At 35.7% G+C, this 57,201-nt stretch overlaps 2 protein-coding genes across 3 annotated transcripts; both read left to right on the top strand.

The window, feature by feature from the left end:
- Positions 1-2,434: 2,434 nt before the first annotated feature.
- On the top strand, positions 2,435-21,802 carry LOC138323079 (EF-hand calcium-binding domain-containing protein 6-like). 2 transcript variants are annotated; one of them, XM_069267419.1, is made up of 16 exons: positions 2,435-3,246; positions 10,051-10,148; positions 10,438-10,535; positions 10,868-11,122; positions 11,425-11,562; positions 11,827-11,951; positions 12,308-12,382; positions 14,537-14,685; positions 15,207-15,403; positions 17,077-17,187; positions 17,551-17,727; positions 18,050-18,352; positions 18,684-18,927; positions 19,215-19,387; positions 19,574-19,745; positions 20,044-21,802. In XM_069267419.1, exons 1-16 carry the CDS (start codon positions 2,889-2,891, stop codon positions 20,284-20,286), a joined length of 2,916 nt encoding a protein of 971 aa, XP_069123520.1. In that variant the 5' UTR covers positions 2,435-2,888; the 3' UTR covers positions 20,287-21,802. The 2 variants fall into 2 exon arrangements, with proteins under 2 accessions (XP_069123520.1, XP_069123521.1); XM_069267420.1 differs by lacking the exon at positions 12,308-12,382 and having other exon boundaries at positions 2,438-3,246.
- A 12,739-nt stretch (positions 21,803-34,541) lies between these two features.
- Positions 34,542-48,298, top strand: LOC138323078 (meteorin-like protein). Its single transcript, XM_069267418.1, has 4 exons — positions 34,542-34,835; positions 41,170-41,588; positions 44,575-44,631; positions 46,005-48,298. Exons 1-4 carry the CDS (start codon positions 34,744-34,746, stop codon positions 46,313-46,315), a joined length of 879 nt encoding a protein of 292 aa, XP_069123519.1. The 5' UTR covers positions 34,542-34,743; the 3' UTR covers positions 46,316-48,298.
- The last annotated feature ends 8,903 nt before the right edge of the window (positions 48,299-57,201 follow it).

Raw genomic sequence — 57,201 nt, 5'->3', positions numbered from 1 at the left:
CTCAAGTTTAACACGAGCCTAGAATAGCATGCTGTATCGTCCTATCGGGGACCCCCACGAGAGACGCGACCAAAAGTCAGGCCGGGCAATACACGGGGAGACAACCACTTAATGGGTTTCTGATAACGTTATTTCATTGTCAGGGGTTTACAAACAGGTTCATAATCTGTAATCCCGAGTAGTCGGTGGAGTCCGGATAATCCGTGGTAACGTTGGCATGTGTTCCGCAGTCAGACGGCAAACCACACAGAATACCATATCTATTGTTGCTTTATCTTAAACTTCGATTTTCGTGTCATGTACGTGCATTGATGTGTATGCTTCTATGGAATTCTATCGATATTTAAGTGTTCTATAAAATTATTGAATAACATGGAACGACTTAAAATGAATTATCAATATATGTTATAAACAGTTTCCAATGCCATTGTAGTCGTATCGACTGAACACGATTAGGTTCTAGTCGTATCGACTGAACACGATTAGGTTCTCACATGTTGTGTGAAATATGAGAGTTAAGTAAACAGAAATATCTAATTAATTTCCTGTTACACATTTTCCAAATCACGGTAAATCCAGCCGAGATCCAGAACCAGCTGTTTGATGGGACATGTTGAGCTTTATAAATGGGTCATGATGCCTTAACCACCTTCTAATGACGAACCATATATGTTTTCCACAATTTGGCAATACATTATGTATATCCAAATAATGACCAATTCAAACTTTAATGAGGTACCACGTGGCAAATGAAGCTCTGAACCTGCTCGTAGAGGAGTGTCGATTTAGAATACGATTTCTGATATACCGACAGCGGATCAAACTTTGAGTTTACGATTACTTAAAAAAATGACGAGATTGATGGACGAATCTTTGATTACCTTGATACGAGGTCTGTGTTTATTGGTTTGCATCTCTCTCTATTTTGCATCTCTCTCTATCCAAATACAATAACAGTCTCCTGATAAACACATCTATTGACTGCCAGTGAGACTTATATTTGAGATGAGATTCATCTTAATTATGTCTATAATATGAAGTATCAATCAGCCTCGACCCTATTGCCTTTGTCTTGAATCCTGGTTTGACTTGTTGTTAATTTTCCCTCGTGAATTCGAGTTTGTTAATTGTCATGTTATGTGGCATTCATTTTCTGTTCAACCCATTCGAGGACAAAACAAAATACAAAAATATACAAATCGATGAAAATTATCGATCGCTTACGACACTGTCATGACAATGCAATACTTTTCATGATGTTCTTTTTAAAACATTACGGTAAACCCCAAGGATCACTCTTTGTTGTCGGTATATTGTCATGTAAATCAAGTTGAATAGCTTTCTCCATGAAAAACGACTTTTGGATGTGATGAATGCCAGAAACATCATTGGTTTCGTTTACCAATTGTTAACTCCAGACTGTTTTCTGGTAGTGAAATCTAAACATATTCATGAAATTTTCTGCAAATCCAATATCTGACCTACACAAATGAATGTCTGGAATTATGTTTTGCGCAATCCACTGACTCACAAGTTACGCGCAATGTAATGACTTTACATCATCTGATGCAGTTTAAGCTCACAATATCTCGCCCAAAGAAGTTGGACAAAGAACCTTATGACACAAATCACCACTGGACATGATACGAGAGACGATCGTGTAAAAAACGAATCACGTGCAAACTATTTTGAAAATCATTCGCATAGAAATATTTATCAATGTCCTTTGCTCGTGAACAATCATACGGGAAAATATACCATATAACACAACGTTACAAATGTAAGGGGTTGTCTGTACGGAAAGATTTTACCATAGTGGCAGACGCAAAGAAAGGGAACTACATTAAGCGCAACTTCTTATAATGTCTTACGTGAGTAGTTCTCGATTTCCTATTTGATGATTATTGTAAAGAAGAAATTCGACCTACGTAACGTGTTAGTAAACAATCGAGAGTCGGCCACCCGCCGAGAAACAGTATTTGTCCCGGTCGCTTTAATGAGAGCTTTCGTGACACGGAGTGAAATCGACTGTTAAGTTCATGTTTCTGTTAACACATTATACAGCATGTTATCATAGAGAAAATCTGATTTCACCTAATCACGAAACTGATTGGACACGATATACGTTTGTGGTACAACACGATGTACACGTAGGCCGTGCTACCTCATATCAATTATTATAATTTTCCATCGGTAGATAAACTTACAGGTTATACCTAGCGAATGTTATGTCACCAATCGGAAGTAGCGAGGTACGTTTAAAGAAATTAAAAAAATATCAGAAATAGCTGCGACAAATTTCACATACAACATGAATATAGATGAGTTTACACAAATATGTGTTTTATTTATAAAACAAAAGAGTGAATGCTATATACCTGTGATTATACCTGAACACGACCTGTGGTAGATATAGATTTTCCTTCCAATTGTTCCTCGCCTGTGATCGTTACCTGGCCGGACCGTCCTGATTACAACTAATACAACGACACTCGGTATTTGCCGCTAAATGGGTAGGAATTACGGGTACCTACCGATTTTGTGTGTATGTGTGTACCTACGGTATATATATAAAGGGTCGAGCTTTTGTATTTAAGTCTTTTATGGCTGATCTGTTTTGAATAGCGCGTTAACAAAAAGACACGGGAAATAATACAGACTTATCGATACATGCGCAAATTAATGACAAGTGTGTGTGCCGGGGTAACCGGGTAGCGTTGCTAAGGACTACTCGGTGTTTGAGCCTTACGGACTATCCCGTGGTTCCTATACAAGTCTATGGTGGCCTATGGGGTCTTGTTAGCAAACATTGGAGGAAACCATATTCCATACACAGGATATTTACAGAAATTTAATTAATTATACGGGTGTCGTTAAAGACGACAAAAATGTCACAGGTAGGAATACCTCGCCCGTCCTTTTCGGGACCAGGGCAGAAAGTTGGAGTAAGTTTACCTCAAATTGAACATCCGTTGTCCAGAATGGAGAACCCGGACAATTTAGGAGTTCGAGGAGTGTCCAGGGCCGGGGACAGACCCGGGTCCCACCCAAACTTCGGAATGTCCAGTCGTCCGCTCGCCAATGAAAACTCGTATCCCACAAGGAAAAGTATGAGTGCCCTGGGGAGGGAGAGTCGGAGGGGGTCAAGGATGGCCATGTCCTACCCCAATTATAACGCTGCTGCCATACCCGAGGGAGTCGAGGTTACGTATGGAGACCCAAACAAGACAAGACTCCCAGTTTTCGGTAAGGTCATTTTTCAAAAGAACTAATTATATGACTTTTGTGTGTGTTATAAATACGACAAAATCTCTATGAACATATCACAAACTGATAGCGAATTGTCATTAAAAGTACATTATAGTGTTAATGTATGCTTTACAAACCCTGATGTATTAAAAGACACACAATTTTCTATGTGTAATGTAATCTAGAATCACCTAAAAATATATTTTGGATCCATGTACTTTATCAGTATTAGGTATATCTATACAAAAACTAATTTGCTCAATACAACTATTCTTAAAATTAAACCAACTTTTGCGTTCAATACACTGAATATACATTTTTTAGTCTAAACCACATCACACAATCATAACCTATAGAATCTATATGTCTCTCTCCCTCCCCCCCTTATAAAAGAACGTTCCTTATAATCGCATTCATGGATTGATGGCGTGTCTGTCCCCAATAGTCACGTGGATTGTTGATATATCTGTCCCCGATAGTCATGTGGGTTGTAGATGTGTTTGTCCTCAAAAGTCACACGGATTGTTGATGTGTCCATCCCAAATTAGTCACGTGGATTGTTGATGTGTCTGTCCAAAATATAGTCACCTGGATTGTTGAGATGTCTACCCTCCATAGTCACGTGGATTGTTGATGTGTCTATTCCAAATATAGTCACCTGGATTGTTGACGTGTCTATCCCAAATAAGTCATGTGGGTTGTAGATGTGTTTGTCCTCAATAAGTCATGTGGGTTGTAGATGTGTTTGTCCTCAATAGTCACGTGTATTGTTGATAACTCTGTCCCAAAATAGTCACGTGGATTGATAATGTGTCAATCCCAAATATAGTCACCTGGATTGTTGATGTGTCTATCCCAAATAAGTCATGTGGGTTGTAAATGTGTTTGTCCTCAAAAGTCACGTGGATTGTTGATGTCTCTGTACCAAATTAGTCACGTGGATTGTTGAGGTGTCTGTCCCAAATATAGTCACCTGGATTGTTGACGTGTCTATCCCAAATAAGTCATGTGGGTTGTAGATGTGTTTGTCCTCAATAGTCACGTGTATTGTTGATAACTCTGTCCCAAAATAGTCACGTGGATTGATAATGTGTCAATCCCCAATATTGTCACCCGGATTGTTGATGTGTCTGTCCCCAATATTACTCACCTGGATTGTTGATATGTCTGTCCGCAATTAGTCACATGCATTGTTGATGTGTCTATCCTCAATAGTCACGTGGATTGTTGATGTGTATATCCCCAATTATTCACGTGGATTGTTGATGTATCTATCCCCAATATAGTCATCTGTCTGTTCCGAATATTACCATTTGGATTGTTGAAGAGTCGTCTCTTAGACATGGATGTGTCACAAGCTGAATATTAAAAGGATTGTCCGGGTATTTCACTCTAACCACCACATGTTTACGTAGTTACCTTTCTAAGTTTTCTTGCTGTATTTGGTTTGGAGTTTTGATTGCTATTTACATCTCTCATTGTACATGTCTAACTAGAAGGCATACCTTATTTTCTTCCCTATTTACCCGTTAAGTTGCATGCAATCCTTTTTATTCTTCGTTTCATAGAAGTATTAACTTCAAAGTCGTAATCGTTCTCAAAGTCTCATAAATTACTACGAGCTCGTAGGCCATCAACACCCAAATAAGAGTAGTTTAAGTCGACCCATTTCTATGTTTAACTCGTGTACCTTAATCTGTGTCATAAAACATTTACATATAAATGTCAATGTAGATTTGATTTTATAATTCATCCCTCCCTTATATAACCAAGTACTGTACACAAAGCCCCGGTCAGCATCTGGACCATTTCCAATCCTCCATAACTCCCGACATAAAGCATGACTTTGGACTTTTGATTTAAGCCATTCCATAGTGTCATTTTCACACCAACACAATGAAATAAATTACATCCCAATCAAACCTGACCTCAAGTCCTTGAGAGCAATAAAAGTAGTTTTATTTACCCGTGGATTTTGTAAGTCTATCTAGTGATTCATTGCTCTCCATTACCGATACCGTAACTAGGGTCTAAATCTACATATCGAAGGTGGATAAGATTAAGGTTACACACCATCAATGTGGTGGTCTTATATAAACCACTTGTAATAAATCCTTCCGACTGGAGCTCCTTGTATTTGTGTCACTAACTGCCAAGTCTAACATATGGTAAAACTTACCGGTGTTAAATATCAACAGTTCCGATAAGTACACATGGTACCATTCAAATATTTAGCCAGGAGAAAAATATCAATGCTACATTTAAATATTTGTCTTGATTAACAGTCTAGGTACTGGGTTAAAGTCGATATCAGATTGAGGTCCGTCTCCAGCCTAGGGCTTTAATCAGTTAAACAGCGTGACTTTAGATATTATAAATGTGTACGACTGATATAGGTATGGGTTAAATAAAATATACATATTCATATAATCCATATCGCTAACGCTAATATTGAATATAAATTATGTATACCACAGATAAATATATGCATACTCGATTTTACCAGATCGATAAGATAGTATGTATAAATGTACATGTATACATTTATAGCATGTTTTACCATAAGGATCCTCTCTATAGGAACATGCATGTATTTGCATTAGAATTAAGATATGTCACCTCAAAAATTAGTTTCCGCTATGTAGGACCGCCTGTCGCTCTACTCAGCCGTACGGGGATTATATATACCCTGTACAGTGAATGAATTACGTGTCAATTTTATCATATTTTTTTTTCTAAACGGTATTTAATGCCGTCGCATGTTCCCACTATATCGACGAGCACGTTTGTATAATTAAATGTCTGTGAGGAAATAACGCCCACCAATTCTAATGTATTATATACTTACAACATTCAAATACCTTATATACCTACCTAACAGTAGTTTACTGAAGAGGCTCTAGATAACGGACCTAGCTCTAAAGCCCAGCAAAGAATCAAAATCAGTACGGACAAAACGAGCCTGAATTTACTCTAGTCCTATCGGCAGAATTCCATTATTCTGAATATCTGAATATGGAGTTAAAACCGCAGGATCGGACTATAAAAACAGAGCCAGTGCTTTGTCGGCAAGACTATACTTGGTATGAATATCGTACAGAAGGGAAAAAAATCTATCACTAACGATAATGTGGTTGAGTAATATGATTCACTATAAAGAGTAAAATCTATAATGACCATACAGTGAAACTTGGTAGAGTGAAATACAGATCAATTAAAGAGAACTTCAAAAGTTTTAGAAATAGTTTTAGACTTTTACCCTATTTGGAGTTTTTACGCTCAGGTTTCTATAACTTTGATATATCGACGTAGCTTGAATATAAAGTCTAACGTGTGATATACGGCATTGATTAAAAATGCGCTTCAACTTAAGTTCAATTAAAACGTATTGCGATTTTCCTGTAATTACTACCTACCGAAATTATTTATTGATATGAAATACACGTTACTAGGTATAGTGGCTTTAGATAATGAAATAATGACTGATTGACGTTCACATTTCACATCTTTAGGATTAAATGCTCGAATATTCAAAGGTTAACAAGGTCTTATTGTTTCTAACATTAAATGATGTGCGCCAAGGTGACGCCATCTACCTATTTGCTTTTAAATTGTACAGACATAGTGATTTCAGAAGCTATTTCTCAACACTATCCCTTTTTACCAAGAAAGTTTTCTTCTATACGTATCTTAATGTTTTAACAACGATATTGTATTTTGTAACCGGAATGTCAGACATATATTTTTTGTAAGCACATAGAATAGTTAACACAAAATCAAAGGACAGACCGGAATTCCTCCCCCAATTCAAGGAAGGAAGAACATTTACACAATAAACTTTTTATTGTTTTCTACATTCAAAGTAAATAGAGTTTAAACTTTTTATAGTTCATTTGCTCTCTCATGTACAGCCCCGCAACAAAATTGTCAAATTCGTTTAAAAACCAGTGACTTTAACTCGGTCGCCTCATGGGATAGAATTGAGTTATATCTTGCCAGTCAATATATAATTAGCCAAGGCTTTCACACCGGGCCTCAATAGGAGACCTACTCAAAGTCATGTCGGGACTGGCACATGTACGGAGAGTGTTAGACCTATACTAACGTATTAATTGATTTTCTAATACAAGTTAAAATTAAAACCTGAATTAAAAAAGAAGTATGAGAGCTTCTATTGTGCCTAGAGCGTGTTTAAATATAGGTGTTTGAGATTATCGTAATATTTAATACGTACGTAAAATTTCATAATGTGGATTTAATATTTTTTATTATCGGCGATTAAATAAATGACATTTCAATGATTTAACCACAAATTATCATCAGTATAACGAGTGTTCGTCATGCTATTTATAAATTTTCGACCATATAAGTTTCCTAAGACGTTTATAGGGCTTAAAGAAATATAAAACCAAACCCAGCCGGTACCTTGTAATTATAATATTACCCCATGCAGACTTCAAAGTCTCGACGCAGAGGTAAAGAATTTATATGATACACCTTAACCTATCTATCGGTGCGTCCTAGAGGTGAAGTGCTAAGAGTAGAATACCAGTCCCCCCATGTTGTCCGATATGACAATATGTCATGTACAGTATGATAACACTATATGCGCGAACATTTTGTGTTATTCAAACCATCCCTACACAGTGGGGATACATTTTTAATGTCCAGGCTACAAATCGACTGGTCACTGTAGGACTATATATAGCTAGCCATATACACACGCTCTGTCCTATAAATATAACAATGTTACTTGTACCTGGTAAACTGTTTGTCACGGCCTTTTGTCGGCACTTGTCCTGTTAATATACAATGTTCATAATCGATAGTTTCCTGTTCGGACATACCGGTAGGTGCCCTATGGGATGCCGTTATACTGAGTTACTGTCAGATGGTTTGAGTACAGGGTCTGTGTGTATACCATTGTACCAGGAAAATGCCTTCCAAAAATGGCAACAGTATTAAAAGTGCAATTGGCATGACAACACGTCCAGATGAATCCCGAATGACCAGTGGTCTTTAAACGTCTGACATCTAGAATTTAATATTTATTATCTGTGAACAGAATTCATTATTTTCTTTTCTAATTATGCTCTAGAGAATAAAATTAAAATCTTTTGTTCAATTCTTGAAAACATGTTTACCATGTTTGAAAATCAATATACATATACATTCTATATAGGCTTTTTAAAACCGATGTGGTATACTCAGGGAAGTAATTGTTTCTTATTACATTTTACACTTGTGGTAATATCATGCATGTTGATCCTGTCCAATTAAAACACCATGGAAACTTGTATAAAACCCGGAATGTTCTCCCAGTAATACCGTACAATACATGGCCAAATGAATACGTTTGTTAAGTTGGATTACTATAACTTACACTGGATAACCACACACACCCTCACACACTTACCCTTTTAGATACACATATCATGGTATTACTGAAGTCTTATGTATATTATCAAACGTACAGTGACCGACACATAACGGGTACCTGTATTAAGGTCAAATAGGATTATACACTTGTCAACATTAGCCAATACACACTCGATTTGATTGATAAAGTCATAACATTACGGTCATATTGTATGAGTATTGATAATTCTGTGTATAAATAGGTTAGAAAACTTTACTTGTTTAAAGATAACTTTTATAAAGCAATTCGTTTTTTGCATATTTAAAACGACATTTATTCGTTTCCCAATTGCTAGCTTAGCATTACTTAATACAGTTATTGAATACTTTACCTACAGACATTAAACTGCAAACCAGAGAAACCAGCTAGTACGTAATTATACAAACGATCAATGTAGACTTACCTAATAAACAAATATTTAATGCACATTATACGTAGATAATTAAACAAACCCTTATCACGATTAAACACAAGTTTACGCACACGAGTAACCTTCAAACGAAACAAATTAAAGTTTGCACTTATCTGATAATATGAATGGGTAATGGTATGTTTTAAACCTTGTGTGGTATAACCAGTGAAGGAGACAGGGTCCGGAAATAGTACCGTATATTGACTGTATAACAACGCTCCCTACAGCTTAATTATCATCACCGTAAAGTTTATTATGACAAATCGGACATTCTGAACGTATTTGTTTTACTAAATGCAACTCAAAAGTTTTTATTAAGCAGTAAAACCCCGTAGACATAGTACACATTCAAACTCAATGTCGCAATTTTAACCTGGTAAGAAAACAGATTCTTTCGCTCTGATTTTGGATAAAGTTGTAAACTCACGAATACAATGAATAAATACTACGTGTGTGAAATATTTGAACTTATATATTAGAATTTATATTTATATCAGACACTTCCTCAGTCTATAATGATATATTTTATATGTGGTCAATGACATTTACCATTGCCAACTCAGCTTCATCCTCGGCACTCATATCTTGATAATCTGTTGATGGACATGCATTTCACCATATAACTATCGGGGTATCAAGGGTGACAGACACATTAAATTGACTGATATATTAAGTAAAGTTTTCATGAGTAGTACCTATCTATTAAAACTAACTTAATATGAAGGCACCTATTACTTGTTTTAAGATATCAAACATATAAAGGCAGTATCTGTTGCGTCAACGACAAGGGAAAAAAGGCTGACATTTTATCTTAAATGTATTGTGATAACTGGTATAACGAAACTTACAAACAAAAATATAAAAGATTATATTTCGGAACATACGTCGAGTTTCATTTATTTTATCATGTACGGTTTTATACTATTGTCAAACTTGGAAGTTTTGTTATAGATTTTACTATTGTTTTCAGGAAACCGCGCGGATGTGATGAGCAGGATGGGCGCAGACAGTCGTGTATCATCCAGACTGTCCAACGCCTCCACACGAGCAAGGCTGGAGATAGACGAGGTCCGTGTTTTACATATGATAATCTATTGGAATTGAATAACATATTGTTTTTGTTTTTTGGAGAAAAATCTTTTGAAATTTTCAAGATAACTGGTTTTTGTATCGATAAATTCGTCAACAACTCCAGGTGCAGTTTGAAAATGCTCAATATTAATTTCAAAGAACGACGCTCTAAAGACGCACTCAATTTCAATGAAAACAAGTTCTAAAGAAATTTTAACGTTTTGGAAACGATTTATGAGCAAAAACATTTCGAAAACATAATATGAATTTTGTACTAATTAATCAGATTGAGGCAAAACTCCGACAGAAGATGAGAGGAAGTTTCTATGAAGTGAAGAAAAGGTTCAAAGATATGGACCCAGAACAGAAAGGAAACGTTTCACGGTAAGTTGTAATTACATCTGACCCTTTTGTAAACATGGCTCTTCTATTTTGTATCAACGTTTTTCTCGTCCTCTCAACAAATGATCTCCTGTTGGAGTCAATAGTTAGCTTGTTTTAATCATTATGTATGTTCCTATCATGACCTTTGTCTCCACTCTCAAACAACTTCTGTGTAGTCGGCTAATTTCGCGGGAAAGATATTTTTGCGATTATCGCGAACATTTGATAGTAAAACATTAGGATATGGATGCTTTTTTCTCGTTTTAAGTCCAATTATCAGAATATTAATTTCATGAGGAAAGTATTACGATCCACTACTTGTCCACTTACAGGGAAGCCCTCCACAGGATCCTGGTCACCGTACTGGCCACAGAGATGGGACAGTCCGTCTTTAACAGACTCATGGACAGGTTCGGGTTCTCCGACCGACAGATGATTAACTACACCGAACTGTTCGCGCATTTCCGTGAGATGCCGGACGACTATCCCCAGTGGATGGATCCCGTCCAGAGGAACTATGCTTCTGACAAGGCCTCTATGACTTGTGGTGAAGTACACGCCCAGCTCAGAGAGAAGGCCAAACAGAGGTATGGGGCTTTCAAGGTGAACGCCAGAAGTTGTTTTAGTTTGCTTTTCTGGTTATAGACGTTCAAATACTTTGAATACTTAGAGCAATATATTCTTTTGAGAGAAAAGGACATTTATGATAAAAATAACTCCTATATATCTCTCATTACATATTTTGGTACATTGGTGCTTTACAAATAGAATATCAAGAATAGTATATAATGATGATGATGATACGATTATCATTTAAACTCTATTTGTGTTAAAAAGCAGTGTACAACTTATCCATTCACTACATCATGATGATTTATTTGTGTTCCAGGTTCCTTGATATTGCTGACCTCATCCCACAGATAAACCCTGGAGGCTCCGGCCGCATCCTTAAATCAGAATTCAAACAAATGTGTAACAAACTTATGTTCTATATGGAAGACTCCGAATTCGAGAAATTATGGAAAAAGTAAGTATATCTGGAAAATGTAATCAATTGGAGTATCATTCATTTAAAAGAAGGTTTGTAAAAAAACTGATTTTTACATCGATTCACTTCGATGTTCAGAGACCATACAGTTACGTGACTTAAAAATACACAATACTTTCTCTGCAATAACACTACAAAATATCAGAGCAACTTCTCTATTAAGTAACCTATAATAGACCTATTTTATTTTTTTACTATTTCTCCGTGCGGTTTACCCTAAACACTGTTGTTTGTTCTCTCTAGGTACGACCCGAAATGCACAGGAACTATTGGAGCAGAGAGACTTCTCAACAGTCTTGGCATTTCATTCCGCAGTGGAACTCCCAATAAAGCCAGAGCCATTCTGTCTCCCATTCCTGAACCTGCAGGTATGAACACTTGCCATTTTCTATTGTTATCTTCCTATCATAAATCATGTCAACATATCAATATAAAAATATAGTCATTTACATATCAAGAGCAGAAACTTCATGTTGATTTCAGTAATTGTGGTGTGTGTTGTAATGATCTGACGTGTGAATCTATCATTAATGATGTGGAATACGCTGTAATTGCTGGCTTTTTAATGGACCTTCAATGATAAAACCGGTCATTCTTCGTAAACAATTACTTACTTATGTATAATGTTTGATTGTGGAGATGAAGCCATTAACTAACTAAACGTTGGCGCTTTGTGTGGATTGAATGATTAAGTCTGTATTCATCATTTCTCAAAAACACCCAGAACGCAAAAAAAGTAAAAAGAAAAAAACCAAAAAGGTTCTAAACGAGGACATTCCGGAACTAGACGAGTATGGTGGTGAGTTGAGTAAAACCTGTCCAATCCGACACCTCTGCCTACTGACACTGCAAACTGACACACTGACAAAACCAATCAAAAACAGTCATTTTTTATCATTTTTAAATTTCAACTAAAAAGGAAACGTTTTTGAATCATATCGGATATTCATAAACCAAAACAATGAAAACACTGATTTAATTCACCAAAGGTTTTCAATGGAAAACTATATATCAAATAATCTTAAAGTGGTATTTATATTGCATTAAGAACATTAACGGGAGAAACTAACACGTTTGTAGATTGTAATATTGTCACCAATTACTTATTCACTTATCCACTGTCTGTGAACCCACATGATTAATACCGTCACTTAACAACATTCCTCCTCCCACCAACAGTGGTCATCCGTCCAATGTGCAAGGACGCCCCTTTTCCCATCTTGTCTATAATATCCCATGAACTATATTAGCCCATTCATTGGTTCAGGAAAACATTCGACAAATATCCCCGAACTCCATAATCCATTTGTTCCCTATTCTAACTTAATATATCCTACTTCCAAGTCAATCAAGACAATAAGTATTACATTTTTGCTATCACACCACTTTTTAACTGTATCCAAAATCACATTTAAAATCACAGCAACTTGAAACACCAATAACAAATTTGACTTCATGCAATGAATTAGCATATAACTCTATCTTGACGGACTATAACCATCCGCTTGCATCAAAGAGGTCTCATGGAGTATGATCTGAAACATATTCATGAACAATATCAACGTAATTATAGTGATAAAGTCCGATTATTTTGGAGAGATATGCTGTGATTTTAATACGTCGATTTCGAGATAACAAAACAACGTCGGTAAAGTGCGATTTACCGTCGATTAGTCAAACTTCCGGTGCTTGTGTCGTCACACAAAATTACGCCAGAATATGACGTCACAATCACCGATAAATTGTACTTCACTCACGTCGGTATCTCGAAATCGACATATAGGTTTTGTGGTGTGATAACAGTAGGTCGAGACTCGAGGTGGACAGGTAACTGATGTGTGACCAGTAGACGTATAATATTCGGAAACTGTTTACTGGTGTGCATTTTGTTACATATTTTCAGGTGTGATGGTTTTTGGTTTTATGTAATCAGCTCTTTCTTTAACTGAATTATATATATATACTGTATGTAATTTCAGTCTGAATTCTGTGTTAGAGAAACCATTTGATGTTTTCTGATATAGTTCTCATACATTTTGTTTTTTCTTCCTCCGTAAATGTAGCTGATGATATCTGTTAGTGTAATCTTGCTAAATGTTAAATAAAAAGAGGAAAACCTACATATTAAAGCCCTCTTGTTTAATTTTAACTCGTTTCCTGGATCATCCAGTGTATGAGCAAATCTTTATTTGTGCATTGATTTATTTTCTAAAAATATTTGTTTTCCAAAATTATTTATTTTCGAACCTTTTTATAAGCATCTGTCATTTGATCAATGGATCAGCTGATGTTTTGAGAAGAATATATAGATCTGTTTTGTTTCTATGTAAAGGAATCCGAGTTATTTGCAAGAAGTGGATTTTGCAGGCATCATGTTTTAATGTTGCCCCAATAAGATGATAGTTTTAGAAATTTTTGACTTTTTATATGTAATTATTGATGTACAGATCATGTCGTTATTGTTTCAATTCTTTTGAATGGAAATTCGGGGTTTTTCTTCTTCTTTTCTTTTTTTTTCTTCCATTTTTCTGAAACTGTATTTCTAAAAGATTTTTTTTAAAATCCACTTTTAATAATCATATTTTTTATTATTCGTCATCTTCACTCTAACTTACTAATCATACCAATTTATTTATGCTTTAAATTGATTTAAATATAGTGATTGATTTGGTATATATATTTAGATATTTATATACATATATATCATAATGTTGATTTCTCTGACATATATATCATAATGTCGTTCTGCAATCTTTCCTGGCACATGTTATTTCATTCTAAGCAACCAATCTTTATGCATAAAATATGGTAACTATCTCGTGCAAAATTATTGTATCTATATTTATTTTATTTCCTTGGAGACGTTAAGAAATGTGGCTTTGTAAGATTAGCAAGAAATATGCCAGTAATGTGTCTAATCAGACCGACTAATACAGAATTTTCGAATTGTCAGGTTCAAACTCCAATCGGTCACCACGCCGAAAGGAGATAGAAAGGAAACAGTCGTTAGATGTCGAGAGATGGATGAAGAACAAATTCCGAGAGGGCTGCCACAACATGAAAGAAGCATTTGAAGCGAAGGATGAGAAGAATTCAGGAGTTGTACGTAATTCTATCTATTGTAATCGCTTATATACTGATCTTTGTTCTTTCGGCGATAATGATAGGTTGATAATACATGCACCAACAACATATTTTTATCGTTCAAAAGTATACTGCTAATGTTGCATTGCTTTCAAAATTCATTCATAACTTCACTTCAACAGCTGGCTTTATTGGACACTTCTATTTCAGTGGGATCTTGTTTGCAAAGTTTCCCGCGACTATCACCTCTCATGTAAACTGTTTATCATGAACAACACATTAACGCTCCTGTCAACTTCCTCAGTTTGACAACACACAACACTGTCCTCTCATCAATACTGTATCCTCGGCAACGCATATAATGGACTGATAAAAGCATCAGATACCTTCTATACATAGTGCCTGGAGGATATTTTATGGCATATTACTATATACTGGAGTCGCATTTAAGAGAACTTCAGATAACTTTGTCTTTTATGTCAATATTCAATAGTCCTTCATTGACATTTACATAACTGTTAAATCCTTTCGTTTGACAGGTGAGCTTTGACAACTTCTTGTCCGTACTTGGAGATTATGGCTTGACATTAGAGAAGAAACTCCTTGCAGCCTTCCTGTCCCGATGTAGCGTCCAGGCCCGACCTGAAGGCGTTCCATACAGGGAATTCCTACACCGCTTCCAGGACCGATCCGAGACGGGCATGACCCACAACATCCTCACCAACAACAAACACAGGCTAGTCAGACTGTTAGTTTTCATTGTTCCATTACAGATTTGTGTCTACCTGATTTGGTGTGAGCTGTCTTCTTCTCGCTGTACACACCACTTCCTGTAGCACTCAGTGTGTACCGCCTCTTCACCATGACGCATTCATCGCCATGGAGACGTGCTGTCCTTGTGGATGTATGGTGCTGTTGCTGTAGTGACTTGATAGTTACAGTAGCTGTGGTTACTGCCTGTTGTTCCATAGAACTACTTTCAAGAAAAATAATTATCTGATAATAGTTGCTTTCAGTTCCGTAGAACTTCTTCCAGAAAAATTACTCGAATTTAATTGCCATGGTTACTAGCTATTCCATTGACCTACTTCCAGATCAACAATTACTCGAATTTAGTTGTACTACTTCAGGCAAACATACTTATGAAATTAGTTGTCATGGTTATTGACTTTCCTTATATCTACTTCCAGCAGAAACAATTACCAGATTTTAGTTGCCATGTTTGCTGCCTGTTCCACAGGAATATTTCCGGCAAAAATAATTCACCGATATCGGTTCTTATAATTACTTACTGTTAAATAGAGCACTCTTAAGCCGAAAACACTGGTAGTCAACATTTTCAATTATATTTTTTGCTCATCATTTGCGACCGAAAAATGAGAAAAATAATAATCAACAAATTGCACAAATTAAATTCGTGCATCTTATCTGAGTTTGTTCGAGTTATGGCCCTTTTCAAATTTAGAGGAGAAATGCAATCCGTTACCTTTTTTAGAGTTTAGAAACCTCCGAATTTTACGTAGGCTTGACAGACAGGTATAAGTATTTATGTAGCCAAGGGTGCCACTAGCTGTAGCTTTCCTCAATCGTGGTGCTCGTTTTAGTACGATGCGTATTGGTCCTATATAGGGATGATAGTAGAATATTGGTGTTCGTAGAATCTGTTTTTCCATGCTTACTATCTACTTTAAACTTATAAGTGATAATGATAATTTTATAATCGTATTAAATGATATCCCAATTAAATATTAATCATGATTAGTGACACTGTTTCTCCTAATAATCCTTTTGGTGTAAAGTTCTTGCAGCGTATACATTCCATATTAATGTCTATATCGTATAGTCGATTTCTTCAGTCCTCTGAGATTCAGTAATTAACAAGTCCAACACTGTACTGTGTTCACCCGTCTGTATGTCATCTTCTCATACGTCAGATAATTTATCACCATTACTTCCAATCTAAGACTTGGATTGCTGTGATGCAATTAGAAAAGGAAATGCTTATTGCTAATGTTCAATTTTGGAAGAAATATTCTACATGTATATCTTATTTTGTATAAGTTATCGAAAAAGAATGCAAATACATGTTAATGTATATTAAAAATTGGAATCACTCTGATGTTATCAAACTAAATAAAGAAAAAAAATCTCATAATGAAAATTGAAGAACCGTTGAACAATTTATATATAATTTATAAGCTTTGATTTTTATCTTATCTATACGTCTGACTCGGTAATTTCTCTATACCATAAGTCTATGTTATTTAAAATTTGTCTTAAAGTTTACAGGACAATATTTAAACACGTTACCTTTAATATGCAACATATTTCAATAAGAATTTATCTGTTGAACTATACTTTAAAAATGACATGTATGACTATGTAACCGTGGATGGCATATGTTGGTAGGGTCAACAAGCGTCCGGACAGTCCAGGGGGTGGCTCTACAATGAGCAGCATAGAGGTGCAGTTGATGAATATGTTCCAGAGGGACTTCCTGGCATTATTAGGAACATTCAAGTACGTACGACACTAATAATACATTATTACATATGATTTATCAGCTAAAGTATATTTTTTGATACTGATCTTTCAAAATGGGAAAACTTATGATATTTCAAAGTCAACACGCTTTATATAACTAAGTTATATGTTTTCATGAAGGTAGGCGAATTGTTGATTTTGACTGATTACACTAAAGCCCATCTATTTAATGTTAACTTGAAACTTTTGTTGATTCTTACTACAGTGTTGAATAAATTACGAAATAATATATGTACTATGATTTTTCAAGGTTACACTTGAACAGTCACTACAAATTCATAACTTGATGTTTTGTAATGGAAACTATAATAAAACTAATTTCAACATTTGTATTTAAAGGAGTATAGACAAACTTGGAATGAACGTAATCAGTCAGGAAGAGTTCCGTGCAGCCATGGAAAGCAAATTCCAGTTCCATCTCACAGATCCACAGTTTGAACACTTTGTAGATAAGCTTCCTCTGGACGATGACGGAAATGTTAAATATGCCGACTTCATGCAGCATTTCGATACAAAGTAAGGCTTAATTTCCTTCATATTGTGGGAATAGTTTTATTTTTACCAATTACTGTAAACAAGTGGGATTTTTATTTTGTTTTTTTTGATGGCGACCTAATTTCTAGCTTTTATACCGAACTATTTTAGTGTGGCGAATTTATTTCTTAGTTTATAATCAACAATTTTCTAGTAAAACATTTTACGGTATTCTAATTTAATTAGTTATTATTGCCCACAAAATACGCGTTTAATCGTACCCGAAAATACGATGACGTAGGGAACGAAAGACATTTTGTATAAAGTGGTTTAGAATTAAGTTTTATCTTGTTATCTTTCCCAGGGGTCTTGCTCCGAGTTTGTTTGAGACCCAGAATAAGACAGATGCTCCAGTTGCTACCATGAATGGAAACGTTGGCGCCACAATGGCTCCAGTTCAGGAGGAAATGGAAGTAGACCCTGAGCTCGATATTGACGAAGCTTTGGAAAATTTCGGTGTCAATAGGCGAACCCCACAGGAACTGTTTAATAAGATCAAAGATCTTCTCAACAGGAGATTCCAGGACGTAGAAAAGGCATTCTATGCTCAGGACGAAATTAATTCTAGACGTTTATCACAAGAAACATTCTACCAGCTAATGAGAAAGTAAGTTAAGTGTCTCTTCAGTATTGAAGGTATCTTTCTATTTCACTCCGTTGATCATACAAACGATCTATTTAGATTTTTGGAGGGACTCATTTATTGATTCTTTGCAAAAATGCATAACTAATCAGGGCATGCCAGACAAATTGAAATGAATAAAATTTCTGCAATATATTTACTTTGAATCTACTAAACAATTTAACCATCTTGTCAATATCCTACTTATATGGAATTATAACACTATCAGTTTCAAATACCATACTACTCTTAAATACTTGAATGAGTTAACACTATAACCATCACGATAACTTTAAACTCATCCTATTACTTTCAGGTTTGATATTCAGCCGGAAATATCCAGAGGAGAAATCAGAGATCTATGGAAGACATTTATAACAAACACCGATAAGACATTAGATTACTACCAATTTGTCCGCCACTTCGGATTCTCCATGCGCTCTGCTGCATTCCCCAACGCCAAGGTTAACCCTCCCAGGAAGGGAGATGCTGATTTCATGCTTCGATCAAGGAAACTCAACTGTGCAGCTGACATGCTACAAGACAACCTGAGAGCAAAGGTAGATACATGTATTTATACGACTGTTTCGAGAAATACTTTTGAGATAAGGATGGGATGATTTCCGTATTCCCAATATGGTGCGTTTGAAACTGCAAGAATAGTGACGAAGAGCTAAAAAACAATAAACTACGTGGATTTCTAGCGAAAATGCTCTTGAAGAATAAAAAGTTCTACAAACAAACATGAAATGATAAATTAACAATTCATTATTTCTGCAAATTCATGATTTTAAAAAAATCTAATGATCACAACAATAAATGAAACTTGAACCGTTGTTTGTCTAAGGTGGATTACATGTGGGAGGACTTACGGAAGGAGTTTGTAGCTATGGATCCATACGGTACTGGGTTCGTACAGAGAGATGAATTCAGGGAACTTCTCACTGAGCTTTGTGTCCACCTCAGCGACTACGAGATCAACATGATCAGTAACAAATTCGAAATCAGGAAGGACGGCAGGTATGATAACAGCGTAATTTTCAGATGGATAAGCAAAACATCAAGTCAATGTGTTGAGGATTTGTAATAAGGGCAATATCATTCCATGCAATAAATTAAAAGTTTCTTTTTCTGTATATTACCACAATGTCAAAAACTTTCTTGCTCTGTGAAAATGTTAATATTTCTATATTTTAACACTTCTAGGGTTAACTACATTGAGTTCTTGAAGCCGTTTGCTCTGAGAAAGCAGGTATGGCGCCATGGAAACAACATGTTGTCTCTACTTCAACATCCTCAGCCAGAACTGCCAATCACAGACATTGTGGAACCCCCACAGAAGGGTCTGCATGGCATCACAGCCAAGCTTAGACAGAAGGTATGGAGTCATCACCACACTACAAATGTCATTCATATTTCTTTACGTCTATATATTATGAAGGTTTTTTTTTAGTTCTTGTAGTTGAAATAATTATTGTTGTCTCAAATTTATTCAGATTTTGTATAAAGGTTTCGAACATAAAACTATATTTTATGAAAAAGCAAAACATTAATGGACCTAAACGATTTTAAGATATCAAATAGTGATTCTAAAACATAAATTATGTGCTGGATTCTAGTTACCAGACGCTTACTTGGAAAATGCACACTAATGATTATCTTATTCCTACTTATAGTTGGCGGGAGAATGGAAGAATTTGCGCCGTGCCTTCCGGAAACTTGACAAAAAGAATGTGGGTTATCTGTCCCTGCCGGAGTTCCGGTCGGTACTGAAACTAGCCAATGTGATTCTGGACGAAGATGAGGTATATCATGTGATGACGGAGTTCGATCACAACATGTCTGGAAAGATCCCATACGAAAAATTCATAGAGGAGACATTTAAGCCTCAGACCAGTCACAGTGTTAAACGATTGTGAACAAACAGCATTACTATTGTTTATTATTAAATTTCTGATATTTCATTGATCTTGGAGTTTGCTCAATATACCTCGTACAAATATACATCTTTCTTCAGACTAGTTAAAGATAAGACGAATTACGTAATTTATTTAGTTTTTTGGGTTTACAATCAACATATATGCCTACTATTTGAGCAAGAATGGCGACTTGATATCCACTGTGACAGTTGTGAATGATAAGTTTAAGCTCTTTATTGGATAAACCTAATCAAACCATTACATTCCAATGACAGAAGTTCATTAAAGTATATCTACATGAAAACGTGTACAATAGTTTTCTTGTTCCCTCTGCAAACGTTTTAGTCTTTTTATGATAGACTTTTGTTGTCAATACAATCGATAATTACATATGTTACATATTAAATGATGTTAAGATTTTGTTATATTTGAGTGGTTAAAATGTAAATATTTCATTACATTTATTGTTTTATATTTTGCTAATTCTGTGATACTGTCAGGTACGAATGCTTCTCTGTGATGATGTATGCTATTGTTTTGGTATTGTCAACATAAGATACTTATATCTACCACTGTCACTCTAGTTTATATACAATAACGACATTATTAAATATAATTTATAACCTGATCTATATTAATGAATGGATAGACGATTATGATACATACGTTATATCAATAGTTTGCACAAAAAACCTACCTTTTTCTTCTAATTTTCTTGCGGGAAACATGGATAAGAAACTGCCTTAGTGCGCAGAATAGGATCGACCAGTGTCTGTGATATATCATATGTGTTGTTTTATCATGGTTATTTGCTTTTCATTGTGTGTATCTTTTATCAGTATTACGTTGCATAATATGGCAGTATGCACATATATTTTTCACTCATGTTTTTGAGTAGCGATTTGACTAAAGAATAATTAATTCTAATTTCAAATCATTTGCGTATTCATAATGTACAATACATCATGTATTGATGGTTGGGTTTTCGCCCTTGTTATTGAAGATGATGCTGGGTTATCGCCCTTATTATTGACAGATTTTATGGTCTTTGTGTTAAATCTATCAGACTTTTTGTCTATTCATTTCTTTCTATGCTTGTCGAAGATCGAAAGTGATAAACATTAAACAGTTTTCTAGTCCTGCTTTACACGCTAGATATGATACTACTGTATTGAATGGTGGTTATTTAAAGTCGTATTAATTATCACCTTCATATGATTTAGTGTTTGTATAGCAAATGACTTCTTATAACACATACTTCTTCTAAGGTAAAATAATGTCAAATACCTCCGAGCAATATAGTAACATACAGCACACGTTTTTCTGGACGCGTTTTATCAGAAACAATAACTGACTTTAACTGTCTTAATTTCTAGGAATATTCCTGGTCCTCACGGTTACCGACAATAAGTTGTATTTAACATACACACTATTTCTTATTGACTAACAAATTTCTGGTCCTATGTTTTACGTCATTGTTTCTGAATCAATAAATAAAGCTATGTGTGATATTTTAGTGTTTGTTTGGTTTTTTTTATCATTATATCACTTATAACGTCGAATCAATCAGCAATGTACTCCAGTTATCTTCAGCCTCCGAACATATGTGGAAGACCTCAGCATTACTACAAGTGTCAGTCGTACAAGTTACAGGATTTATTGTTCATTCAGGCACATGAAAATGTGTTACACAAGGATCATTACACAGGATGGACATAACGAACATGATATGAGATGCTCACAAATGATATTTTTTTCACTATCAAAAACAGGAGCAGACGATTTAGTTTTTTTTCTTCTGTTACAAAAATTACTTACTTTACACCATTACCACCGCTGAAAAGTTTGAGCTTCTAATTTTACTTCAATTTAGAAATATAAAACATAATAAATTGCATCCAGAAAAAAATCCTTGGCACTATATCATATATGGAATTAAGTACTGATTGTGCGTGAACCAAAGAAAAAATAGATTATTATATATTATTTTTTGTGTTAATTAGACATTTATATACAATATTAAACACCAATTATTGTTCAAATGATGAATATCATCTATGCTCTGTCGGCGGTGGAGCATCACTAATTATAATTAATGGGGTTTATTAGAATTTCGTTTTTACTATTAATTTATACTACACAAGAGGCAATAATAAGTACAAACCTGTCAAACTAAAAAAACAACTCCAACTCTGCTTCAGTTACGAAACCTGCCATATCAACTTGTGATAAGGAGGTTTTTGCAAAAGCCTCTCTAAAACATCCAAAACATTTGACCTGATACAAAGGTATGTCAAACCAAACAACAATTATCGTCCTGGCAACTAACGAATATTAACACAAGATATATGGTACGCTGTTGAATATTCCGGGGGTGTATGAAATGACGAAAGCACCATAGTATGAAATACAGCTGGGTTAATTCATAGCTTTGAACAATTCATGATCGAACTCACGTTTTATTTAATCTTTTAAACACATGTATAACTGTGTATTACTTGGATTATTCATTGTTTATTATATGCTGCCATACATATTCCACGGTGTTAATTAACTAATAATGAGATAAAGAGTTTGTGTTCATTATAAAATGTGTTGGTTCTCAGAGAATCATTAACGGTATGCGTATGAATAATGTTCCCACGAATCGGACTCAAAGTTATTCACATTAGATATTGATTTGCTAAAATGTCATAACTTTTTGTATTCCAAAAACATATTCCCTTTTATATCTGCTTTGAATTATCTATAACTGAGATTTCAAAGAAATAAGTAATTCAACGTTTACTAGATATAGAAGCAACCAAGAATGATTTCTCTTTCAGTTTTGTTCTCTGTTCAGTTTAATACTAGCATGATATACCATAACTCAATGAGATGACGGTTAAAATAGTGTTCATATATAGATTTTCATGAATATAAACTCTTACAACACTTACTTAATATGCTTATTTTAAGAGTACATATTCATAATGTTAACATCAAAGTGAATATAGTAGAGCATTGCAAGAGAGACAACTCTTGTGATTACTATGATATATCATTTAAACAAAATTGTTTTTCGTTTGTTGTACGGACAGTAATGAGGCATAGCTATTCACGTTTTAGTCGTTTTGTAGACTCTATAACGTGGCCTGCACAATCACATTTCTTTCTCGCTGATAACTTTACTATCTTCGAAAGTTAAACGATCTTAACCTCATAGAGCGCCAAGACCAAGGACATCAACATTGCAAAACAGTTTAATATTGCACAATCTGTGTAATTTGACGTGCAAAACTTGTAGAAAAGCCTCCAAAAACAGAAGACGCGATAAAAATATTGTTATCGTCAAATGTTTAACTACAGAGGAAATGCACATACCCTTCTAACATCGCCGTGCGATAGCCTTAATTAAGGCATAACATACAAAGCATTAGAAGTTCTACAACAGGTTAAAGTTCAGCCCTAGATCTTACTTCTCACACATCATAAACAACAGTGGGGTTTACACCGTGAGAGGTTTATCACACGAAACCTACATACCGTACCAAAAGTATGGAAACAACGTCACTTTCTCCATTGGATTCAGTGGGTTTTTCACATTTTCAGTAATTTTGAAGTAGTTTGCCATCCAAGAGAAATGCGCTCTGTTTGAATAAAATTTTCAATTGTTTTTATATTAGATACATATTTTTCCGTGAATTGGTTGCAAAGATGCCATTCTTTGAAGATGGAGGTTAGATTTTGTTGACATTTTATAAGGAAATGAAGTCAAAAGTAATTTTTGAGTGAATATATTCTTATGTAGTTTGAAAACTAGATAACGGAGAAAATTCATTTCTATATCAAAAGAAAATTCAGAGGTTTTTTCTCTTTTCTTTATTATTGAATGGTAAATCCCAATGAAATTAAAATTCCAAATAATGTGAAAAAGCACTGAATCAAATTTAAAAAATGACGTTGTTGCCATGCTAATGGCACCGTACTGTATATTTAATTTGATTTTAAAACAATAGCATACACACTGCATATTTAAACACTCGTTAAGCTATCCATATGCTATCCATTTGGACAAGTAAGTTTTTTTATTAACATTTATCATTTAATAAAACAGGGGAAGTTTGCAAATCCTAAAAATGTTCAGGAGGCCTTTCATCCAGTGTTTCTAGTGTAACATACAGGGCTTCATGAAAATGATTTATTGAGTTCAATGTATAGTTGATAGGAACGTTTTCGAAATTACTTAATCATACAACAATGTATTTTGCACTTTTTATCCACATCAGGGTTTAAAATTTCAGTAAATGCATTTGAGGGCTATTTTCATCTCATCACTCTTTTCATTTTTCATCATAGTTGTCTTATCGTTACAGGAACAAGCTTAAACCCGACTGCCATAGATCCATTCGAAACCTTCCACGAATACAATGTGACTAGGCCATGTGTTCCTAACGATACCACAGTAGTAATATCACCATGTCCCATTCTCTTCTTTCTGTACTCTCCTTCCATCTTCTTATTTATATTTATTTTTCTATCTACTTGACCATATTTATGGTTGATATTACTGCCATTGATATCGTACCATAATGTGTTGTGGAGAAGGTAATACTTAGTTGAGATAACGTACATCTAATCCTTTTGTACATTTATGATGATAGAATAGTTTTAAATCGAGATCAGAAGATAAGCGTCCTTTGGTTCATTCTATTCTACATCATAAAGTGGCAAGGTATGATTCACATGACACTGAGGTAGGGAGTGACAACGGGACCATAAGGAGTATCAAAACGAATTTCATGTAAAATATCAAGCCAATTAAATGATACTGAAACTATAAAATTTCTCTCAATGAATATCACTGTACTCAGATAATTATAAGATATTATCTTTCAACATTCTATCTACTTGATTTAGCTACAAGTTACTAAGTAGGATTCTGAGTATATATTTTTGTTTTGTTTTAACGTGTCCACGATATCGACTCATTTTTATTGTTTAACTTAAAGTGAATAGTCGGGCAAAGAAAACCAGTCTAAATGCCTTCATTGGCCTTCCAAAAGTTCTCACATATTAATAGGACGGTCAAGTTCTGCTTAGTTTCCCAGTTCTGACCATTAAAGTAAAGAAAAGTTGAAAGCATTGAAAGCGAGGCTGCGTGGAAATGTAACCACGGACATAGTGAGCCGGGAGGACGTTTTAGAATTTTCATACTTTAAATTAATTTCTTCGCACGCAGACAGATTTTGACGAGAGATTTTATTTTTCCATTTCATAAGAAATTATACTGGATACATTCACACCATTTTTACCGACTTTAGCCATCCTTGCCCGACTGTTCACTTTAAGGCGTAACCTTAATAACCATTCGCTTTATCCGAAAAAGAAATATGTATAATGTGTTAAGAAGGTCCTGTCGTTTTGTTCGAGACATGTGTTCCTTAGGCGATCACTCTAGAAAGAGAAAAAAAGTCCTTGATTGTTCATGTTTTATGTATTAAATCTATCTATCTGGCATACACTTCATATCAAGAGTTAATGTCGTTATATTTGAATCATAGCAAATTCAAAACAGTAAAAGGTGGATGATAATTGTGTTCATGTGAGGTATTAGAAGCTAGATTATGTTCGTGTATATCTTAAGATAAAGAAAAGATATTGGCATACGGATATACAGGCCTATCAATAAGTATTAACACTCATCAAGTTACAAGGTAGACAACTCACGTGATTCTTGTTACGTAACAGTAATAAGAAAACAGTTCGACAAATATAACTAATCACTAACTTAATCTAAGTTTATACTGCAAATCACAGTTTCTCCAGTTGATAACATATGTAACAATATTGCACAACTGTGTCCTGATTACCTCTACAAAAGAGGATAGGTTAAACCCGAGGAAATCTTTCCAAAAATGTAACAGAAGTACAGAACAAAAATGTACTATCCTACTTTACAGCAGTATAACAGTGCTAAGTCCATGGTATACAGAGAATCAAGGAATCTGGATTACTTCAGGTTTATCTCCTGAACCTCTGTCTAAAATACCAATACATGAAGGCACACTACCTGCGCTTACAGCACTGTAACCATAGAGGGACCAAGATCGATGAAGATTTCTATCACAAGGTATTTACGTAACTTACATTTGCTTTGGTATTACTAATGTATATCGGTGAATTAAAAGAAATCTTCAACCTCTTAAAAATGATATAGGGAACCTCGTCCCAAACGGGAAGTTGACAAACAAGGAGTTTCGCCTCGTGTTGGAAAGCTTAAAAATGTTTCATCACGGTTTAAGATCCACACATTTTAATTCCTTGTGTGTAAATGGTAAATTGTGTTCTGATGAGATTTTAAAATGTAGATTAATTTCATAATGAAATATTTAGAGATATTGACATGCTGATGTATACGTATATCACTGCAAATTCCAGTGACAAGATAGACAACTCTAGCGAATTTTATTATCAACAAGTAAGCTATAAATATATGCAATCAAAGACAGTTTGATAAATAAATCTTTCCTGGTTACATTTGTCTTGTAAATTATATCCTTTACCTATATACTGTTAATTTTTGATAACACATTGTAAATGCAACTTCATTGCATAACAGTATCCTAGTTATCTGTATAAAGTAAGAGAGTGGCCAAAACTGAAATCTCTCCAAAACGTAACACAATATTCATCAAAGTGTTGTTATCACTAAATGTACAGGGGAAGTGTATTTTCCATGTTTGTACATTGGCGTGATAGTGTTAATTTTAAAGGCATGGCAAACGTAGTACATCGGAATCTAAAACAGTTCAAGTTCTCTTGAAGAACTCTTTCTTAATTATTACAAAGACAACAAAGATTTTACTATCAAAACTCGGAGGACTGATATGTTATAATGGAATGTTATTGTTGGGACACAGCTGAAGTTGTGTCGAAAAAGGAGTTGGTCAAACTCATAACTCGTAATATGTCAAACAAATATTTCAATTACATAGAAAAAGTATTGATGGACTTGAGTGTCGATTAGTAGTATTTTATATGATGAATAATATTTGAATGTACGTCGTTTATTATTTAGTGTTGTGTCGTCGAACATCGGAGCCATATCTCTCTTCAAGTAAATTAGAATGTGAATATAATAGGCTTAGATAACCCCAACATCCATTTCTACCATCTACTGCCTAAAATGATTGTCAGTACAAAAAACTTTATTACTTAAACACTTTATATACAATAAAGGGTATTGGTTTGCATTATATAATTTAGTAATTCGAGGTCTCGTTAGTAATACCAGTGTTGATTCCGTATATGGGCAAATCTATACATTATGGTTGCCTTGTATTACCTTTCACCTCGGTTATAATTAAAATCAATTTCAAGGCCGACATGGAACAACTCTTCCTAAAACTGCTATACATTGGTGAAAATGTTCATGGTATATACTGATTGGGCCTTGTTATCATGATTCGGCAACAACTTAGTCATCATAATAATTATATGAAGATTATCTTTAAAGAAAAACGCACGATACTACGAAATGCACTATAACTTCGTAGTTTGGGTGGAAAAGGTATTGAAGTCGACGTCATAGACAGGAAAATATTCAGCGTAGTAAGTACATAAAACCCAGGTAAGTAGGATTGGGAGAGACGCCATTGTATATGGAGTAAATATGGCGACAGTTTGGGGTCTCGCTTCCTCTACTTCGTGAGAATGAGACGTGATTAAACCTATCCATGTCTGTTTGATGTGCGATTACCTGGTGTTAAGTGTTACACTTCCTCGATACAATGACTTTAACGTCAAATGAAAAAAATCCTACTCAGTATTGTTAACAGAGCAAAATGACTCACAAGTCATTGGTTATGTTAAAACGCATGTGATGCTTTGTCGTGTTTTACCCTATTATATTGAATGTGAAGCGGTTCACACGTCTTGACTGAACATGGTACATGTATAAGGAATACGCCATAAAAATGATATCATTTATCATTATAAGAAATAATAGTTTGATAAGGTATAATTTTACACAAAAAACGCATACTCACAAATTCAAAACAGCAGTTAATGTAAAATTTAAGCATTGTACTGATTTCTTAAGATAAAACTATTAGACAATAAAACTACAGTTACATGTACCGTAACTGGGCGAACATTTTGGCATGTAATTTTTTCTTCATTTATCTTAATTAAGCCATGGAAATAATTCAAATGGCTTCAAATGCCTTTTAAACGTTAATTACAAAACAGAAATTATGTACTGTAAAATTGTTATTTGTATGCCTTATGCAGATTTAGATGTAAACATTCCTGCACAAATAACTTCATAATTACTAATAACACTAAAAATGTGAAATGAAATTGTTAACCACAATTTCGCTTGATAGCCTGACCATATTTACTCATTTTACTTCACTATAGCACTGCCAAAATTAATTTTCAGCTACATTTGTATTGGTTAATAACATATTACAAGCTCATCTTGATTCGTGAGTATGAAAAATATGGCAGATATAACTTTGCCAGAGTTCTGAAATTATTGTATGGTACACCAACACCATCATTGAAAATCTCGTTATCTAATAGATGTCAATGCAATTATTTCCTCAATTTACCGACATTAATAGCTAAGTATTGCTTTACTATTAAGCCGTTTGCCTCTTGGATCTGTTTTCCTTAAGTAATAGAGAAGTACATCTAATTGATGGCACTATTATCCAATGTGCAGCCCAGGCGGCAGGGCGGCGTCAGTCTCACTTACTCGGGTCAGCACCCGTATCCCGGGCTGCAGCTCTCCTTACATCCATCAAAGTATGGGCTCGTTATACGGCTATCATCCCCCAATTAGGTGTCCTTATCGGACACATCTACAAAGTGAGCTGAAGGCGTGTATAATTTCACAGCGGTGTACTTCAGCCCAAGCGTGACCGATCCTATATACACAGATACGTTACCTTCTTCAGTAACGATAACATATCAAATAACGTGACCAATCTGATCCCAGAGATTCTTCTTATGTTTCCATGGCAACGCACTTCACCGCCAAACACTCCAGAAAGCGCCAAATCTTTCGAAAGACGCAACAAATTCAAGATACATATGTACAACATTTAAAAAAAATCATTGCAAAATATTCTATTACTACGCCTTTCACCAAAATATTTCGCAATGACACTGAAACACTTCACGACAAAATACCTCACAACAACTGAACAAAATATCTTACAACAACTGAACAAAATATCCTACAACAACTGAACAAAATATCCCACAGCAGCTGAACAAAATACCTCACAACAAACGAACAAATTATCCCACAACAACTGAACAAAATATCCCACAACAACTGAACAAAATATCCCACAACAACTGAACAAATTATCCCACAACAACTGAACAAAATATCTCACAACAACTGAACAAAATATCCCACAACAACTGAACAAAATATCCCACAACAACTGAACAACAACAACTGAACAAAATACCTCACAACAACTGAACAAAATATCCCACAACAACTGAACAAAATATCCCACAACAACTGAACAAAATATCCCACAACAACTGAACAAAATATCCCACAACAACTGAACAAAATATCTCACAACAACTGAACAAAATATCCCACAACAACTGAACAAAATATCCCACAACAACTGAACAAAATATCCCACTACAACTGAACAACAACAACTGAACAAAATATCCCACAACAACTGAACAAAATATCCCACAACAACTGAACAAAATATCCCACAACAACTGAACAACAACAACTGAACAAAATATCCCACAACAACTGAACAAAATATCCCACAACAACTGAACAAAATATCCCACAACAACTGAACAAAATAACAACTGAACAAAATATCCCACAACAACTGAACAAATTATCCCACAACAACTGAACAAAATATCCCACAACAACTGAACAAAATATCTCACAACAACTGAACAAAATATCCCACAACAACTGAACAAAATATCCCACAACAACTGAACAAAATATCCCACAACAACTGAACAAAATATCCCACAACAACTGAACAAAATATCCCACAACAACTGAACAAAATATCCCACAACAACTGAACAAAATATCCCACAACAACTGAACAACAACAACTGAACAAAATATCCCACAACAACTGAACAACAACAACAACTGAACAAAATATCCCACAACAACTGAACAAAATATCCCACAACAACTGAACAACAACAACTGAACAAAATATCCCACAACAACTGAACAAAATATCCCACAACAACTGAACAAAATATCTCACAACAACTGAACAAAATATCCCACAACAACTGAACAAAATATCCTACAACAACTGAACAAAATATCCTACAACAACTGAACAAAATATCTCACAACAACTGAACAAAATATCCCACAACAACTGAACAAAATATCCCACAACAACTGTTTTTTGTTCAGTTGTTGTGGGATATTTTGTTCAGTTGTTGTGAGATATTTTGTTCAGTTGTTGTTGTTCAGTTGTTGTGGGATATTTTGTTCAGTTGTTGTGGGATATTTTGTTCAGTTGTTGTGGGATATTTTGTTCAGTTGTTGTTGTTCAGTTGTTGTGGGATATTTTGTTCAGTTGTTGTGGGATATTTTGTTCAGTTGTCTAAACAGACATATTTTTTGGCCTTATTGTTTGATTTGTTGTTTTTGCGATTTAATGTGAGATTTTTTGTTAAGACACGTTTTTAACAGGTGTTTTTTGTGATTTGTTGTGTTTTGTTTTGAGGTGTTTTAATCAGGTTTTTTGTTAGAAGCATTTTTTTCCGGAAAATAAAACGTGATGAAGGTTACGATATCATGCCTTATCATGTCCGGCCTTGTTTTATTACGTTTTATTAAGTTTTTATATAAATTGTTGCGTGTCTTGTGTTTGTTTGTTTTTTTGTGGTTTTTTTGTGGTATTTTGTAGTGTTTTTGTTGTTGTTGTTGTTTTTAAAATTATGTTCAAAACTGAACAAAATACCTCACAACAACTGAACAAAATATCCTACAACAACTGAACAAAATATCCCTCAACAACTGAACAACAACAACTGAACAAAATACCTCACAACAACTGAACAAAATATCTCACAACAACTGAACAAAATATCCCACAACAACTGAACAAAATATCCCACAACAACTGAACAAAATATCCTACAACAACTGAACAAAATATCCCACAACAACTGAACAAAATATCCCACAACAACTGAACAAAATATCCTACAACAACTGAACAAAATATCCTACAACAACTGAACAAAATATCCCACAACAACTGAACAAAATATCCCACAAACAACTGAACAAAATATCCTACAACAACTGAACAAAATATCCTACAACAACTGAACAAAATATCCCACAACAACTGAACAAAATACCTCACAACAAACGAACAAAATATCCCACAACAACTGAACAAAATACCTCACAACAACTGAACAAAATATCCCACAACAACTGAACAAAATATCCCACAACAACTGAACAAAATATCCCTCAACAACTGAACAAAATATCCCACAACAACTGAACAAAATATCCCACAACAACTGAACAAAATATCCCTCAACAACTGAACAAAATATCCCACAACAACTGAACAAAATACCTCACAACAAACGAACAAAATATCCCACAACAACTGAACAAAATATCCCACAACAACTGAACAAAATATCCCACAACAACTGAACAAAATATCCCTCAACAACTGAACAAAATATCCCTCAACAACTGAACAAATTATCCTACAACAACTGAACAAAATATCCCACAACAACTGAACAAGATATCCCACAACAACTGAACAAAATATCCCACAACAACTAAACAAGATACCAAAATACAGAAAAATAACATGTACTCATGCTGATGCACAACCTGTGGTAATTATTCCCAGTACCCGATAAATGACGTCACCAAGCTCCAAATGTGTCTTTACCTATGTGTTTATTTTTCTAGGAATGTCCACGGTAACAAGTGTCCATTTCAATCGTTGACAGCAAAAGTGCATTCCGTTTTGTCATAAACATTTTGTTAATGTTACATGCCGTTATACCCCGCTTAACAATCGTCGTGTTGTTCTTAGTATAAAATGTTTTCCAAACACAATTTTCTGGCATAACAATATACAACTAAACACCAATTTAGGCAACGGAATATGTCAAACGTTTGACTGACATTCTAAAGATACCTTTCCACGACACACAACAAAACATCATAACACATAACTAACACAACAGCATATTAGAGAACTACACAATCAAACATCACATCTCAAAACAAATCTGTACTCCAAAATTTCGCAGCAAAGCTGAAAACCAAACACTACTAAACATCAAAAATCACCAGAACGCACAAAAAACAACAACTTTGCATCATACTCCGAAAAGTAATATCACAAAATAAAACACCACAAAACACTCCATTAGCACCATACAGTTAATAATTCGTGACGAAGCACAACGCCATACAGCAAAACACAGCATAACACCACAACAAGAAACAAAATGTCAAAACACTGAATAACAAAACATAATGACATAACAGAAAACACAACCAACAACAAAACACATCACACAAGAAAGTTCCCCAGAATATCACGAAATAAAACAAAACAATTAAAAATTCCAGGACACAATAGAATTGATTCACTGAACACTACAAACAACATAAACACATACAAAACGAACATAATTTAAAAAACAACAACAACAACAAAAACACTACAAAATACCACAAAAAAAAACAACCCAAAAAAACAAACAAACACAAGACACGCAACAATTTATATAAAAACTTAAACCTCACAACGTAATAAAACAAGGCCGGACATGATAAGGCATGATATCGTAACCTTCATCACGTTTTATTTTCCGGAAAAAAATGCTTCTAACAAAAAACCTGATTAAAACACCTCAAAACAAAACACAACAAATCACAAAAAACACCTGTTAAAAACGTGTCTTAACAAAAAATCTCACATTAAATCGCAAAAACAACAAATCAAACAATAAGGCCAAAAAATATGTCTGTTTAGAATCTCAGAATCCGGTTCCGGCCATAATTTTAGAGTGAAAGACACTGAAAAAAAAAGAAAAAAATCCTCCCGACCGACCCTACTTTTTTGCGAATGTAGCCCTCAACAGACATATATTTTTTGACCTAAAACATCCATAAAACAAGTCAATTCAAAACGCCGCACAACAAAAACAAGGAAACTTCACACACAAAAAAAAAACAAAAAAAAAAAACCCGTAACAAAACTCCACCCACGAAATACACTACAATGAAATAACATCACATCAAATTCAAATTTCCTCACATTTAATTTACTTTACAACATAACACCTCACAACAAAGGTAACACATCCAACTTCACAACAGAAAAAAGATTTCACAGCAAAACATTCCACATACAACACTTCAAAACTAAGCATCTCTCAACAAACGCATCTAACAACAAAACACCTACAAAAAATATTCTACAACAAATCACCTCATATCAAAACGCTTCATATCATCATATCTCGCAAATAAACACAACAAATTACCTCACAGCAAACACATATCGCAACAAGATACCTCACAATAAAAATTTCACAGCAAATACCTTGCAAAAATGAGAACCTCACAAAAAACACCGCAGCAAAAACATATCACAACGAAATAATAAACACTAAAACACTTCACGACTAAATACCTCACAACAAAATACCAAAGTTCAGCAAACGAAATATAATTAAAAAAAAACAATAACAAAAGCAGAGACACAACATGGAGTGATCATCCACTGCAGTAATGTACTTTGTCGATTACTCCTGATAAGCGACGTCGCCAAGCTCCAAATGTGTCTTCGAGTATGTGTTTATCGTTTGTGGAATTTCCAATGTAACATTAAGTGTCCATTTCAATCTATGACAACTGTTTGACAGTAAAGGTGCTAGCGTTCTAGCTTGTTACAAGTCGTTACACCCACCAAACAATCGTGTTGTTGTTGTTCTTAATATAAGATGTTTTCCAAATATTTATTTTTATGGTCACTGCGTAGTGACACAACATAACAATAAACTTTTGTTTTGGTTAGAGTGGTGTCACTTCGATTAGTTTGGGTGACTTACATTCGGTACCGATAACAGCGCCAGACCACGCCCACTGAGATGATGCCAGCTACGGTGTGATGTGTACTCGCGTGTCAAGACTCCATTCTGATTGGTCCGCGGCTTGGGGGCGGGGCTCTCGTACTACAACCACTTGTGGATCGTAAGATCTACACAAGCGATCAGGGAGTAACGAGAGTGTTGTATATACAAACAGTGTCGCAGCTATGTAAGGAATACACAGGTGTCCACAGAAATGTCGTTACCGATCCTACAACCCCAGGGCTGAGTGTTTGATGGCCGTCCTTTCCCCCGGGTCGCCTCCCCACCCAACCACATAATATGGATGTACCCAGGGGATTTTTCATGCTGTTTCTGTTTGTCATATGCGAAGGATTTGAGCAAGTCTGTCAACATTGTGATTGTAACGTGAGGTAAGTAAAAGTTTACCTGTATATATAGTAACTATTATACAGGCCTGTCAAGTTGAATTATACCTGATTTCCTAACACACATTGCTTTATTTCTTTGTCTACACTTGTAAGTTTACATACTTAATCTTTATCTCCGGAAACAGGTAAGTATAAATGTTTTTTTTTTATGATTTAATGGTTCTGAGTGCGATGTGTCGTACTTCGGTCTACCTTTACTTGGTGCACCTGTAAGTAATTTCAGTTGGACGATTACCCTGTGTATTGTACAGGTGACAGCGCTCCAGGGCTCGTCATCAGACAGATTATGTAGGAAATTTATTCAGGGAATTTAAATGTAGGTAACACATGGTGGAAATGATTTGAATGTAGGTATAATGTATGGTCTCGTGACTTGGGCCGCGTCGCACCTCAGTCACTAATGTGGATCCGTGCTCTACAAAAACTACTTGGTTACTTTACTCTCCGCCGAGGCTACGCGAGTCCTGTTCATGTGGTTTGACTTGAGAAGATTAAATCGGAGAAACCTCGAGAGGGCTTTAGGGTTGGGGATTTATCGGACTACGATCGCTAACCCCCAAGGGAGCTATTGTGGTCTCTGTTCTGGGCTCTAATTAGTCCCAAACAAGTGTAAAGAGCGGGTTAATCTCTGAAACCAGTTCTGGTGCCGAATGCTACCGCGCTTGAGTAAAGTGTCGAGAGTGTTTTTTCGCTAATGTACGTCTACGTGTTAAGTAATTTGACATTGATTGATTGTCACCACGTTAATCAATGAATCCAACGAGTAATACATGTCCATGCTTAATTAACATCTTTATTTCCATAAGTTTTACAACTTTTTGGAATTGTGTAACAGTGCGTTAATTACTAGATTTCCGCGAATAATTTACATCATCACGTTAATCATTCCACCGTTCCACGTGGTCAGAAATGTAACATCCATGCGCAATCCATGTCCACGCGCTGAATAATATATACACGCGAGTTAGCTTATGTATTTTCACATAAAGTAATTAATTCATGTCATGTCACCATACTACTTTACGCGGCTCGCGCGTTTTGTAATGTGCGTCCACGCGAGTAGATGAATAAACATAATTAAATGATGCCTGTCAGCGTGTCCATTCGCTAAGTAATGCTTACCAACGCGTCAGTTGATTCGAATATACGTACATGTATCTGTAGTGGTCCAAAGTTAATAAAAGGATGCCATTGCTTTATGTATCTTCAATTAAAAGATGCATTTTCATATAAAATTGTGACGTAAGTTCACAAATTGTTGCTGATCAAACGCTCACTTGATGTGATGTTTCTTACGTGTGATATTACAGATACATTATCGAAATGTCGTCTATTTTGTATGATTTATCATTGGCAGTTTTAATTTCTTACAACAGACACATGCACTTTTTGTACAACAGCCCTGTGCAATATGTCCTTGGCCTCGTGTCCACGGCCTCGTGTCCACAATATAGACTATGCTATCGTAATGTGTTTCGTCCTTGGAGTAAACTCGTAGTATACACGTTTATATATATATAATTTACTATAAAGTAAATAAAAAAGACATGCTGACACTATCTATAATATTCCGCGGCCGTATCTCTGTATCGCACGGCTGGGATCCTGGGAGCTGGTCCACACGGACGCCTTGGGGATTAGAATTTGTAATGTTTACAATTTAATTTGCTTACTGTTTACCATAAGTCGTTATTCTGTATAAATAAAAAAGTTTGTTACTACGAGGGACCCTGGGAGGCTGTGTAGACCCGTCTCCCGCCCTGACACTACACAGCTGGTTACCCTGAACACGGGGCCGATATTTATCTTGGGTCCGCATTTTCTCACAGTGCCTTTTGGGGTGTTTATATGTGTACGAAGCACTGAACATTGATGACAGCTGTATATAGGTACCTAACTGTTCCCACCCTCAGCACCAGTGAACCCCCTCCCAAAGGGACATCGTCAACAGGCTGGAGATGTCAATTCCAGTATTTGTACTATGAATCTATTAACTAATCAGGACTGGTGCAGTACAAAACAACACTTTAGGGCGGGCTGTTTGCTGCCCTCGGCATTGGTGGACATCCTAGAATCTCTGGCGGGATCTTGGCTTCTGCGGTTGAACCATGGGAAAGTCGGGGTTGCTCAGTACTTATACTCTTTCTTGTACCTCGACGAGTCACAAAGGCTCGGCGGGAGATAAAAACACACGTTAGAAATATAATTAGGCATTAAAGATAAACACACTAACAATATTTCAAATAAGCTTTTCGTATTCTCGTCATGTCTTTGTGTTCCGCAAGCTTATCCCTAGTTAACAAAACGGAACAGATTTTAAGTAACTTCAACAATACAGATACTATAAGTAAGCGTATATACATTACTCATGGGTTATTGTAACAGAAGCGTTTTACTTTCCTCCATGCCTCGTCGACGAAATTATAACGTAGTTACGGCTAAGTAGAGGCTATGGATTAGCTGGTAACTACCCAGTAATTACAGATCAGGGTCTGAGTACAAGTTTGTGCCTTACCAGCTATATAATCTGTAACCTGAGACGTTAAGGGTCCTAACGAGCTCCCTTCGTCCGTCCAAAGTTATATGTACCACTTGACGGAGTATGGCTATGTCACTTTCGGTGGACCTCGCCTTTTACCCCTAATCCTACCACTGACCCATATGACCTCCCTTTGCGCGCGAGGTGTTAGGTATCAACTGTTCCTTTTTATGGGCGATAATAAACATTTTTGGGGTCAGCGATCATCTGGTCTTGTTTCCCTAGTTAGTAGGACCAGTGGAGGTCAAACCATCCGGGGTCATGTCTCGGACTGGTCGGGAGGGGGTAACGTTTTGGGTGGGCCGATATTAAAGTCAGAAAAGCGATATGTCAAGAAAAGTAATATTTGTCAGGACCGCTCCACTATGATTCGATACTAAACTTCACAATCTCCAAAAAGTTTCCATGAAAGACATCAAAATATATTTTTTCAGCATTCCTACGAATTTATCAACACTCACGGGAGCTTTTCACCAAGCACATTGGTTGGAAAAGGGTATGGAATTTGCTCAGAAACACGGTAGCATTTGGCTGACGACATAGTTTTCGACAATTTAACATCCGTGACCCTTTGTTTGGGATTGACTTGCTATATCATAAAGTCATGACTCTGGAATTAATACTGTGACTTCTCGACTTTCCACTCTCGATATGGCCACGTATTATGACGCTTTAAACAAACTCGAAATTGACAGAGGCCTAATTAAACAGGTTAATTGCTGTTTTGTATGTAGAAGGAACGTTTCAATAGTTCAAGGACAAAAAACGAATCAGTATCAATCAAAGTTCCGAATTATTTATTGTTATAAAATATGAGAGCAATGTCTATAATGGGCGCTCCACCTTTCCGTGAAGTCTGGCGCCTTGTTCCGGCGCCCATTACGGGCCCATTATGCCCCATTAGAACCCGCTTTAACATTCCGGGTAGATCACTGTGTTCTATGGATGTGAATCATTCCGACACTTTGTGAGTCAATACCGTAATTAAAACGACTCTTACAGTTTTGGTAGTTTTAATTGCCGAAATTCACGAGCGCTTTTTCAGCACAAGTGTTCTATTTATATCTACCTGTTAATTATACTGTACCTATATACATGTACGCACAGGTGTAACACAATGTACAGGTATGTGTCTACGTCTCCGGGTGACGATCACTTCAAACTTTGCTCAAGTTTGCCGTAAACATACAAACTACACATACTTAGGACTGGTCGGAAGACAGTTCTTGTCAAACACACTGTTATCGTCACACTCGATGTTGACAAACTGCAATCAAAAGTGATATGTCCGCTAACCCATTGCAGATGCACTCTACAACACCAACAAACGACATATCTGTGTTGTGCAAGAGTAGAATATCAGGTGTAATAAATGGTGTCCCTTTTAGTGTATGTAGGTCAAATTCCACATCCGAGATAATTACAGACTACAAGCCCTTTTATGGTAGAGAAACTAATCAAAATGAGATGTTGCTTTGCATAAAATTGCCTTACGATATTTGCATGGACATTACAAATGATTAATATCATACAGGTATCGAGTTTCTGTATCAGGTGGGCCCGTATTGGTACGTTAAATGGTACAACAGGTGCCCTAGTCTTGCCCTTTGAAATGTTTATGGCATTTTCCAATGACACCAGTACGTAAAGCGTCTAGACGATTCTGATGTATCGCCTAAACTCGAATTCCACTGCTAATTAACATGTTTGTACATCACATACCTACATACTTCACTGTCAGCTGCTGTTGTTTTTTCCTAGACAATTATAAAACAATGGACTTTTTATCCAATGAAAAGGGCTTATTTCAAACGCACATGTATATTAGTTTGGTTGTGTTATCCTATCTTCCCTTTTATTCTTCTGTATGCTAGATCGAAGTATTAGTGCAAGTAAATCATAAAGGGCAAAATCTTACTAATCTTCCCTTTTATTCTTCTGTCTGCTAGATCGAAGTATTAGTGCAAGTAAATCATAAAGGGCAAAATCTTACTAATCTTCCCTTTTATTCTTCTGTCTGCTAGATCGAAGTATTAGTGCAAGTAAATCATAAAGGGCAAAATCTTACTAAATTGTACAATTCTTATTCCTCATTGAACTGATAGCACATTACTTAGGTAACGTTATTTTCATACACTTGTAGTCACATACAATGGGAAACAAACAGAAAATTAAGGTTTAGATTGCGTAGAATATATTCTTAGACGTTATGATGTTCTAGTGTATTGAACAATTTGGTTTTATTTTAGTTTTACTTTCAATGTGTTTATGTGGTAGAAATATAACTATTGATATCATCTAATAAGTTTTATTATATAATTTGCCGGTTTCGCTATGACTTCATCTGACTCGTTGAATAGTTAAAGACTGAATTAAGTGTGTTCGAATGTCATCGATTGTTTGTCTCTGATATCGATTGTTTTGTCTCTGATATGCGTTGGTTTGAAGTCTGTCTCTTTTCTCATTTATTGATATATTTGACTGATTTTTGTTTGTTGTCTGATAAATATGCTTCGGATTGACGTTTGTAAAGATCATTGTTCTCTTAGACTTACTGTTTACTTGTGCGACATGAGGTTGCTGGACTTGTGGACTTTAGACCAAACAAATATCCGCACCGTCGACAAACCGGATCTTCTAGTAATAACAGCACTATGCATGGATTTACAGGCTTTATAATCAAGTGTAATAAATTCTTAAATGAGGTTTTGAAAGCTTTCAAGACAATTTACGTGACAGATAAATCCGGACTCTGTCGGCCAGGCACGGACCGGTTATTAGATGAGGGGCGCTCCGTTGAGACTGCGAAAGAGAAGTCATTGCATGAAGGCTTCCGTATCCCTGCTGTACAAGGAGCCTATGGAATGGACGATAGGCCTGACTTTACCTGCTATCTAAACATTGTTCTGTGTAGCTGATTACACGTCATTTATCTAACTGGGCTGTTATTAAACTTGAGAATCCTTAAGGTTATCTGTTCAGGGTCGGTAAGAACCTTGCGATCTTTGCCCAGCATCTCCATGTAATCAAGCGTGTTATTGACATAGTAAACCGTTATCTCCAGATGGACGACATGATAACGAGGTTCTGTATCTAAGTGATAATGTAACCACGCTTAATCAATTGTACAATGTTTAAATGTGAAGCTTGCTTAAAATTACGTGAAACTCAATTTTATTAAAATCTGACGCTGATGAGTGTTGACAATATAGTGTAAATACAGGACATTAAACCATAATAGGAGGGGTCACAAAAGCATATGTTAAACATTAGTTTAAATCCTTCACACGTGTCCGTGCTTATCTCCCCGGGCCAGACTTGGTGCCACTGCAGATAGTTATCTTTATAAAAAACAGAAACACAACCCTCGTCGACAGTTCCGCGGAAAGAGATTCACTTTTAGTATCACTTTTCAACCTTAAATCAAGGATGTAAATCTGGCCGATAACAAGTGTGACGGGCCAGGATTGATTGCTGGTCCCAAAACAGGGAGGACCGCGTCACGAGCGAGACCCGTTTATCGGCCATGTTCCCCGACTTGCATTTCGCCGTACGTGTGGAGATATCGGAAACCTGATAACTAAAGCATTTTATTTGATTATTTTTGTTCATTTGACATAATATGAAGGTTGATACGTTTATCCACAAATTATCAGTTAAACTTGGCATGTGTCGGAGTGTGTCTGTACTGTTATAACATTTATCTCTAGGCCAGCATGGCTTCATGGAATATCAGATTGGGCAACAATAACATGCTTATTTCTTTTATCATTGTAGTGAGGGATACAAGGAGCGGGGTGTTCGGAACATAAAACCTCGGTGCAACGAAGGCTCTATACGATGGAGAAATCCGAATGGAGGACTGCGCGTGCAACTGCAGTCTGGTTACTCTTCCAATTTCCGGGCATGCTTTGCCGTTGATGCCACAAACATTGCAGTAAAAATATCCCAGGAATTTGTGATCACTTCCGGTAAACCGTCATCCGGTAGAAGGTCGTCATACTTGCACGCAGTTGCTATGACAACCAACAGGACTAAAGAAATCTGCATCCCGTCATCATCTTCATATCCATCTGTGTTACTATATTTAGAGACAGAACAACTGCCGCACCAATCTGGGGTGCAAAAAGTGACATTTCATTACGTCATAGAAGCCATTCGGTCAAATCAGCTGCTCTTCAGTCCCATGCAGGAAGGTAAGTTGTAAACAAACAAACAAACAAACAAATAATAAACCAAAAAACTACCCTTGCATTTCAACGCAGGAAGGTTAAAACCGAGAACAAGTCTTGATTGCTTTTTCCGTCTACATTGACAGAAGAACAATCTGATCTTAATCAAACCCGGGGTTTTAAATGAAACTATTAGTAAATTCAACATACAAAACGTACAACCCTTCTCTCTGGTTCAGATTACGAGAGGTCTTACCTAATCTGACACACAAAAGTAAGCCACATCCCTTTTACCCGGGTTTGGATTACGTGAGACCTTGGCCCCAGAAAATCCTCACCCACCCAGATAGCCAGTAATTATCGTCAATGATTGTTGACCGTGAGTGGCACCTGATGTGTGGGACAAGCGGGTTCCTGTCCGAACCCGTCCACCGTGAGGTGTGAGCTCCACACACAACAACGCACTCAATAGTGCTATTGTTACGACATACACCGTTTACAACACGTCACCATCACCCACGCCTAGGTGTAAATCATGAAGGAACAAACCCAATCATATCTTAGGCCGCCTTTCATCTGCTATTCTATACACCTTTCTTCGTGTGGCAAACTGAACGTCGCTCAATAGAAGCGATACAAATGTCACTCTCCGCTCTACAATCACTCGCTGTTATTAAATAGAAAATAAAAAGCCACACAGGTATTCATACGCGTGCTCACTGAATAGCTATAGTTTTTACTGAATTGTTAAAGTGGGACCACATTCCAGCAGGTTTAAACGCGTTTCTTAACTTGATCAACAACAAAGTCACCCGAAAGTATATCGGCCGTAGAACTTTTGTCACTTTCATGTTTAGTGCAGCAATTCTGTAGCTCGTCAGTAGGCGAGAATGGCTTTCAATTTTAGGTGTAAAGTGGCTGTTGGTCCTCGGTAGGCTAGGAAGCCATTTGGTTTAGGCGAGAGTAGATACATTGAATGCCGAATAAAAATTAGTATTAACATATGTTTGGAGTCGGGTTGCACGCTATCTGAACCGTGAATGACGAGGAATGCTCTACTGGATAACGCTCACTCTAGCTGGGGACTTCTTACTTATGTCGCTCGTCATTCGAGCTGAGCCAAATTACTAAAACCGACAAAGACTTAACTTTTGTTAACACTAAATACTGGCCACACGTGTTTTTTATGTTCCAACCACCTCGGCGGTCGATCTACCGAAACACCTGATACAATATCAAAATGCTTCCTTTAGGAAAAAGAATGCGCGTTTAAATTAACGCGTAAAGATTTATGAGTTTGGAGCGTTATCTTGGTATCAACAGATTGAGAAAAAACATGTTACTCTCTAAACGATTTAATTGAAAGTGAAAATTATGCATTGAATCATATACTATAGTAAATTTCCTCTAATATTGAGTAAATGCGTCTTTAAACATGTTTGCAGTCCACGCGATATGTCTTATGGTAGTCGCCTCTTGACGACCTCTTATGTCCATGTAGTATTTTGGTGCTAAGTGTTCTCATACGACCTCAAATGTGTTATTTTGGGTCTAGGAGTTTCCACTTGGCACCATATAGCTTTCGTGCCTTCGTTTTGGGGAAGATGTATTTTCTTGATGGTTCTGAATATCCAGGCATTATGCCGAGTTTGTGATTTATATATTCCGATAAGTTGTAAAACTTAGCAAATAAAGAATCTGAATACGATTTTCCACTTTCGACATATGGCGTCCACGCCTCATTTTGTAGCAAGATGTTTCTCTTGACAACTTATAAGGTCCATAATATTGGGCGTAGTTTTTTCATCTTATGAACATTTTGTTGTGTTGGTTTTTAGTTATTTGGAGTTTTCCTACTCCATCCGTAGTATGCCCTATTTAGCTTTGTCTTGAACATTTTGGACCATCATGTATGCAAAACAGCGCAGACGTTTTATGCGTTTCGTTTACCTATGTATTTTCGTCAAGTTTTACTGCTTTTTTATTCCTCTGTTCCATTACGGATCAAAGAGTGATGCGAAGTGCTTCTTTATTTTTTGTACTATTCGGTTTTTGATTTAGATGGGTGTGTGTAAAACACATGCTGTACATCATGACGATACCATCTGTAGATGTGGCAGTGTTTGTGATGACTTCTCCACGGGTCGTTACTGATGTGAATACCACACTCTCATCACGATCAGACGACACGCTCGTATGGAGATCACACCGTCAGACCCTTCAGATACCAGTGCATGTGTCTAATATACTACAGGGACATGGGTCTACTTCGACCATATAGTACAATAACTACGGGGTTCAATGCTTTTCTATATCACTATCTGTATTTACTTTAACTCACTTTTTAAATGATCAGTTTCTTTTTAAATGTTTCGATTTATTGAGTAGACATTCTGAATGACCGACTTCGTTAGCTCTCTCGGTGTAATGTGATCTGGGGACAGGCGGGTAGGGTTTCACAGAGCAAGGACACTGGTCGGATTACCAGTATAGATACGAACTCGTCATTAGCTCTGTGGCCACATTGTTACCAAGTAAAGGTACCAAGTCCCCTCTCATTTCCCCCTAAAACAGAGATAGCCCCTCACGCAGGCACTGTTGTTATTCACCCAGGTACGAAAGGGGTTATCTGTATGCTATTGTTAGTAGTCTTTTTAAAGATCTCATGTATAACAGATTGTTCGTTAGACTGCACACTGTAGAAAGTGAAATTAAAGATGTACTTAAAAGCTTTTCGAGTTTGACATATTGTAATAGGCGTTTGTTTGAAATTCCGATGACTCAACATGGAGTTAAATAGGACACACAGATGTGTTTGAAATGCTATTACATGTTGTCTACGTGAAGTGTGATTTTCTTTAACGACAACTACCCTTTGGGAAAATTTGACGGCATAAGCTGTAATAATAAATAAAATGTCGAAAAATGACTTATTTTCAGAAATATTTCTTCATTAAAGTCTTAGAAATAATCTTTTTATCATAGGTGAAATGTTCTTTGTTCGTTGCAGATTGCCGTCCGTGTGATCCCCGTGAACTTATCCAAGCCTACTGCTCAAGTGACTTCGGTAAGTATCGAGATTGACCCTTAGTGTACTTTTCATGCATACCAGTTATGTTCCACAATGATTTAAATTACGTTATTTGTATAAGACCATGGAGGAAACTTTGGAATAAAAGTCAATACTTCTGAATATTATTGGAAAGTAAAGTCAACCGCTATCTGATTAATATTGGAATAAAAGTCAACCGCTATCTGAATAATGTTACATTATTTTGGACATTGCTTTGTCCTTTGTTTGGGTTGTTTGACTGGACGCACAGTCCAATGCACTTTCTTGAATTCTTCATGAAATGAGAAATGTGGTTGGGACATTATCCATAGGGAGCTTTTCAGTACCAAGGAAATTGCTGTTTGATTTAGGATGATGAAAGGGCGAATTTCTGTGCTGATAGGCCAGAATATCTTGTATTGTAGGAAATAAATTACATTTAACGCGTGTGACAAGCTAATGGAATCATTTATACAGCCCCAGAGGGTGCCATTGTACATATTTAAATTAAAAATTCCCCGAGTACAATGACGTGGCTGGATTTGTGGATTGTGGACAGGTTGATTGGACCTGTTGTATGGTGTGAAGGATAATATGTTCCCCATATCTGTTTACATCCCGGCCGGTCACAAACAAACACTCAGCTGGCCATTCCGATACACTGGACAACACAATGGCTATAGGCGATACCTTATTAACAGTTTAAAACGATTTTAATATCCGACGTTAATGGCACGTTTATTTCCTAATGATAATTCTAGTGTACATGCCAATACATTTTCAATTTTCATCACATCAATATTAAAATGCCATGAAATATCCTCCCTGATAGACCACTGAGGTGAACCTTGCACGGGTTTCTATACCATTCGTTTAGTTTTTATTTCAAACTACTTGATATATTTTAGTGGGACTTAACCATGGCGTGACTTTGTTCCTTTTTCTTAAAATAAAAATAAAAGCGCTACTTGAAAGAAACAACAGAAGCTGCTTCATGGAATACGACCATGGTTTATGATGAAATTATAATATTTCTCGGCCTTATATAGATTATCTCTATTTAACTTTAACGAATATCATTTGATAGGCGAACTGTGTATTTGTTATCATGCTTCATCGAGAGATGATTATAAAATTGACTTAAGTTCAACCATTATATGGAAACTTAGAAGGAAAATACCCAAAGTCTCCCAAAACACACAAACCCACATTAGAGCCCATCCTTAAATGAACTTTACTATTAATTTGACATTTGGCACAAACAACCAACTAACCTAAAACCTATCCAATGCAAAAAATAACTGCGTGACACGTGTTCTAAGTAATTTCCACTCGATACACATCTAATTCTCATGTAATCTGCAATAACATGCATTTTTCTTTTACAGTTGTGACCGGGAAGATGACATCAGTTAAACACTTTGACGACTTAGAACGGTCAAAGATGGACATTGAAGTAAGCCGCGTAATACGTCAGAAAGGTCAACTATTTACCTACTTCCGAGAGGACCAATCTCTCCGAGGATCTTTAGTGGCTCCCCGTGAATGTGGAGTCCAATATGGCAGAGGAGACTTCCTGTTTACAGGACATCTACGTCTTGGTCACTTGGCCATTTCCTGTTCGCCATACTTATCGGAATGGAAACAAGTACTAAAGACAGCATTAGCAGACGGAACCATGGAATGTGAGGTGGATTAATATTAGACTGGCGATAACGCATTTATAAACATATCATATTGTGTAAACCAGATAAAAATAACCAGAAGGCGTGTCTGTCCCTATTCGGCTATGGAAAATTAATACATCACTGCGGCATGCATTTTCTTTTATTGGCTTGGCCTTAATCCATTGCAGACAGTGACGATTTGACCACGCCTCTACATGATAAAGGTGTGTTCACAGAGGATAGACATTGACTTGACAAAAGGTTCAAAGCAGTTTACCTTTGTGAGTGTAATTTACTATTGAAGTAACCAACAAGTTACTTTATTACCGGCACAAATCAAGTGTTACAACCTGTGGAGGGTTGACTAGTGTTGCACGTGCATTAGGCATAATGTCGTGCGTGACTGTGATTGACAGGTTGGTGGGCGTGGCCTACCATGACCCTACCTGTGGCGTATCTGTGATATACGTGACCCATAATGGTGCAATTTGTGAACAACCGCAAGTCTTATCATGGCAGCTTTAACGTCTCTTTAAAATGACAGAAAACATTTCAAAATATTAATTATCATAATTCTCGGTTAATCATCGACAAAAACATATGTGACCTGGACACGGCCACGAACTTGTCCGAAGTTTAAAACAATCTTCATCTTAGACTTAGTCAATCAAAAATGACGTTACAAAATATTACGTCATATTATGTCTGAAGTGTAAACTTAAGTCTTAAGATTATATCATGATTTTGGAGCCTTATTTTGAAAGTTAAGTATATGTTTCCATCTAGATTCCAATTAATTTCTACATGATGCATGCAAAATTTAAAATTAATTTTAATCATGTGATGAATGGCTAGAACTAGATTAGACTGTCGGTTGTTTACTTTTTAGTGTTTGTGACGTTTTGTTGTTATTTTTAACCACACTAACACGTGTGACTGACACCTGTCCTTGAAGGGAAGTACGGATATATGCCCCATGAGGAGCCCCTGATTAATATTTGTGGGGGCAAGATGAAAATTGGATCATTGGTATAGAAATATGATTACTAGTTACTCAGCTTCAAAAGTCATTAATTATATCTCATCAAGCGATATCCATTTCAGATTTCATATGTGTGTATATATAGCAGTCATCTATACTGATTTGCCTTTCTACTTATTAACCCCTGAAATCTAATAATGAACTATTCCAGTATTACAACAAGAAGAGTCCATATGTATCTTCAGGGGTGAAAGAGTTTAAGAAACAGTATCATTATCATAAATATCTAGTTAAAATAAACATTCCAAACGGAAATACCAATGTTAGAGTCGATGTCATTTCAGTTTTTTATCATTGAAGTTTTAATAGTTTTCAAAATCACATCAACCACCTGGTATTATTATCATATTTGGCCTGAAAGGCGCAAGGCAGCAATACAGTAACAGTAATACTAAAGCTAAAGAAAGTTAATATATTTATTTACCACGATTCAGATTCCACATACTGACATTTTTCATCATAAACATATTAAAACGAGTGATAATCCTGTTTTCATATCATAATGTAGGAAACATTCGGAGTTTAAAACTCACCATTAATAACATTTCTTCTCATTGAAAAAGAAACCATTTTAATGACATTTCTATATTTTAGTATATTTCATTTACCAGAATTCGAAAAAACTGAAATGTGTTCGACAATTCGTCTTTGTTATTTCTTCTATTTTTATTCTCTTTAAACTGTTATATGCATTGTTTTTACTTTTCTTTATCAAATGTAGCGAAACACAATGAATTTAGGTTTTAGATTGGATACATTGTTCATACTAAATAATGTGTTTATACCATTGTTTACGATGAATACTGTAACTGTGGGTATCGTGTGTGTTTGTCACGTTCTGTTGATACTGCATGTTTATCAATGTTGAAGCAACTGCTCCAGAAATCATTACGTTTTGTTGTGTAAATAAGAGAGACTTTATATCCAACTTAAATGTTGAAGAAAATAAAAAAGAAGATACGAATTTTGATAATTTGTCGTTTTTTGTTTGTTGTTATGGTTATTATTATTAAAGATTATCCGACCAGTCAACGTAGATGGATTAACTATTCAATTTACAGAGTAAACATAAATCAATTAGTAAAAGTAAAAGGTCCTTCGCAGATTTTGATTGCAAATCACAATATCTTATTACATCACATATAAGGATAGCAGATTGAAACCAAATTCAACAGACATTTATATAAAAACTAGGTCTCCACATGAAATAGTTTCTTATTTTGATGCTAGTTTAGTCTGCAATTTGTCCTATATTTAATTGTCACTGATAATGCATTGTAGGCTATTATCTTTTCTACATTATAAACATAGGTTTGCATGTATACGGAAGGCGTCATCCGTTGATAATTTATAAATATCCCAAGTTATATTAATGCGACTTATCAGTAATATACCAACACATTTACAGTATAATTTGATAAAATCATTATAAAGATATGACAGTTAATAATGGACACGTGTTCGAGAACCTTTCAGTTCTAGCCATTAAATTCTACCACTACATATCACGAACTAATCCTGTGCCTGCCACTGCTATAGTTGACAAGAAGAGGCTGTCATCATACATCAATATACCCTATCTGTTTATCAATATTCAACAGATCTTATTTATCATGTACTTATTAATGTTTGTCGGTACCATAGAAATAGTGAACACAGTTTGTTAGATTTCTCCATTGATGATAAGGACCAGACACAGGAACACAAGAAACCACGTAAAAGTAGACGATGATGTCTCTTCAAATATTGACAGTGATCTATGAAAAGGACATCATGACCTTATATTTTAATATAACCAAACATACTAGCTTTGGTTTAACTACATAGTAAAGCATGGTTATAAAACCACTCTTGGGACCAACGACATAAGTTCGTTATAAGCATAGTTTTTATAAACCTATAACAAATCTTTCTTAGGAATCTTGTATGCTTTCAGCATAAACGTGCACTGCTGTATCGCTTTTCGGAGAAGTAAAATAAGTGTCTCACAATATTTTGTTCTTGTTATACCCGAATGAGTAGACAATACGAGATAGGTTTTAGTAATGATGGTACCCAGTGGAGGAAGTAAATGGTCTAGATGTTCCATTACATTGAGCCGCTCTCTTAAAGCTTGTTCTTAATCTATGGGAACCTACACAAACACCGACAAAAGTAAGCCGGTGGGATTCATCAAGACAGACCGAATAACACTGTTGTTTTTTGGTAGACAACAGATTAAATGAAAACATTTTATTTTGCATGAGAATGCCAATTCTATGGCATTATAAATGCTACACAAGAGGGCGATACAACTGAGTACGTACGATAATAAACCCTAAAAAGAGAATTTCAAATAAAAAACAACATTTCACACGGCTATGTCAATGAAATGGAACTTCAGTTTATTTATTTCAAGTTTCATTCCTTGTTTGTTATGCTTCGTTAAAACGGTTGGTTGTCAAATAAGAATTGGCGCTTATTTTTAAAATAGTACATCAGATGTGATAACACACACATCAGATTAAGCCTTTCAGCTGTTAGTGTTGTCGACACGTGTTGACGTTTTATAATAGTAAGATATTGTTTATCGTAATATCTAAATGTATCCACATGTCTCTGATAACTGTTTATCGAGGAGTGAGATAGCACCCAAACAGGATAATCTTCTGAATTATAATATAAAGTATAGCGGTTATCTCTTAGCAAGGTGAAATGATTGAATCTTATTCTTCTCATGTGTTTGTTCGTTTCCAATTCCGATGCAAAACATTAATGCATCGCGACAATCTGGCGTCACCCATGGAATAGAAAATGAAATTAAAATTACATTATGATGAAATATGATTTACATATGTAATAATTCACTTTCATCTCGCCAACAAAATGCATCAATGAAGATGATGGGTGTGATACTAGCATCGTCAATAATAATGGCCCTGCCAGTCTCGCTCGGATTGCCAAAGGCCAACGTTGCGGATGACGAAGAAATTCTGTCATGGGTACCTAGATATACATACGCGTGAAGTCATGTGGAAATACATCAGTATTCTCAGGTCAGTATTGCATGGATGGATTCACACAAAATTTAATTTCGAGATATGATATGAAGGCAATGAAATGTCTTGATATATCAATAATTGCTTTTAAAATTCTTTCGTCTATATGGCACGCTTGGCAATAAAACGAACATGATTAATGTATGTTGTAATCTATAAGAAATATCGTCTGATGGGTTCTATTTTACATGATGTTTATGTATATATGATGAGGTTGTATATTTTGGAGATACCGATACAGAATTTACTTTAATGTGAGAGTAGGATTGAGGCATAGCAGCAAGGCCATATTTATTTTAAAAAGAAATGTGAGTAACATAACAGACTATATTTATGGGAGTACGTGTGTGGTGTCACGCGTGTATTATTGTATAAGAGCAGGGTATATGGAGGATAATAGACTATCTATACTTAAAAATATCCTCTACATTACTTCTTGTTTAATTGAAGACAACAGATCACTTATAAAACTTTCAGACGCTTACCAATATATGCATTTCTAATAAGTCGTCGCCTTGGTTACATACTTTTTTAACTTGTAGTTTGTCAGTCTTTCATAAATTTTCATAATCTACAGTTGGCAAATTTACAAAAACCTAATCGTTAAAATCCTAATAATCGTAAACATGAGGAAAATGTAGCTTACCAATTTGACTGGTTGTTAAAACAATAAAAGGAAAAAACACACAAAAAAAAATAGCAACACCATCAAGGTACTCTAACCCTCCAAAAGATTATTTGGCACTACCAGAACAGTAAGTGGTTTAGGATAGTGGAGTAATGAAACGAACTCCTATTGTAAACACTACTTAAAAGCAGTTTCATTTCGCTGCTTCAAGATAGAGAAGCACTCGAAAACAACAGACGATAGTACGCAGACGACAAACAAAATGTTGTTTCTCATCAGTCGTGTATGTCTTTGGACAACATTAGCTACCATCTACTTTTTTCAACAAAATGAAATCGCATATCACTTTCAGAGGAAAGCACGAATTCAAATCATTTAAGGAAAAATGACATATGCGTTGATGGGAAGTATAATTGTATAATATGTAAACAATGTCACACAATAAGTCTTGTCCTGCTTCATATCAGAAGACAATAACGATATCATATTCGAATAAAAAGGGCAAAGGTCTACCAGACGACGATGATAAGTATTAGTTTTGTTTACCCCTAGACCTGAACTTCTTGACCTTTCCATCAGTTCTTATGGAAACCCACTTGTATAAGGATATTGGTGGTATAGATATTTCAACTTCGCGTATAATTTTTAAAAAATGTAACATTTGACACACCTGTAACGTTTTCCTATCACGAGTTGATGTAGGACGCATACACGGATAAAATTTAAAATCTTCATGTTCTATATACAATCAGAGATGAGTAAATGACACCCGTATATACACAGACAACGCGATATTCCGTGCCGCTATATATAAACTAAACCTTCAGCTGGAATCTGATCCTCTCCTATGTAGATGATAGACAGTGACTGGGGTAATGTTTCAGTATCCACCCAGTATAAATAATCTAAAATATAACGCCTCGGATTTCTAATCTGAACAGTTCATTTCGTGTAATCACAATTTCTACAATAAACGTCAGCCCGGTGTTCTGTAAGGTAAAAAGGACAAAAGAGTAATCGGATCTTAGGTTAAAGGGGCTGACATTCGAATCCTAGCCAAACGATATTAATTTCCGATACAATGGAACACCTCTGATACATTAAGAAAATGTCGATAGACTGTTGGAGTTGTCTCACTTTTATCATAATAATAGTAAATGACATATATTTCCCTATTCCATCCCATCGTCACTCCTTAACATTGTCAGATTAATATTTAAAATAGAAATAAATATTCAGATTTACACCTCTGAACAAAACCCCATCTAGATGGGCAATATGCAACTTGAATTTTAATGATGTTTGGTAGCAGTTTTAAGGTTAAGACCGGTAAGACAAGATACCTGATGATAGATATGGACATACCATCATTTTTTGAGTGACACCCCGCCGTTTTGTTGACAACTACAACGTCTATAGACTAACATCTTTATCTTTTACCCAGCCGGTTGCTACGTTAAGGAAACCTATCTGTGCCTTCATGAATTAATTTACGTGTTAAGTCCTCAAGAGAGTACAAACATATTTCTGAAGAGTGATATATAGGTTTAGAGTGATGTTGATGTTTACAACAGGTGTCGGTTATGACAGACAGCAGGACCCGCTCCTGATATACGTCAGCTCCTTCACAGAGCATTAATACCCAGGAGTAGTATCCATATACACCATGCTATCAAATACATCATATTTAAGTTTATTTACGTCTGTCCCGAACCATCCATGCTTATGTGTTCTACAGGTCACTGTGTTTGTCCCGATATAAGGGGACTTCATACTCCACTCATAATGTGTTTTACATGCGAGGACCAGACCTAAGGAGGGTTGAGAGACGCTGTTCCACCAAGATCTAAAGGCCAATATCTCTGACGTCAAGTACAACAGCGATATGTAAAGTGTCTTGTTGGAGATTGTGATCTATTTCATATTTTTGATCCTGGCCCATTTGTCCATTAATACTAGTTATCTTTGATGACAATGGCTACTGTCATGTTTTAATGAGTTATAACTTGTTTCAAAAATGTTATAATAGTGACAGACGTAAATAAGTCTCCTCTTGTACTTTACACAGTTCACGTTTAGCGCAATCAAGGTGGTTAAATACGCATTACTTCCTATATCGCTTTTAAATAGACAAAATTTACCTGGTAGTGAAATTAGCGTTAGGTAACTTACTTATAATACATAACGTGGAGATAGATAACATTTTCTTCGGGACAGACGGTTGAAAACTCAGTCAAGAACTGTATAATGTTCCATATTAATTTTGATAGGACAATAATGTAATATTGTATTAAACACATGATTCATTAAATGAACACAAAAATAAAAGTTTATTATCTGGATATTTATTGCCTAAGACGGAGTTAAATCTCTAAACAAATGATAGATTATCTTTACGTTGTGTTTGTTTCGTGGCGTGGTGATAGTCAACTTCAGCACGGTATTTAGTACGAGTCAAATTCAGCACGGTATTAAGGACGAGTCAACTTCAGCACGGTATTTAGGACGAGTCAACTTCAGCACGGTATTTAGGACGAGTCAACTTCAGCACGGTATTTAGGACGAGTCAACTTCAGCACGGTATTTAGGACGAGTCAACTTCAGCACGGTATTAAGGACGAGTCAACTTCAGCACGGTATTTAGGACGAGTCAACTTCAGCACGATATTTAGGACGACGACAGTGGGGAACATCAGAATCTTACCGTTATGGGTTTTAATATTTAAGGATGAACTTGAATAAATTTTTTATGTTATGGAGATATAACACAAAAGTCTGAGTGTACTCTCATCATAAACCGCTTCGTGGTTTATTTAGAGTACACTCAGATTTTTGTGTTATATCTCCATAATATAATAATCTATTGTAACGTTGGTAATTTTGTTGATATACCGCTATTAAAAACCAATATCTGTAGTAAACAATTTCTGAATTTCGGCAGTATAGAACCGATTTTTACAATATATAAATGCATTCTATTGCTGTATTTTCAATAATTTTGCAGTTGTGATATTTTAGCCACTTGATATTATTATTAAGCATATTAGCAGTTTTCGTGGATAACCTGTGGTTCTTTCCATCCATCCTTCGAAATTTTCGTCGCATTATCATTTACTAACCCCTTGGACCATAGGCTGCATTTGCCGTAGTTCCAATAATTATTTATTGTTCAAGTAATTGACAGCCTTGTGTAAGTGAAACAAAAAACAATGTTTCACACGTTTGAGTGAAATGAATTAGTGTGAATTAACTTTCTCCCACGAGTTGTCCGCTAGGTGGCGGTGTAATGCACGTGCATGTTACCTGGATAGGCCAGGGCCGTTTTCGTTAATTATGAACAACCGGTTCGACCGTTGGTTAAAGTCATTATTATTAGTCATTAAGTATAAATCCTGGAGGACCAGCAGTTTTTGATAAAGGCCTGTGAGGGCTTTGTCAAGGCTCGTCTGAAAACCATATAAAATCACCAGGTCCGTCTTTAATTAATAAACGAACAACTAGGTCCAACCAGTCAAATCGTATAATCGAAAAAGTCACAGGTAAGGCAGTTCAGGTAGCGCACCGGGCGAGGACAGTTGGGTTTAAAATATCATTTAATTACATAACTTGTGTGTAAGTATGGATACCAAAATTGTATATTGGATAAATCAATTTTTTGATATCAGTTGTTATATTGATTATTGTTAACCTAAAACATTGACATGGATTAAAAGGTATCGCACGGTGTGTTGTGGACAATCTCTGTGTGTTTGTTATTCATGGCCTGCGGGAGAACAAAAACAAAATGAAAACAATTAATAGTCTTAATATGCACTCAAGCATGACACAGCCTTAACGTGCATAGGGACAGGACAGTGCTATAGCAGACGACTATTTGAGCTGAGAAACAATGGTATGAACTAAAACAATGAACACAATTAACAAAATTGAAAGAAGTTGCGAGAAGTATTTAATTTATTACAAAATATCAAGAACGCAATACAATATCTACGTCCTTGAAATATACATGAATTAGCACAAAACCATAACAACAACAAACAACAGACACCATCATCATGGACTTTGCCAAAGCAATTGAGATCCCGCACCAACGCCTACAATAAAAAAATCTCAAATATTACGGTATTACAGGACAAATACTTACATGGATTACAGACTTCTTATCACACCGCACCCAAACAGTTGTACTTGAAGGGAAACAATCAGAAAAAATACCAGTTACGTCAGGATTACTTCAAGGAACCTGTTTGGGCCCAATTCTCTTCCTTATATACATAAACGACTTCCCAGAATACATCAAACACAGCCCCCTCAGACTCTTTGCAGATAACAACATAATATACAAAACCATACATAACACACAAAATGCACTTAAATTACAAGAAGATATAGACGCAGCAGGTAGGTGGGAGGAAGATTGGTTAATCTCCTTCCACCCGGACAAGTGTAACGTCCTCAGCATCTCAAACAAACGCACAAGACCAATTATACATACAAACTCCATGACCACAAATTACAACAAGTAACATCTTGCAAATATCTAGGAATCACAATACAAAATAACTTACGATGGGACACACACATCAACAACATAACTGCAAATGCTAACAAGACACTAGGATTCTTGAAACGAAATCTACAGATAAACTCACAACATATAAAAGAACATGCTTACAAATCCATAGTCAGACCCAAACTGGAGTACTGCTCCTCCGTATGGGACCCTCACCAGACAAATCAAATCATGCAAATCGAAAAAAAAACACAACGCAGAGCAGCACGCTACACATCAAGCAGATACCACAACACAAGTTCAGTACAAGACATGATGGAAAACCTCAACTGGACCTCTATACAAAATACGCAGAACAAGAACACGATTAATATTTTTTTTATAAAATCATACACCATCATGTGGCAATAGACTATAGTCAAATTCCTCATCTGACAGACTACAGGACCAGACAATCACCCATTCACATAAAGACATATAGCTGCCACCAAGGACATATTCAAACATTGATTTTTCCCCCACACAATTAAACAATGGAACATCCTACCGGTGGCTACAGTACAAAGCACTACACTACTAGAGGTCTTTAAGTCACATATCATAAAAAAACAGAACTTGAAGACTTAAACCCCACTCCCTAACATTCTATCATATTTTCATCTTATAACTATACACTAAAAAAACTGCACCTTCACAATCACTGTAAATAACTTCACTCTTTTTCACAATCACGCCCCTGCCATTCCACACAATGCAATCATCGAGATCGATAGAATTGTGTCTACTATCAGAAGAAGAAGATATTAACAAAGTGTACCAAATTATACCCGAAGTTTTGAGACACGAAATTTGATTGCACCCGCTTGGTTTTAAGCGTTGTCAATCGAATGAACAGGATATGGTTAATGAATTATTCATTATACCACGGCAAACGCGGCCTTTGATCCGAGGGGTTAGTAAGCGAAAGTGCGACGAACGCCTGGGACCGAGGATGCATCTATCAACAACAACAAAACTGGTAAATGTTGTGAAATGTTCTGCAATAAAGAAAGGTAAGGTTAATCAACCTTAATTAACCTACGGGTATCATTGATAAGGATTAATCAATGACTTTCATACAATACTGTGCGATAATAGGGCCCAGTTTCATGAACATTCCTTAAATTTAAGGAATTCCTTAACTTAAATTTCCCAATAGAAAAGCGTTACAAAAATTAGAGAAAAAATCTTAAGTTAAGGAGCCTTCCTTAAAATCTGTAATGCTTTCCTATGGAGAATTTTAGATTAAGGGGAAATTCCTTAAATTTAAGGAGTTTTCATGAAACTGGGCCCAGATGATAAAAAGTTCTGTTTAAATGTACACTGTAATCTTCCTGTCTTGCTTTTTAGATTTTCATTTTATTTCAGAATCCTTTTTTGTAAGGTGGTAGTACAGAGAAAGTAGGTTTACAGACAATGATGTAAGGATACATTTTCGAAATCTAAATCGGGAATGTTTTTATAAGAAAAAGAATTTGATTTATATATATATAAGTATTTTAATTTGTATTATGTTTTGTAAGCTAATCAAATCGGGAAGATGAATGGACAGGCACTGCGAACCCAGCTTTAGGTAGTTATTGTTTAGAAAAGAAAAAAAACCCACAAAATATGGCGACGATGAATAATCACCAAACGACTGTATTATTCGTTGTTCA

This window comes from Argopecten irradians, chromosome 5, assembly GCF_041381155.1.
Source record: "Argopecten irradians isolate NY chromosome 5, Ai_NY, whole genome shotgun sequence".
Taxonomy (NCBI): Eukaryota; Metazoa; Mollusca; class Bivalvia; order Pectinida; family Pectinidae; genus Argopecten; species Argopecten irradians.
Note: the sequence above shows the minus strand (reverse complement) of the source record. Positions and strands in the feature narration are given on the sequence as shown.

Coding starts and splice junctions, on each gene's coding strand:
- LOC138323078 (XM_069267418.1), top strand. CDS start 34,744: ATGGATGTACCCAGGGGATTTTTCATGCTGTTTCTGTTTGTCATATGC. Junction 34,836..41,169: donor CATTGTGATTGTAACGTGAG/GTAAGTAAAAGT, acceptor TTATCATTGTAG/TGAGGGATACAAGGAGCGGG. Junction 41,589..44,574: donor CTTCAGTCCCATGCAGGAAG/GTAAGTTGTAAA, acceptor TGTTCGTTGCAG/ATTGCCGTCCGTGTGATCCC.
- LOC138323079 (XM_069267419.1), top strand. CDS start 2,889: ATGTCACAGGTAGGAATACCTCGCCCGTCCTTTTCGGGACCAGGGCAG. Junction 12,383..14,536: donor GGAACTAGACGAGTATGGTG/GTGAGTTGAGTA, acceptor TCGAATTGTCAG/GTTCAAACTCCAATCGGTCA. Junction 19,388..19,573: donor GAAATCAGGAAGGACGGCAG/GTATGATAACAG, acceptor TAACACTTCTAG/GGTTAACTACATTGAGTTCT.